This window comes from Oncorhynchus masou, chromosome 8 (assembly GCF_036934945.1).
Source record: "Oncorhynchus masou masou isolate Uvic2021 chromosome 8, UVic_Omas_1.1, whole genome shotgun sequence".
NCBI classification, from domain to species: domain Eukaryota; kingdom Metazoa; phylum Chordata; class Actinopteri; order Salmoniformes; family Salmonidae; genus Oncorhynchus; species Oncorhynchus masou.
Window position 1 is genome coordinate 34029870 of NC_088219.1, and position 60948 is coordinate 34090817.

Consider the following 60948-nt stretch of genomic DNA (forward strand, 5'->3'; position numbering starts at 1 on the left):
TGCGAGCCCCAATTCTGACTCTGATATCAGCTTCAATGATTTCTGCTCTTGTAAAAGCCTGGGTTTTCTGCATGTTAACACTAGAAGCATATTACCTAAAATGGATCAATTGAAAGTGTGGGTTCACAGCTCCAATTCAGATGTGTTGGTCATTACTGAGACGTGGTTGAGGAAGAGTGTTTTGAATACTGATGTTAACCTTTCTGGTTATAACCTTTTTCGGCAAAACAGATCTCCTTAAGGTGGGGGAGTGTTAATCTTTACCAAGGATCACCTTCAGTGCTCGGTTGTCTCCATCAAGTCTGTCCCCAAACAATTTGATTAATTGGTTTTAAGCATTAAACTTTCAAATAGCTCTTTGTTGACTGTTGCTGGATGGTATCTTCCGCCATCAGCACCGGCCTGTACCCTACCTGCCCTAAGGTCTCTCCTGGCCCCTTACACTAAGTCTGAATTTGTCCTGCTAGGTGACCTAAACTGGGACATGCTTAAACCACCTGACCAAGTCCTAAAGCAGTGGGACTCTATCATTCTCAGATTATTACCAATCCCACAAGGTATGACTCCGAACACCCAGAAAAGGCTACTCTCCTCGATGTTATCCTCACAAATAATCCTGATATCAGTCTGGTGTTTCCTGTAATGACCTAAGTGTTCACTGTTTTACAGCCTGTGTTCGTAATGGCTGCTCAGTGAAACAACATGTCCTGATTTGTCGTAGACACTTGCTAAAAAACTTTAATGAGCAAGCCTTCCTTCATGAACTGGCCTCTGTAAAATGGTATAGAATCAGATTGATTCCCTCTGTCGAAGACGCTTGGACCTTCGTTTTTGATATTTTCAGTGGTATTGTTAACAACATGCCCCCATAAAGAAAATTTGAATTAAAACAGGTGCAGCCCCTGGTTCGACTATAATCTTGCAGAGTTACTCCACCTCAAGAATTGCATTTGGCGAAAGCCTTGTCACACACATACTCAGGCTGACTGGCTATCGTTCAGGAAAATGAGAAATAAGTGCATTCAGGCTATCCGGAAGGCCAAAGTTAGTTACTTTAAGGAGCAGTTCTCTCTCTCTCTCTAACCCCAAGAAGTTCTGGAAAACGGTTAAAGACCTGGAGAATAAACTCTCCTCCTCACAGCTGCCCATGTCCCTTAATGTTGATGATGTGGTTGTTACTGACAAGAAGCACATGGCTGAGCTCTTTAAATCACCACTTCATTAAGTCAGGATTCCTATTTGACTCAGCCATGCCTCCTTGTCCGTCCAACATTTTCTCATCTCCCACCCCTTCTAAAGCGACAATCCCCAATGGGGACTATCATCGCCAAGCCTGTCTCCAACCTTTTTAACCTGTCTCTTCTTTCTTGGGAGGTTCCCATAGCTCGTAAGGCAGCCACAGTTTGTCCTTTATTTAAAGGGGGTGATCAGCTGATCCTAACTGTTCTAGGCCTATTTCTATTTTGCCCTGTTAATCAAGTGTTGGAAAAAATTGTCAATAATCAATTGACCGGGTTTCTTGATGTCTATAGTATTCTCTCGGGTATGCAATCTGATTTCTGCTCAGGTTATGGATGTGTCACTGCAACCTTAAAGGTCCTCAATGATGTCACCATTGTCCTTGATTCTAAGCAATATCGTGATTTTTTTTATTGACTTGACCAAAGCTTTTGATATGGTAGACAGTTCCATTCTTATTGGCCAGCTAAAGAGTATTGGTGCCTCTGAGGGGTCTTTGGCCTGGTTTACTAACTACCTCTCTCAAAGAAGTGCAGTGTATAAAGTCAGAAAATCTGCTGTCTCAGCCACTGCCTGTCACCAAGGGAGTACCCCAAGGCTCGATCCTAGGCCCAATGCTCTTCTCAATTTACATCAACAACATAGCTCAGGCAGTAGGAAGCGCTCACATCCATTTACATGAAGATGATACAGTCTTATACTCAGGTGGCTCCTCCTCTGAGTTTGTGTTAAATGCTCTACAACAAGCTTTCTCTACACCTAACCTTGTTCTGAACACCTCCAAAACAAAGGTAATGTGGTTTGGTAAGAATTCCCCTCTTCCCACAGGTGTGATTACTACCTCTGAAGGTTTAGAACTTGAGGTAGTCACCTCATACAAGTACTTGGGAGTATGGCTAGACGGTGCACTGTCCTTCTCTCAGCACATATCAAAGCTGCAGACTAAAATTAAAGCTAGACTTGGTTTCCTCTATCGTAATCGTTCCTCTTTCACCACATGCCAAACTAACCCTGATTCAGATGACCATTCTACCCATGCTAGATTACGGAGACAAAATGTATAGATCGGCAGGTAACAGTGCTCTCGAGCGGCTAGATGTTCTTTACCATTCAACCATCAGATTTGCCACCAATGCTCCTTATAGGACGCATCACTACACTCTATATTCCTCTGTAAACTGGTCATCTCTGTGTACCTGTCGCAAGACCCACTGGCTGATGCTTATTTATCAAACCCTCTTAGGCCTCACTCCTCCCTATCTGAGATGTCTACTGCAGCCCTCATCCTCTACATACAATACCCGTTCTGCCAGTCACATTATGTTAAAGGTCCCAAAAGCACACACATCCCCAGGTCACTCCTCTTTTCAGTTCACTGCAACTAGCGACTGGAACGAGCTGGCAACAAACACTCAAACTGAACGGTTTTATTTCAATGTCTTCATTCAAAGGCTCAATCATGGACCCTCTTACTGACAGTTTTGGCTGCTTTGTGTGATGTATTGTTGTCTCAAACTTCTTGTCCATTGTGCAGTTGTCTGTGCCCAATAATGTTTGTACCATGTTTTGTGCTGCTACCATGTTGGGTTGCTACCATGTTGTTGTTATGTTGTGTTGCTACCATGCTGTGTTGTCATGTGTTTCTGCCTTGCTATGTTGTTGTCTTAGGACTCTCTTTATGCAGTGTTGTCTCTCTTGTTCTGATGTGCGTTTTGTCCTATATTATATTGTATTTAAAAAATAAAATACAAATTTATCCCAGGCCCCCGTCCCTGCAGGAGGCCTTTTGCCTTCTGGTAGACCGTCATTGAAAATAAGAATTTGTTCTTAACTGACTTGCCTACTTAAATAAATAAAATAAAAAAGCAATTTGTAAATAGATGCTTTTCCTTGTTCTGCCACCAACTTACCCTCATGCTGCAATGTTTGTAAACACAGAAAGGGTCTCAGCAAAGCACAATCAACCTGGACCAGCCTTTTACTGACCACCTGACCTCATGATAACTTTGACTGACGTTATTATCAATAGGCAAACATTGCATGAAGCTGTTATGGCCATGAGAAGTAGGGAAACACCCACAGAGCTCGATGAGGAAGGTCGTAGGCAGGTCACAGGAAAACATAGCAAAACACATGCGGCCAAACTGAACCAGTCTTTACTATTGACCGAACTACCTGATTAAGGCTTCTGAACAAATAGGTTATTGATCAGGCCGGCCTACTTGATGGCGCTACAAATCTAGCATATGGCAAAAAAAAAGAAAGGCCAATTACATTTGAAATGTTACTTGTAATCAATTGATTTATTTTAAATGTACACTTTACAGGTAAGATGGATACATTCTCATTATTTACCCAAACAAAGTATTAGTACACAACGTCAGCTGGGTCAGTTACAGAAACATGATTACAATTCGCACTAAATAGGCTATGAGCACTGTCATGGTCAAAACAGTTACCTTTCCCACTGTGTGTTCACAGCTCCACCCAATGATCCCACACATGACCAGAGGATGAGCTCAGTTCTATGAAATGAATGACTGTTACCAACACATTCATGGTCCCCTTTTTCTGAAAGGTTAACGCTCTGTGTCAGAGTGAGTCTTTAAAGCAAAGTGGGCGTACAGCATTTATTGTGTGATGCAGACGTCAGGGCTCTCATACCAGCGGAGCAGAGTAGAGCAATGATGAAGTAAGTTTGTATTCATACGGGTCGTACCGCCCCCACCTACTGTCTACCATGTCAATGCAGAGCCATACGAAGCATTTAACGGAGCGTCATTGGGCCTCTGCATGCCTCTGGATGCTCCGCAATTGCGTCACACTCCATACGAAGCCGCCGACCACATTGTCAGATCAAGCATAAATTGGCCTTTACTATCAAATATATTTCTGCATCCATTACAAGTGACATAGATTACGAAATTGTCTAAATATTTTTTCATATTGTTAGGTTCGGAACAAACAGAGTAAAAACTCATGACTAGAAAAAGCTCAAACCAAGTTTAATCACCCCATTGGGTCATACATCTGCAAAGACAATATACAAGTCACACAAGCACATCTTTACACCTCACAACTAGGCGGAGTCACCTCCTTGCATGTCTAAGATTACCAATCCTTCTTTGGCGTTAGGCAGATACACAGTGGGTTCCTCTTACTGGTATTGTCATGGCCCTGCCTCAGTCCAGGACCCTCATGAGTGTGGAAGTGTGTGTGTGTGAGATGGGACTGTAATCCCAGCATTGTCTTCTCTCTTCATCTGTTGACTTAACCTGGAGTTGAGTTCCACAGCCCTCATGGTCCCGGTTCCTCCGCAGCTGGTCTGCCTTTTCAAGAACTGATACTAGACCGTTTCCCTTTACCTCCCTTCTTAGCAACATTCATATTCAACACTATATTTGAACAGAATATTACTTTTCTGTACTTCCCTTTTCTCACTGAGTAACTTTCCATATCACTCAGTAACTTTCCACGCACCAAATTACTCTTTACCCTTCCTTGACCCAAGACATATAGATGTAAAGTTATCACTAAGTTCTGGTACAGCAACATGAATAAGTACATTTCAAGCTAGAATCCAACAATATGAATTCAAAAATCCAAGGAGGACACATTCATTCTCTCAGAAACCAGTCTCCTCTTTCACTGCCTGTCTGTATTAACAACAATCTGATAGCCCGTTTCAGTCATACAAAACCCTTTTATGAGTGTCCCATGAAAACAATCTTGCTCTTAGAAGATGTCATTCAAATTCAAATGACTGTTCAAGCTGCTAGGCTTTTCAGCATGGCCAGTCCAGGCTGACGGCGCAGAGTTTTCAGCGCCAGCCTGCTGCTGGCATTCCGGACAAAGTTGGATTGTTTTAGCAGCTCACCAATCTCCTACGGAGGCTCACATGACACACAAATCCTAACCTGGAAATATTATTTCTCTGTGGGGTTTGTTTCTCCGAGGGTTTATTTTTTAATAACAGCTCAACTGACACAATTGACTCAAGTGAGGAGTTTTCCAAGGAGATCATTTCCCGGTCATCTGACGAAGATGTTCTGAAACTTCTCATAACTTGAGATATTAAAAAAAAAAAAGACGAAGGGGCAGTTTTCCGGATACAGGGTTAGCCTAGTAGTGGACTTAAAACGCAAGCTCAATGGATAATCATCATTCAATCGATTTTTATCCAAGATTATGTCTAATCCGTCTGGGAAACTGACCCGGAATGTATTTGAGTTAATGGGATGGACAGACATATTCCAAACACAACAGGATGCTCCTTTCAGGAGGATTAACCAACATGAGTGACCGTTGAGCTCTCAAGTGTATAATGAGAAAAAAATGTATTAGGGCTACACTCCAAACCAGTCTTTTAAATGGCATAGGAGTAATAAGAGAGCATTGATATAAACAACAAAGCTTAAACAGGGAACATACATTCAGGTCGAAAATGATTGGCACCGTTTATAAAGATGAGCAAAAAAAAAGACTAGAAAAGAAATAATACAAATACTGAGCTATATTGTAGGCTCAAAACAATTTGTAATGTGTTATTTTATAGTAAGACAATTGCTCAGTCATTTCCAATATATCACCTTGCGTGGATAACGCAACAAGCGTTTTTCAAAAATGTTTTATAGGATTGGAGAACACATTGGGAGGGATCTAAGACCAATTCCTCCATACAGAATCTTTCCGAATCTTTTATATCCTTCACCTGCACTTATGGACTTCATCTGCACCCTCAGGTTTTCAATCGGGTTCAAGTCCGGAGACTGAGATGTCCATTCCAAAATGACGATTTCTTTCACCTGACCATATGTAACAGATGTTAATCGTACTCTCCTGCGTTGTGTTTGGTTCAAAGAAATCACCGCAGCCAGTGGTCCCAGTTGAACGTTATTTATTATCTGTGATTAAATAGGAAACAGCAAGTTAGTTGTGCAAGGCTTAATGATGTTAATGATGGCTGTCAATGATCAAATCTGTCACAGAAAACTGTTAGCAGTGAGCTTATGTGAGCATTACATCAGTGTATGCGAGCTTACACACTTATTTACAGCAATCATATACCAAAGCACATCCCAGAAAGCCCCTCAATCCCTAACAGGTACCATATATACACATGAATAAATCAGAAATGTACAGCAAACTTGTACACATTGTAGAATACATTATTCAGAACGTGGCCTACCCCTTGCATAACATTTTCATACTGGGGAGACCTGACGTTCGCGATCTCCCCCTATCTGCAAGCGGGGCCAATAACAACATGCCTCATTGTCATCGGAATTGAACCAACCAATAAGAGTGCTTGAACATTAAATACACATTTCTTTAGAGGCAAGTGGAAACATAACCAACCCTGTTACACATGGCACATGATCCAATCCAAGTGTCAGTGCCTTTAGCAAACATTTGTTGGATGACATGAAAAATTAGCTCCTTGGCCACACAACCCAGTGATGGGTTTGGCGGACAAAAGAATGACACCCGTGCGGAACCCAATACTTACTGTAAAATATGGTGGTGGATCTTTCATTGTATGGGGCTATTTTGTTTCCACTGGTCCTGGGGCCCTTGTTAAGGCCAACTGCATCATTAAAGTTAGTAAATCATGTATTTATTGATTTTCAACTTGAGGTGATATTTGCGTGGAGATTCCGCACACTTTCAGACCAGGCGTACGGACAACTTCTATTTGATCAACTGTATTGGAAGCAAACACTTATTTTTTGGGGGAAATGGAGGTGTTTGATGCACAGGAATTATAATAAAAAGGTAGGTTAATAAACAACTCATGCATTTGCTGTTGGCAAGGAGATTGCATAGCAGCATATTGCCTAATATGTTTATTTGACCTTTACTAGGCCTAAATCATAATCATATTGCAGGACATCTCTCCTTTTCTGACAACTGGTTTATTCCCGCTACACAACAAATATTAGGCTACCATTTATCCATTGCTCACCCAACCATACTTGAAAGTAAATAGACTGGTAGCCCATTTAGATGATTTGAAAGTATGGATAGGCTACAGTATTGCTGTGGAATAGGAGTGCAAAGTCATAGCCAATTTAATAGGGATGTACATCTTTCCCTTTCAAGCTGATTCGACACGAATCTAGATACATGGGCTCTGATACGATACAGGAACGAACCCTTTCAGTTTGAAACGATTCGATTTGGTTCGACGCTATACAATTCAATGCGCTAACATTTGCTGCACAGACATTAATTTCCATTCTGTTGGAGCTGCATCCCCCCCACTCCAAAAGGTATAATTTGACCAAATATTTAGGTAGTGATCATCATTTAATGGAGTTTGTGAAGGAAGAAACCACATGAAGTGGTTGGGAACGAAAGATAAACATGGTTTAAAAGGAAGTGTTAATATTTCATTCACTACAGAGTAAGTTGTGCCAAGAGACCACTTTTTTTGGACAAGCTATGTCTTCAAAACTAACATTTACCAGAATTCTGATTATTTCCAGGGATACACAACATCCTGAAATATATGTAGATATCTTTGTTAGAAATAATACCATATTTCTCTTGACGGAGTGATGCTGAATGTAAAAAAAAATGTCTCAACTTACCCCACTTTCCTTACTGATTGTTTCAAGCAAAACTATTGCTGATGGTGAACCTGAACAATCGAAATCAAATCTTAAGTAAGACCCGATCAGCATGTACAGAGCCTTCAGAAAGTGTTCATACACCTTGACTTATTCCCTATTTTATTGTTACAGCCTGAATTCAAAAGGGATTACAGTTTTTATTTACCCATCTGCACACAATACCTCATAATGACAAAGTGAACGTGTTTTTAGAAATTTTTGCAAATGTATTGGAAACGAAATACAGAAATAGCTAATTAACATAAGTATTCACACCCCTTTGCTATGCCACTCCAAATTGAGCTCAGGTACATCCAATCTCCTTGGATCATTCTTGAGTTGTCACCTGTGGCCAATTGTTTGGACATGATTTAGAAAGAAACACACCTGTCTATACAAGGTCACACAGTTGACAGTGAATGTCAGAGCAGAAACTATACCATGAAGTCTGTAGATCTCAGAGAATTGTGATGAGGCATGTTTCTTGGGAAGGGTATAAAACAATTTCTAGAGTGTTGAAAGTGTCAAAGGGCACAGTGGTCTCCATCCTTGGGAAAAATATGGAACTACCCAGACTCCCTAGAGCTGGCCGTCAAACCAAACTGAGCAACCGGGCAAGAAGGACCTTGGTCAGGGAGGTGACCAAGAACCCAAACATCACTCTGACAGAACAACTGAGTTCTTTGGCTGAGATGGGAGAACCTGCCAGAAGTCTCTACAGCACTTCACCAATCTAGACTTTATGGGCGAGTGGCCAGACAGAAGCCCCTCCTGAGAAAAAGGCACATGACAGCACGCTTGGAGTTTGTTTAAAGGCAAGTGAAAGACTTAAAATATTCTGTGGTCTGATGAGACCAAAATGTTACTCTTTGGCCTGAATGCAAAGCGCTACGTCTGGCGAAAACCAGGCACAGCTCATCAACCGTCTAACACCATCCCTACCGTGAAGCGTGGTGGTGGCAGCATCATGCTATGGGGATGCTTTTCAGCAGCAGGGACTGGGAGACTTATAAGGATAGATGGAACAATGAATGGAGCCAAATAAAGGCAAATCCTTGATGAGAACCAGCTTCAAACGACAGACTGTGGTGAAGATTTATGTCCAAACAGGACAATGACCCCAACAATGCAGCCAAAGCAAAGCTGGATGGGCTTCAGAACAAGAACGTGAAAGTCCGAGTAGTCCAGCCAAAGCCCAGACTTGAATCGCATTGAAAATCCATGGAGAGACTTGAAGATTGCTCTCCATCACTGCTCCCTAGCTCAATCAACAGATATTAAGAAAATCTGCAAGGAAGAAAAAGGAGAAAATCCCTAAATCCAGATGTGCAAAGCTGATACACACATACCTAGGGCGACTCAAAGCTGTAATCGCCGCCAAAGGTGTTTCTACAAAGTATTGACCTAGGGGTGTGAATGCTTATGAAAATTAGATGTCTAAAAACATGTTTTCACTTTGTCATGATTGAGTATTGTGTGCAGATGGGCGTGAAAAAAATATTGCATCCATTTTTTAATTCAAGCAGGAAACAAAAGGTGGAATAACTCAAGGGGTATGAATACTTTCTGAAGGCACTCTACATACTGCAGCTTTAACTATAACATAGTCCTAATCAAAATAGGTTGTAAAGAAATTATGTACAGCCAGAGGAGTTGTTTCCAGCAGTAGCTTAGGCTACTTTTATTTCGGTAAAACACAATTTCAACAGCGCATTTCATAGAAAAAAATAAAATAAAGCCTAATATTGCACAAGCCATTTTACAAACAGTTGAATGTTGAAGGTGACGCACAGATGTTCCAGATCAGGAAAAGACGCTACCTAGCGCTGTTTGACTAGGCTATTGATATTGCCCGAGGTTGTTACACATGCACAATGACATGTAGATCAATGACTGTCGACACAATTACATGCTTAGTTCGACATTGAAGGAGAAGAGCAGTTGACACAAAATATGAGGTTTGGGGTTCCTCCGACAGATGCACTTATATCTTAAACATTTGAACCGGGAACAGATGCCTAAAATCGGTGAATCGTTACATTCCTACTATTTATTCTCAGAGCCTATACCAAGGCTGGAGACAATCACGTATTGATAAACAAAATATTGAACAACAATGTGTCCTTTGCCTGTCGGCTGTAGCATTTACTTTAAATTGTTCGATAGGAAAATTCATCTTACAGAATGCGCAGCGAGTGTACTCGGCACTCGCTACAGGCGGCATGCGTTTTTTGGGGGTTTGAAAAAGTCACTGCAAAAGATTAAAACATTCTTCCCGCACCTCTTAGGAAATGTGATCACATTTCCCATTGCACTTTCTTTTAGAAACTACCATGGCCCAGTTGCAACATCTCCAAATCGCAGAGCAAATGTGCTTGTTTTTGTGACAATAAAAGTGGAATGGAGGGCGTTTTACAGGGAGGGGGTTGTAACGCTTGCTCACAAGCACACAAATATTGCATCGCTCTGATTTATCAATGAAAACATGTGCCTATGTTCCAGGGATAGATTGATAAATACCACTAATTTGATGTGCATGCAAATTCTAGCATCTCCAGAATTTTGTGAGAAATTTACACATGGTAGATAAATGAGGCCCCAGGACATTTTAGACAAAAACCCGGTTGCTTCTGCCAGGGCAGTCTTAAAAAAAATATCCAGTGTATTTTGCTAATCTTTATCAATGGTGCCAATCATGTTGGACCTGACTGTATACATAATACACAAAAACAAGCATAATTGACTTGATTAAATCTACTGCCATCACCCACAGTCTCTTGTATACTACAACAAAACATAATAACGACATGCATAAGACTAAAGATGGAAAGCTCAACAAAAACACCCATTTCACGAGACACATTTCAGCCCTTTTAAAAGTTCTTAGAAACATCTCATAGCCCCCGTGCTTTGACCAACTGATACTGTGATGAGAGTGTGTCCCCTGAACCCCCCTCCTCTGTGGTTACCTCCCTTGCGTTCCCCTCAGCGTCTACCACCACCGCCGTCCTCTTCAGATCCTCATAGCGTCGCTGTCTCTCGGCCATGGCAGTGCAGGCCACCACCACCTCATCGGACTCAAAGTCATAGTCCTGTTGGAGCTCTGGAGCGCTCAGGACCTCCCGCTGGGCCGCCTCCTCCCGCTGGGTCCGGTCCCGTGCCGCCAGTCTTTGCTGCTGCAGCCTCCGTGCCCACGCCAGGTCCTCCAACCAGAGGGGGCGCTCTGACGGACACAGGTGGAGCCCCACCTGGAAAGACCTCACCGCCTGTGGATAGGACGAAGACTTGTGGTATTTTCCTTTCTGTAAACATACTTTTATTGACTTAAAATGAACACAACACAAATTACTGGTAATGAAAGAAACATTTCATGGGGAAGATGAATGGCTTTGAAAGCAAAGGTTTCAAGTAGGGTTGGGCGATGCCAACCTTTGTCTTATCGTGATTATGTACCCATAAAACATCATGATATATGATGCTATCGACCTTATTGGCCACCCTCCAAAATAAGTAATACAAAATTGCTAAAACGACAATTGGGCTATAGCGCGGATGAATCATGACGAAAGATGTTGTTGAAAGCCTGGGCCGAGGCTAAGTGCAGGCAACGGCAAATATTTTTGAATATTCCTTTCTGGTGGAGGAGCAGAACAGGTTTTTTTTGTGTGCCTGTGTCGGTCTGTGAGGTGCGCACATGATGGAGCAGTGACTGTCTGATGAGGAATGCTTTTTCTTCGTGAGCTAGGATATGGGCCTACTTCATGGGTTGGATAAAAGCAGCCTACCGTCTTCAGAACTGGATAATAAATGCTTAATTTGCCTCAAAATAATAGAAAAATAAATATTGCTTGTTCTCGCTCTCATAAAGTGATTGAGAAAAACCTATGCCTAAACTTAGACTATAGACCTTCATTCTTGCTATTTTTGAAAGCCACAACAACAACACCTTCGTAGGCTAGAATATTTGCAAAAAAAGCTACTGTTAATAACTTTAACTTGTCTTAAAGCTTTTATGATTTTTTATGATTGGCCTAGCGGAGGATCGGTAATTTCCCATTGCACTTCAACATCGCATAGAGGGATTTTCTCAACCCGCATGGATCATGTCTTTCTTAATAAGCTTAATCTTGATCAAACTTGTCATGTGATTTTTCTATAGGTCTACACTCTTGATAGGCCAAATGTTTGTTCTCTCCCATTATGGAGAGAGAAGGGAATATAGGCCGTGTTTTTTTTTTAAACAGCTAGACAAGATGGTATCCGTTAATTATGATTCTTTTTTAAATAAAACATTATAAAAACATTATAGGGGCGGCAGGGTAGCCTAGTGGTTAGAGCGTTGGACTAGTAACCGGAAGGTTGTAAGTTCAAATCCCCGAGCTGACAAGGTACAAATCTGTCGTTCTGCCCCTGAACAGACAGTTAACCCACTGTCCCTAGACTGTCATTGAAAATAAGAATTTGTTCTTAACTGACTTGCCTAGTTAAATAAAAAGGTAAAAAATAAATAGGCCATGTTTTTTTTATTTTTTTTATTTAAAACAAAAACAAGCACTTGTGTCCCTGCGAGACGTCGCAAGACATGACTGTTCAATTAAGCTAAACCACCGTCTGTCACATTATGACGTCGTCACAGTCGACAATGGCTGTCTAGCATCGCCGATAGACGATACGATCGTAATATCGGTCAACTCTAGTGTCAAGCATTGACGTGATAATTGAATAATCTTAATGAGTAAAAAAAATATGCTTTGGTTGTCACTAGTGGTCCTGTTTCAATGTACATTGCTAGCGAATGGTCATCTGTCCCCTTCACTGGGAATGGGGTGCAGGTGTCTTGAAATAGGAATCAAGGAGATTTTGTTAAGGGAAGGTCTCTAACAAACTTTTTACAATATAAAAAGGTATGTATTTTTTATACTACTGGCAGGGAAAGATTCAGGGCTATGCTTTGAAATCGAATACCTATTTATTAAACTGATTTACGAGTTAAAGGAGTATTGGGTGTTGTTGATCACAATGCCTGCTGAGAGGCAGCTCCACTACTGTAGGGAAAGACATACATTGCTGGTTCATATTGCAATCAAAGATCACTCTACCAGACGGTATACAGTAAATAACCGTTGTTCCACATCCTGTCAAAAATGGTGAACAACTAAAAGTCAAAGGAATCACATGATTTATGAAGACGGAACTGTTAAAGTGGTTTAATATCTACGTTCCGTAATAGATACGTTCAAAAGGATCCGTATGCAAGTCTGACGTACAAGTATGTGAATAATCATTTCCTCTAATTTGATGATGCGACGAAGCACGAGTATGTCAACAATGTAGCTGTCGTCTATCAGCATGTCAGCTACGTCAAGAACAAAACCTTTCCCCGTCACATTAGTTTCAGTATAGAGATTTACTGCGACATTATTCCAGTCTCCATCATTCATCTGGCCAGGCAGAAGTACATCGATTTACACATTATTATCTAACAGAGGAGAAGAAATCCTACTTCGCACAGTAATGGGGTTAATAAGTCAAACAATCTACCACTAAGTGATATCTATGAGTGAGGCCCCTGCAATGCATTTCTAATGGTAGGCTATTCAACTCATTTCATTCACAATCAGCTGTAATTTTCAAACTCATAGATATCACCACTTAGATTGACAGATTGACTTTTAGCTGTGCCACCAGAGTTCTGGGTTCGAGCCCAGGCTCTGTCGCACCCGGCCACGACCAGGAGGTCCATGGGGCGACGCACAATTGGCCTAGTGTCGTCTGGGTTAGAGAGGGTTTGGCCGGTAGGGATATCCTTGTCTCATCTCGTCCTAGCGACTCCTGCGGACTGGGCAGTGCACGCTAACCAGGTCACCAGGTGCACAGTGTTTCCTCCGACACATTGGTGTGGTTGGCTTCCGGTTTGGATGCGCGCTAACTTCTTATGGCTGCAGGAGCAGTATTGAGTAGCTTGGATGAAAGGTGCCCAGAGTAAACGGCCTGCTCCTCATTCCCAGTTGCTAATATATGCATATTATTATTCGTATTGGATAGAAAACACTGAAGTTTCTAAAACTGTTTGAATGATGTATGTGAGTATAACATAACTCATATGGCAGGCAAAAACCTGAGAAGAAATCCAAAACAGGAAGTGATTTTCAACCCAGGCCCTATTGAATTCACAGTGGGATATGGATGAAGTTGATGTCAACAGTCTTTAGAAACTTGAATGAGGTTTCTAACTGTGTTGTGGGGCTGAATAAGAGCTGAATGAGTCAGGTTACTGGCAGAGAGCTATTTTCTGGTCACGCTCATTTCACATGATATCGACCTGCGTTCCATTGCTCCTCTACACAACAAAGGAATTCTCCGGTTGTGACTTTATTGAAGATTTATGATAAAAACATCCTGAAGATTGATTCTATACTTAGTCTTGAAATACAGGTCTTGAAATGTTTCTAAGACCTGTAATATAACTTTAAAAAAAGTTTTTGTCCAAAGTTATGCAGGACCCTGTTAATTATGGGATTTTTTTTTTAAATCTATAATGACTAATTATGTATACATTTCAATCAGGATGAATTAAAGGACTATTATGTTACTGTACATGTATGAATTCTCTCTTGCTCCCATTATTGAAAATAATGTAGTGAATGTAGTTGGGAGTTTAGTACAATGACGGTCTGTTCCTTTGTACAAATGAATGAACTATCTCCAGATGGCAGGGACGGACTATCTCCAGACTGTCTAGAATGCTTATCGACACTGACTGACCTTGGCTCTAGGTGAGGAGGGAGGCTTGAGAACTATAGGGCCTTTCTACCAGTGTCAAGAAGAGACGGAACATTTAGAAAACGCTGACGTCATTTTCAGTTTATAACCTGTGGTAAAATGTGTATGAACTCAGTACTCTCTTGAATTAAAGGCTGTTACTTGACTTTTAAGACCGGGGCTCTGTCCATTCTTATATTATAAAGGGTCATACAAATCCTTATGCATTGACAGAGTGTTTAATTTTGATTGGGAATTAAAACAGAGGAATTTAGAATTCCTTCAACAGACCTGCATGAGTGTTTGGATTTGTTTACCTAAGCCCTAACAAAAGTAGCTACTTGGACATAAATAATGGACATTATCGAACAAATCAAGCATTCATTGTGGAACTGCGATTCCTGGGAGTGCATTCTGATGAAGATCATCAAAGGTAAGGGAATATTTATAATGTCATTTCTGATTTCTGTTGACTCCAACATGGCGGAAAATGTTATTTGTTTTCTGAGGGCCGTCTCAGATTATTGCGTGGTTTACTTTTTCCATAAAGTTTTTTTAGAAATCTGACACAGCGGTTGCATTAAGGAGAGGTATATCTATATTTCCATGTCTAACACTTGAATTTTCATCGAAATTTATAATACAGAGTATTTCTGTAGTATGTGGCTCTCTGCAATATCACCGGAGGTTTTTCGAACTAGTGAACGTAACACGCCAATGTAAACTCCAATTTTTTAATATAAATATGAACTTTATCAAACAAAAACATGCATGTATTTTGTAACAAAGTCCTATGAGTGTCATCTGATGCAGATCAAAAGTTAGTGATTAATGTTCTACCTATGTGTGCTTTTTGTGACTCCTCTCTTTGGCTGGAAAAATGGCTGAGTTTTTCTTTGGCTTGGTGGTGACCTAACATAATCGTTTGTGGTGCTTTCGCTGTAAAGCCTAATTGAAATCAGACACTGTGGTGGGATTAACAACAAGATTACCTTTAAAACGGTATAAAATACATGTTTGAGGAATTTTATTTATGAGATCTCTGTTGTTTTGAATTTGGCGCCCTGCACTTTCACTGGCTGTTGTCATATCGATCCCATTAACGGGATTGCAGCCCTAAGAAGCAGTGCGGCTTGGTTAGGTTGTGTTTCGGAAGACGCATGGCTTTCGACCTTCGTCTCCCCCGAGCCCGTACGGGAGTTATAGACAAGATATGGACAAGATATAGACAAGATATGGAGTTATGAGACAAGATAGTAACTACTAACAATTGGATACCACGAAATTGGGGAGAAAAAGGGTAGTAAAATAAATATCAATAAAAAAACAAACATGCATTGCTGAATCCCTTCTAGCTATCTCCGACCAAACTCATTAACAACAAACTCTTTGTTATGGTGATGAGTTCCAAGATGGGGCTGGCCACCTCCTCAAAGCTCTCTCACAGCAGTAGATTAATGAGACAAGATATTTACACAACTTTATTTAATTTGATCATTAGGTAACTGTCCCATGGGTATTTCCACTAGGGAAAACTCTAGGCACTAGTTATAGATTCCTGTTCCCATATGTTGTGAAGCCACTCGCTCATGCACTCTCCCTTTCTCTTCTGCTCTCTCCTACTCTCTCTCTCTCTGGCTGTCTCACTCTCCTGCTCCCTTTCTCGCTACCACTTCAGAGCAGAGAAGAAAGCTAAGCACTTCCCCAGTACCTGTCCTGGGCTCCAAGATGAAGGCAGCATGCTACTCACACTGAGCCCCAGGATCACGTTCCATCCATGGGAAAGAAGACCTTTGCCAGTGCCTGGCCAACATAGACTCAGGCCCCAGGCCAAGGATGTGTCACGCGTCAAACAGGGAAGCATTTAATGAAAAGTAAAAGGGGTAAAAAAAAAGTTTTAAAAAAAAGAGCAGAGATAATTTCCCCTCATATATTCCTGAGGGTCCAAACAAGACCATGACGTGATTCAAAGTGTGAAGTGATTTTACAGGCCACTTATTACAGGGCTCCACAACCACACCCTGACTTCTATGATCTGTATCTGTGTGTTAAATGGATGGGACTTGCAATTTTCTGCCACTCTCTAATAAAGGAAACCTCAGCTCTTTTTAGGCCAACATTCCTGAAAGAGACTGGTTTGGTTTCCCCAACTGGCACAGGTATGCAAACAAAAATACCATAAAGGCTAAGTCAAGTGAAACGGCCAAGAAGAACCAGAGTTTTGACAAATTAACTCAGGCAAGTCAAGACTCATATGATAAATGGTTTGTATTCGCACAACTCTTTCAAAAGCATAGTTTTGTCAAGGGTGGAATTAGGTTCCGTGTTTATTACAACAATAATTCCCCAACCAAATGGCAAAACCGTCCCTTAGTTCTAAGGGCCTGTTTTTGTTATAACCTCCATCTAAAAATTGGATGATTTATTATTATAGCACTATAATAGCATTATTAGAGTTAGGGGTGCAACAGTAGATGTGTTCACATTGAACCGTTCAGAATGGGGGGGGGGGGAATCTAGGTTCGGTCTGCTCCATGAACCCGAATGAATACATAAAATAACAATTTAAAACACTAGGCTATGCCTACGCTGTATTGTATGACTTGAGTAAATCTGAGCTGAAAGAAATAATTGCCACATTTCAAACATGTTCTTGTTGAGGCGCAGCCAGGAACATGTTCTGTACGATGGTGAGTGGTGGGGTTCGATAAACCAAGAGGATTCTCCATCATTGTTTAAATCTCTAGTTTGGGAATATGTTGGTTCCCCAACAGATTAGAGAGAGTACGTCGCCACTGCTGGTTTAGTGAACCGTTAGACACCTAATTATGGCACACATGCCATTAAGAGTAAATTCCGGGCACTAGGTAAAGAGAGAGAAAGAGAAAGGGAAAGAAATGCCAGAAAAAAAACTGTGGGAAACAGACTAAGAGAAAACTGAAAGGTAGATCAAAAAGAGAGAGAGAAAAGCAAACATGAAAAAACAAACAGGAGACTTGAATATGTGATGCCGGAGATCACTGCGCCAGTCCATGTGCAAACATGGCACTACTCAAACATGTCGATGCACACAATGTCCTGAAACTCGACTGAACAAGCCCCTCTTAAAATAGACAGGCACTTTCTCCTCTCCTCCTAATACCTATCCATTATATGTATTGGAAGTGTGTATATATTTGGCGAGCTTCAGCTCAGGCAATTTCCAACACTTCCCATTGTTGTTTTGGGAACACTTCTGACAGTTCTGTTGCTCTGGGACATTAGAGATGGAGAAATGTACACAGGGCCATTAGCCATAGGGTTTCTTGAGTTCAGCGAGGTGTTTTTTTTTCTCTCCTCTCTAAACAGCAGAGGAGTAGTCCAACTGTGATCCAGCCAGGATTCATACAGATAGTGGCAATTTTAGCATGTACATCTTGATGGGGCAAACAGCATATTTTTTTTAAGATGCATTCCAGAAAAGCCACTACAACAACACTAAACTATAGATTAATTACACTATAAATGGTGCCCACAAACTGTTAGGGCCTACATAAAGCTGTACCAACAGCAGAGTCACAACAGCAGTACCAACACCTTACCACTGCTACACCTGGCTATCAGCGGAGCTTTGTCTGGCAGCAAAATGGTTCATTCAGCCTAATGTTTTTCCTTTTACAAACACATAGCTGATATGTCTGACTTGCTTAAAACAACTGTTTCTACTGACAATTGAGATGTACAAACTACGGCATAAGGGTACGACGAACGGATAAGAGGCAATCCGTAATTCCGATTGAGACATTAATGAGCAAGGTAGGACAGATGTAGTCAATATAACTATTTGTTCAGCACTTTTGAAATGTACAGCGACAGAACATAGAAAATGGGCCGTTCTTACAGTATTCTCCCTGTACACCAAATTTGAACAGTGTGATAAATACAGGGGGCATATAAGCAGACAATGAAAGCATTTACAATATTCTATGATTACACTTCTCTAAAACAGGCTATAAGCTACATGTGCACCACCAAGTCAGAACAGTAGGTGAAATTAATAGGGGAAAGGGACCACATTATTTGGGTGAGGCACATAGGATACAAACAGCTTACTACACAACATACACTTAGTATAACTTTCTTAGCTACAGTGTACATATCTCCCAGGCATCTTACATCATTTATGCAGCAGCATACAATACATTTTTTAACATCTGCACATCAACTGTTCATAGGAGACTGCGTGAATCAGGCCTTCATGGTCGAATTGATGCAAAGAAACCCCAACGAAAGGACACCAATAAGAAGAAGAGACTTGCTTGGTCCAAGAAACACAAGCAATGGACATTAGACTGGTGGAAATCTGTCCTTTCGTCTGATGAGTCTAAATATGAGATTTATGGTTTCAACTGCCATGTCTTTGTGAGACACGTGTTGTTCCCACAGTGAAGCATAGAGGAAGATGTGTGATGTTGTGGGTGCTTTGCTGGTAACACTGTCAGTGATACATTTAGAATTCAAGGCACACTTAACCAGCATGGCTACCACAGATTTTTGCAGCGATATGCCATCCCATCTGGTTTGCGCTTAGTGGGACTATCATTTGTTTTTCAACAGGACAATGACCCCACACACCTCCAGACTGTGTAAGGGCTATTTGATCAAGAAGGAGAGCGATGCCGTGCTGCATCAGATGACCTGGCCTCCACAATCACCCGACCTCAACCCAATTGAGATGGTTTTGGATGAGTTGGACCACAGAGAAGGAAAAGCAGCCAACAACTGCTTAAAGACTGTTGGAAAAGCATTCCATGTGAAGTTGGTTGTGAGAATGCCAAGAGTGTACAAAGCTGTCATGAAGGCAAAGGGTGGCTACTTTGAAGAATCTCAAATATAAAATATATTTGAATTGTTTAACACTTTTTTGGTTACTACATGATTCCATGTTTGTTATTTCATAGTTTTGATGTCTTCACAATTATTCTAATGTAGAAAATAGTAAAAATAAAATAAAAACCCTTGAATAAGTAGGGTTGTCCAAACTTTTGACTGGTCCTGTGTATATATATATATTTGTTTAAGTTAAAAAGGTGCCCCACCTGCCCTGAATGACAGGTCGCCACTGAGTGGAAATCATTCACCCCCTTTAGATTTTGTTCACATTTTGTTGTGTTACAAAGTGGGATTAAAAAATATTTAGTTGTGTTTTTTTTAATTGATCTACACAAAACTCTCCATAATGTCAAATTAAAAAGAACATTCAATATCCTCTTTGCATTAGTATTCACTTCCTTTTTTTAGGAAAGCGTCTTATTCTAGAGTCAAATTTGGTTTAACAAATTACATAATAAATTATAATAGGGATTGAGATGATTTTTGAATGACTAACTACCCCTTTCTCTGGCCCCCATACACACAACATCAGTCAAGTACTGAATTTCAAGCACATATTCAACTATAAAGAAGAGGTAGCTTGTTGAAAGCCTCAAAGAAGGGCAATGATTGGTAGATGGGTAACAAATCAGACATTTAATATCTCTTTAAGCATGGTCAAGTTAATAATTATGCTGGGGATGATGTATTAAACCAACTAGACACATCAAAGATACAGTCGTCCTTCTAAAATGAGCTGCAAGACAGGAGGGAAACTGCTTAGGGATGTCACCACGAGGCCATTGGTGATTTTAAAACAGCTACAGAATTCAATGGCTGTGATGGGAGAGAAAACGGAGGCTGGATCAACAACATTGTAGTGACTCGACAATTGACAGAGTGAAAATAAAAATAAACAGAATAAAAAAATATTCCACTAAAGTAATACTGCAAAAGGAACAAACCGTTTGGCCTAAATGCAAAGCCTTATATTTGGGGGAAATCCAACAACACATCACTGAGAAACTGCCTCCTTATTTTCAAGCATGGTGGTGGTTGCTTCATGGTATGGTTATGCTTGACATTAGCAAAGACTCTGGAGTTATTCAGGATACAAATAAATGGTCTGGAACTAAGCACAGGCAAAATCCTACAGGAAAACCTACTTCAGTCTGCTTTACACCAGACACTGGGAGACGAATGTACCTTTCAGCAGGACAATAACCTACAACACAAGGCCAAATCAACATTGGAATTGATTACCAAGAAGACAGTAATGTTCCTGAGTGGCCAAGAAAATTGCTTGTCTTGCCATTATTGCCAACACCTTGACAGAGTTTGAATAATTTTGAAAAGAACAAAACGGGCAAATATTGCATAATCTAGGTGTGCAAGGCTCTTAGAGACTTACCCATGAAGACTCACAGCTGTAATCACTGGCAAAGGTGATTCTAACATGTATTAACTCAGGGGTGTGAATACTTTCATTTTTCATGAATCTTATTTTTTTATTTTTTTTAAGAACTGTTCTTCCACTGACAAAAAAACAACAATTAAATCAATTTGAATCCCATTTTGTAACAATAACATGTGAAGAAATCCAAGGGGGTGAATACTTATGATACCCACTGTACAGAGAGGTTCAGGTGAGCACTGTTGGGTACTTTAAGTAATCTTCCATGCCCTGGGCACTTGGATGTGCTTTTAAAGAAGAGCCACTTTATTACACAGAGAACAGTTATAAATAGGAGCTCAGCGTAATGACTGGCACATTAGTGTATGTGGGGATGACAGACAAGCTAGGGCCACTTCTCTGCAGTGGACTGAAACCTAACATGAGATGCATTACACAGTTGTTCACTTAAACCTTGCATTGATGTCAAAGGGAGAAGTGCATTATGCACTAATATCTTGGTTTTTATGCGCCTGGATCTCAAGTTAGGCTACCTAGTTGTGCATAAAACACAACTTGAATGCTTGTCACACTACAACGCAAAACCTCCCCGGGCCAACGAAGCTGGCCTGGTTACACATCCTCCATAGTTGCTCAAAAGGACCAGGCTGGCACAATAGTATGACAAATGTACGGTAATACTGACCAGGTCCACCTCTCCCAGACTAAGCTGGGCGCGGCCCAGTGTCTGCCAGCCCTCCCACCACAGGGGGCGGAGCTTCACAGCCATCTCTGCTGCCTGCACCGCCGGGAACACCTCTTGCAGGATGGTCAGCGCCTGCAAGTCAAGGTTCAGAATGCAATGGTCAAACAATATGCTGCACCAATATGAAAATAAAATAGTGTGTGTATGTGTGTTGTCTTGGGGTTGTGGGATTAAAAAAAGATCATATTTAAGAGTCATATGTTCCCTGTTCAATAATGCACCATTCTATACATTTTTTTCATAAAATTGTAATAACTACCATGACATGATTCATCAGGGAACACTGAAAAGTTAAACAAGAGCTCAGAGTAATAGCTCAGTCAGGATTGTGAAGATGGATTGTTTTCTTTTTAGAAAAATTAAATGCATTTTCAGACAGTGAGACGCACACCTCCACTATCAGTGACAGAGATATCCGAGGCCTGTTGGTCAGTTCAGCAGAGTCAGCAGGAAATGAGATCACAGCACTCGGCACCAAAGGATTAATCGCTATGCGTGCCTGGCCTGCGTATGTACATCCTTCTGTGTGTGTGACAGAGGAGCCAGTCCTAGTAATGTGCCTGCGGGTGATTCCTCACAAAACCAGAACAAAAAAAAAGACCATAATTTGGGGGATTTTCACAAAATTTCATTTCGAGGAAGGATTGTTGACATATATTTTACATTTGTATCTAAAAGCATAATTGAGAAATAATTAATTGAAGTTGGAATATTGCTGACATTTTGGCCTTAGCCAGGCCTCCTTTCATCTGTAAGTGGTACAAAAGCAAGAATCGGTGTCATATGAAGCTTTGTTCTGTAACAACAAAAAATTACATTAATTAATAAATATTGAAAACTATATACATTAATGTTGAAAATCAACCATTTTTGATTAGCCAAATCTTACATAATATTGAGCATAATATACTCCACTGGCTTTTCAAAGTTTGAGAGTAGGATCTCTGCTAATTTTAAAGTTATGGCCCATTTTATACAGATTGAGATAGTAGGCAATGTAGTCTCGCATAGCCATACCTCCATGTTGTTGTCACGCCTCCTTTGGAAGTCTGGAGTATTTTGAATTAGTAGAAACGACTCGCATGGTTTGCTGGCTTCCAGCGGCAAAATGTACTTTTATGTTACATTTTAACAACCCTCCCCCATATGGCCGTAGAAGGGGGAATACATGTTGTTTGTCACTGGGTAGGACACATTCTGCAGAGTTTTTGCTTATGTTAGTTTGCGACATTGGAGGAAAAACTGAATTCTGTTTTGCCAGAAGTGTGCTCTATTCACAAAATCTAGTCAAAGGCATTACAACACCTCTGCATGAACACTCGACAAAAAAAAGAGCTGTTATGGCGTGTCTACCTACAGCAGAGATCATCAACTAGATTCAGCCACAGGCTGATATTTTCTTGAGCTGATGGTCAGCGAGCCGGAACATAATTACAAATAGCCACAAGAAGCCCAAACATATATAATATTTGACCAAAACAATCATTTCAAACCTTGCTTACATCTGTATACGATCACATACACCGAGTTGCCAGTTTATCAGGTACATCACCCTGTTCACGAAAATGGTTCTCTCCAACAGACAGTGAGTCAAAGGGCTGTGGCTTGCTATATAAAGCAGGCAGACAGGCATCGAGGCATTCAGTTACTGTTCGATTGAATGTTAGAATGGGCAAAACGAGTGACCTTAGAGACTTTGAGCATGGTATGATCGTTGCTGCCCGGCACGCAGGTTCCAGTATCTCAGAAATGGCCAGCTTCTTGGGATTTCCGTGCACAACAGTGTCTAGGGTTTTAGCAAGAATGGTGCGACAAAAGTAAAACCGCCAGTCAGCGACAGTCCTGTGGGCGAGAACAGCTTTTTGATGAGAAGTCGAAAGATAATTGCAAGAATCGTGCAAACTAACAGACAAATAATGGTGCAGTATAACAGTGGTATGCAGAACGGAACAACTCATCAGTGCTTGTCACGGATGGGCTATTGCAGCAGACGACCACACCTGGTTCCACTCCTATCAGCTAAAAACAAGTGGCGGCTTCAGTGGGATGATCACCCAGCCTGGTCTTAGAATTTCGTATTATTCTTTACGTAAATCCAGGACACTCCATTTAGTATATGTTACTTTTTGTATGGTATGCATTAATTTGTGGATGTCCATCATCCATTTTGCATGACAAGTTATGAATTACAATTCGTATCATATGTTACGAATTTGCTAAAAATGTACAATATGTTGCAAATTTGCAAAACGTACAATATGTTTCCAATGTGCAAAATTGTATTCATTCCAATTTGTTGTGGCTAACGTTAGCTAGCTGGCTAACGTTAGCTAGGCTAAGGGTTAGGTTACGATTAAGGTTAGGAGTTAGGTTAAAGGAATACTTTGGGATATTGGCAGAGGTATTTACTAGAAGATACCCATAGACTTCCAGTCATGATGCTAATGCTAGTAAGCATTGGCTCGCGAAACAACCTCTAACTTCCTTCATACCGAGCAGAAAAACATGATAATGGTATCCACAAGTTCATCTGACTCCAGGGAAGTAGATAAAAGACCTCACTGCCAAAATCCCATTGTATCCATTTAAAGGGTTAAGATTAGGGGAAGGGTTCGATAGCACGCTAAGTAGTTGCAAAGTGGCTTAAAAGTCGTGAATACAAAAAAATAAACAGTCCATAAGGAAATCAGTCAATTGAAATGAATTCATTAGGCCATCATCTATGGATTTCTCCATTTGCTATTTAATTGCATAGATGACATGCATTTTTCCCCCAGCCACTGTTTCGAGAAAGACGCATGATAATGGTCCACTCTAAATCAAAACAAATATTATTTAGAATACATAAACATATATTATTATATTTAAACATATATTATTTAGAATACATAAAGACAAGATTAAATCAAGATTAGTCTGACAGGTAACAATATTAGCCTATCACTTGTAAATAATTTATTTTCACTTGTGAATGATGCCCAGCGTAAGACAAGAAATAATGATTTATTTTGGCGACTTTTTCTAATTATAGTCGCACACCTCACGTAGCCGTACCCATACAGTGCATTCGGAAAATGTTCAGACCACTTCTTTTTCCACATTTTGTTACATTACAGTCTTATTCTAAAATGGATCACGTAGATTTTTTTCTCAATCTGCACACAATACCCCATAATGACAAAGCGAAAACAGGTTTTTAGAAATGTTTGCACATTTAAAAATATAAAACAGAAATAACTCATTTACATAAGTATTCAGAGCCTTTGCTATGAGACTCGAAATTCAGCTCATGTGCATCCGGTTTCCATTGATTATCTTTGAGATGTTTTTACAACTTGATTGGAGCCCACCTGTGGTAAATTCAATTGATTTGGACATGATTTGGAAAGGCACACACACACCTGTCTATATAAGGTCCCAGATTTGACATGGCTTGGTTTTTGCTCTGACATGAGGTTTAAGGAATTGTTCATAGAGCTCCAAAACAGGATTGTGTCGAAGGAAAAGATCTGGGGAAGGGTACCAAAAATGTCTGCAGCATTGAAGGTCCCCAAGAACACAGTGGCCTCAATCATTATTAAATGGAAGATGTTTGGAAACACCAAGTCTCTTCCTAAAGCTGGACGCACAGCCAAACTGACCAATCGGGGGAAAAGGGAGGTGACTAAGAAACTGATGGTCACTCTGACAGAGCTCCAGAGTTCCTCTGTGGACATGGGATAACATTACAGAAGGATAACCATCTCTGCAGCACTCCACCAATCAGGTCTTTAGGGTAAAGTGGCCAGACGGAAGTCACTCCTCAGTAATAGGCACGACAGCCCGCTTGGAGTTTTCCAAAAGGCACCGAAAGACTCTCAGACCATGAGAAACAAGATTATCTGGTCTGAGGCATACCTGGAACCAGCCTTACAATGAAGCTAAGTTGGGAGCATCATGGTGTGGGGATGCTTTTCAGCGGCAGGGACTGGGAGAGTAGTCTGGATTGAGGGAAAAAGGAACGGAGCAAAGTACAGAGAGATCCTTCATGAAAACCTACTCCAGAGTGCTCAGGACCTCAGACTAGGGGCTTAGGTTCACCTTCCAACAGGACAACAACCCTAAGAACACAGCCAAGACAACGCAGGAGTGGCTTCAAGGACTAGTTTCTGAATGTCCTTGATTGGCCCAGCCAGACCCCAGACTTGAACCCGATCTAACATCTCTGGAGAGACTTGCAAAATAGCTGTGCAGCAACGCTCCCCATCCAACCTGACAGAGCTTGAGAGGATCTGCAGAGAAGAACAGGAGAAACTCTCCAAATACAGGTGTGCCACGCTTGTAGCATCATACACCCAAGAAGACTCAAGACTGTAATTGCTGCCAAAGGTGCTTCAACAAAGTACTGACTTAAAGGTCTGAATACTTATGTAAATGTGATTTTTAAATTGTTTAATACATTTGCTAAAATAAAATAAAACTTTTTGTTTTGTCATTATGGGGCATTGTGCAGATTGATGAGGGTAATCAACAATTAAATCAACTTTTAAATAAGGCTATAACATAACAAAATGTGGAAAAAGTTGAAAAGGCTGAATTGAATGCACTGTAGGCCTATATGTTTTGTATCACAACGAAAGTGGCCAAATAACATTAATCCGCTTTACAAGGCTAACTGGCATACATAAGAAATGTTTTGAGTTTCAAGTTTGGGGAAAATAATATTCACAATAAAAACGCACCTTGGTGATAAATTGTGACATTTGTGATCACTTTTGATAATGTTGTTTTCCCTTTTGAAGTATTGGTGATAGTAGATGGACATAGGCTATTAACCCACTGTTCCTAGGCAGTCATTGAAAATAAGAATTTGTTCTTAACTGACTTGCCTAGTTAAATAAAGGTCAAATAAAAATAAAAAGCTTTTGCTGTTCAGTAGGCCTACTCATCTTGTTGGCTGACGAAAAGTAATTGTGGACAGTTCTCCCGATATCTTAAATACGCAACTCTGAATTGGATAAGGACTTGTGCAGTTGCGTCCCAGATGTGTCCATCTTCACTTGTAGCCTGTGAGAAAGACCAATCATGTGATGGAGAGCCATATGAGTGAGAGGTGCTTCGGAGCAAGCAGCACTATAGGAGAAGGGAATTATCATTATTATATTCAGCCAAGGGCACAATGGCCACTGGCCGCAAAATATTTTGTTTAGGGAGGATTACGGCCACACAAAAGGTGATGCTGCCGGGAAATTCAAGGCATTATCAAGTGCTTGTCAAATTTTGAATGAGAGACTGATGAAGTGTGTACAGCCTGTGAAGAAAAACAAAGCAGAGCTATTTTCAAATAATCATTAGTCGCATCATGGAACCTTTCAATGTATTAAAAATCAAAACATATAGCCCAACGTTTGTAGAACAACTAAAGTTACATTAATAACTCAAAATTAAGCATATAGGAGTACCTATTTCTTTGTTAACTGCTGAACACAGAATGTGTTCCTCAAATCATTGAGAACATATCCTTTCTATTTTATTCAGCTTTGTTCAATTTTAATTCTTCATACTATAAAATAATGTAAAAGGTCACAGAATTCTAAGCAAACCTTGTCTGCTAAATGAACTAGTGTAGCCCACAGCCATATGGCACAGCCAGATGAGGACCTAACATAAGGACAACTCAGAGTATGCTATTCTGTTCTTCTAAAATAGACTACATTTTCTTAATTTCATGTTTCTTTAGACCCGTCTAAAATAAATCATGGATTTATTGTGAAAGTGTAGGCTATATTGCATGGATTTATTTGACTTTTTCAAATGTAGATGTTCCAAAGGTCTGCATCAGTGGCTTGTAGGGAAGCCACGAGATGCTAAATGTGTTTATGTCAATTACCATGACAACGGCAGTTATTTGCTTGATGAAATTTTGTGACCTCCACAGCCCTTGTCACATTTCTTTAAAAAAAATGTATGGGCATGGATCAGAAAACCAGTCAGTATCTGGTGTGACCACCATTTGCCTCATGCAGTACGACATCTCCTTTGCATAGAGTTGATCAGGCTCGTGGCCTGTGGAATGTTGTCCCACTACTCATCAATGGCTGTGTGAAGTAGCTGGATATTGGTGGGAACTGGAACATGCTGTCGTACATGTTGATCCAGAGCATCCCAAACATGCTCAATGGGTGACATGTCTGGTGAGTATGCAGGCCACGGAAGAACTGGGACATTTTCAGCTTCCAGGGATTGTGTACAGGTCCCTGCGATATGGGGCCGTGCATTATCATGCTAAATTAATCAAATAGCCACCCGGACTATTTACATTGACCCCCCTTTGTTTTTACACTGATGCTACTCAATCTTTATTATCTATGCAGAGACTTTACCCCTACCTTCATGTACAAATTACCTCGACTAACCTGTACCCACGCACAATGGCCTGTGGTTGGGAGGCCGGTTAGACGTACAGCCAAATTCTCTAAAACGATGTTGGAGGCAGCTTATGGTAGAGAAATCAACATTAAATTCTCTGGCAAGAGCTCTGGTGGGCATTCATGCAGTCAGCATACCAATTGCACACTCCCTCAAAACTTGAGACATATGTGGCATTGCGTCGTGTGACAAAGCTGCACATTTAGAATGGCCTTTTATTGTCCCTAGCACAAGGTGTAACGACCATGCTGTTGATGAGATTTGAACACGCAACCTTTGTGGGATGCTAGTGGTTTGTATTATATGCCCACCCATCAAACCACCCTCCTTTAGTTTTGCCTTAAGTAACCATCTGCCTCATGTAATCATACCAAAAGTAACAAATCATAATAATTTGAATGTCCCGGATTTACATTTACTATGTTATGTAGAGTCTATGAGGGGCGGTAGACTGCCTAGTAGTTAGAGCATTGGGCCAGTAACCAAAAGGTTGCTAGAACGAATCCCTGAGCTGACATGGTAAAAATCTGTTGTTCTGCCCCTGAACAAAGCAGTTAACCCACTGTTCCTAGGCCGTCATTGTAAATAACAATTTGTTCTTAACTGACTTGCCTAGTTAAATAAAAGGTTAAATAAAAAATAAAATAAAAATATGAGACCAGGCTGGATCACCAACACTGGACAATTGAGGAGTGGAAAAACATTGCCTGATCTGACGAATCCCAGTTCCTGTTGACACAGTCACGAATTGGAGTAAGCAGCATGAGTCCATGGCCCCATCCTGCCTGGTGTGGGGAATATTTTCTTGGCACACGTTAGGCCCCCTGGTACTAATTGAGCAACGTTTCCATTACCCAAATAATTCAGGCTGTTCTGGAGGCAAATGGCAGTCCGTCCCGGTACCAGATGGGTGTACCCAATAAACTGGCCATTGAGTGTACAGCTCTATTATGCGTGGGAATACTTTGATACAGAGTTCCAAAATAAAAATGGACTTGGAGCTGATTTCCTGGTGTTTTAGTCTTTTACATCCAACAACAAAAAAGCGTCATGACACCACAGTTTTTGCTTTGTAGCACCTACAAATTAAACAATAAACAAACAAACAAAATTAAACAATATAAGGCCAAAAAGTCAAAAATATTCGAACTTCAATACATGTCTCAATTATGCTTTAAGATCAAAATATCAAATATATGCTAACAATCCTTCCTCCAAAAATAATATTTTAAGGATTACATTTCGTAAAAATCATGCTATTTTTTTGTCCTGGTTTAGTGAGGAATCAACCCTCTGGAAAACATATTGGTCCTGACATTATAGTGCAGTCCTAGGGTCTATGTTATGTATTAATTTCAGCAATGGCAGGCGAGCTACAGCAGGATCCTGGTAAACGACCTGTTATTACATTACAAATGAGGGTTAGAATACTGGCCATAATACACAGCGACCTCCAGTGATACACTGCTAATGACTCCATCTGTCTCTGGACTGCAGACCACAGGAGCTACTAGTGCTGTAATGTACTGAGGTAGAAAGGGCGGGCCCAGAGAGGACGTGCCCAGGAAGAGAATAGTGACTCCATAAGTGATTGTCTAAGAAATAAAAAATAAAAATACATGTTGTATGGTGGATGAGCCAAATGGTGGATGAGTCTTAGTAACAAAACTCTAATCTCTTGGGTTCAAATTTTGTTCGTTCTGTGATTTATGTTTTTGACTGTTTTTCTAAGGCAAACGTTATATTCAATGGACAATAAAAGTTTGTCCTCATTCATGCTCTCATGCAGCCTAACAGAAAGACATCAGTGAAGTGACGCCATGGCTGCAATGAGATCGATCTCATGCCAACCAATCAAAACTTTAAAGGAACAGAGTGACGAACACACAAAAGGACCATGCGAGCGTGACGGATGGACAAACAGACAGAGAGGACTGTGAGCATCACAGAGAAACTGAGTGAGTTAAAGGGAGGAACGTGATGAGAGGAAGTGAATGGCAGATGTCAGAGTTGTGTCTCCAATCCAGTCTTCTGGCTCTGAGAGAGGCATCTTACCTCTGAGACAGCCTTATAGCTGGTCTTGCAGCAAGTGCAGAGCGTACAAAAGAAAGACTGGACTAATGGGGACATATATTTTTTTTCCACCGACCAGTCAGACTATTCATGTGTCATGAAACACATCAGAATATAACTTAATGAGGGAGGGATATGTCTCCTCCGCTGCCCAGCATAGAAGTAGATGTGTGTGTATGTGACCCTGTTAATGTATCCCTTCTAAAGCATTACTAATCTGTAGCAACCAAGAATACCGTCGAGGACATGAGGACCGAGTTAAACAACATTTAAAACCGCACACTTCATGAGTAAAAGAACATGATATTACATTTCCCCTAAAGAAGGTAATAACAGAAACTTTCATTATTTGCCACATAGGTCACGTAATGAATTTCTACTCAGATTTCATAATCATGGTTAATAATGTCAGCCATTAAAAGCGTGGAGGGAGGGAGAATGTTTATTGGAAAGGTGAAGGCTATAAGGAGAAAGTTAATTGTGTTACAGATACTGTTGGAGTATGTCAGGGTACATGTGGTGTGACTCCATCACAGTCGGGTTTAGATAGCTTCTTTGCTTTATGATTACACCACCACCACCACCACCACCACCCCCCCCCCCACACACACACACACACCTACACCTCTGTTGGCTAGCTAGCCTAATCTCTACTTTCAATGACACCTGGGAGAGAGAGGGACAGAGAGTGAAATGGTCAAATAAACAATTTGAATTGAAATTGTATCCTCCACTTACTGTCCTCATATAACGAGATTCCCTTTCAAATCTCAAGCTGCGTACTTTTTCTCTTAACAGCAGGTCATTATGAAAGACCGTTCCCCGTGTCCAATGGCTATTTTTTTTCATGGCAAAGCTCAAGTACACAAATGGTCCGAGAACTAACTTAACTCCTGACAGCCGAAAGCATGGATGGGAAACTGACGGGGGTGGGGGACACGAAAAAAAAAATCAGAACTCATTATGAGGGGCCGCAGTGGATTGGGGGTCTGCGTACCCACATCCATACCCACACATGTAGTCAGAGCCGGCCCTAGCCTTTTGGGGGCCCTAAGTGAAATTTTGTTTTAGAGGTAATTTCCTGCAATTCTACATATTTTGCCATGGGCAGAGAGAAGATTTTGTCATTTTTAACATATATCATGAAATTCAACAAAAATTGCCATGAGGCGTAGAGAAAGATCAGCAGTTTAACAGTTAATTTCCTGCAATTATACACATTTCGCCATAGGGTGGAGAGAAATGTTTGCAGTGTTTAAAATGATATCTGAGTGAGAGTGACTAACAAATTCAACGAGGGCCCTCCGGTCAGTAATTGGATAGCGGGCTCGACTAATTTATCAAACAACATATTTTTATGCTGACATGGGCTAATTGAGTGAATGTCAGTGACTGACGTGAGAAAAACTGCTGATGCATTTCAAAATTGCAACGTGTGTATTCTACTATTCTAAGACCCCGACGGAGTCACCCCAAAATATATATACAGTGCCTTCAGAAAGTATTCAGACCCCTCGACTTTTTCCACATTTTGTTACGGTACAGCCTTATTGTAAAATGTATTAAATTGTTTTTGTCCCCCCTCACCAATCTACACACAGAAATGTTTCCTAATAATGACTCAGACCCTTTACTCAGTACTTCGTTGAATCACCTTTGGCAGCGATTATAGCATTGTCTTCTTGGGTATGACGCTACAAGCTTGGCACACCTGAATTTGGAGAGTTTCTCCCATTCTTCTCTGCAGATCCTCTCAAGCTCTGTAAGGTTGGATGAGGAGCGTTTCTGCACAGCTATTTTCAGGTGTCTCCAGCGATGTTTGATCGGTTTCAAGTCAGGGCATTGGCTGGGTCACTCAAAGACTTGTCCTGCGTTGTCTTGGCTGCATTCTTAGGGTCAGTGTCCTGTTTGAAGGTGAAACTTCGCCCCAGTCTGAAGTCTTGAGCAGTCTGGAGTAGATTTTCATCAAGGATCTCTGTACTTTGCGCCATTCATCTTTCCCTCGATCCTGACTAATCTCCCAATCCCTACCACAGAAAAACATCCCCACAGCATGATGCTGCCACCACCATGCTTCACCGTAGGGATGGTGCCAGGTTTCCTCCAGACGTGACGCTTGGCATTCAGGCCAAAGAGTTCAATCCTGTTTCTCATGGTCTGAGAGTCCTTTAGGTGCCTTTTGGCAAACTCCAGGCGGGCTGTCATGTGCCTTTTATTGAGGAGTGGCTTCCGTCTGGCCACTCTACTGTAAAGGCCTGATTGCTGCAGAGATGATTGTCTTTCTGGACGGTTCTCCCATCTCCACAAAGGAACTCTGGAGCTCTGTCAGAGTGACCATCAGTTTCTTGGTAACCTCATTGACCAAGGCCCTTCTCCCCCGATTGTTCAGTTTGGCAGGGCGGCCAGCTCTAGGATGAGCCTTGGTGGTTCCAAACATCTTCCATTTAAGAATGATGAAGGGCACTGTGTTCTTGGGGAGCTAGAATGCTGCAGCACTGTTTTGGTACCCACCCTTCCCCAGATCTCTGCCTCGACACAATCCTGTCTCAGAGCTCTAAGGACAATTCCTTAGCATGGTTAACTGTGGGACCTCATTTAGATGGGTGTGTGCTGTTCAAAGAAAAAAACTCTATTGCAACCTCTTTGCAATAAGGAATTGAGACCAGGATGACATCAGCTGAGTGCATACATTTAGAAAGTTCACAACACATTTTAAACTCTTCCTTTGTAGGCGTTACCGCCCAAGCTATACATTTTATGAACCCAATGAGATTTCCTCCTTTCCCCTGTGGAATGTCCATGGCCCTCTCTTTGTTTAGCTATTCATCTTCTGGGCCTGACCCTGCTCTCTTGTCTTAGGCAATTTCCTCTTATCTGATTAGGTCCACCTTTATAAATTAGTATACATACAGTTTCATGGCCTAAACTCCATTAATACTCACAATAATCACTCGCTAAAAAGGATAAAAACAAACTACAGTTTAAATTAAAAAATGTTACATTTTAACAGAATCCATCAGTGACTTTCCAAATCATGTCCAATCAATTGAATGTACCACAGGTGCACACCAAGTTGTAGAAGCATCTCAAGGACGATCAATGGAAACAGAATGCACCTGAGCTCAATTTCGAGTCTCATAGCAAAGGCAATGAATACTTATGTAAATAAGGTATTTCTGTATTTTCTAAAAACATGTTTTCGCTTTGTCTTTATGGGGTATTGTGTGTAGATTGCTGAGGATTTGTACTTATTGAATCCATTTTAGAATAAGGCTGTGACGTAACAAAACGAGGAAAAAGTCAAGTGATCTGACAACTTTCCGAAGGCACTAATATTACACACACACACACACACACACACACACACACACACAGGGGCAAAAAAATATTTAGTCTGCCACCAATTGTGCAAGTTCTCCCACTTAAAAAGACGAGAAGCCTGTAATTTTCATCATAGGTACACTTCAACTATGACAGACAAAATGAGAAAAAAAAATCCAGACAATCACATTGTAGGATTTTTAATGAATTTATTTGCAAATTATGGTGGAAAATAAGTATTTGGTCACCTAAAAACAAGCAAGATTTATTTTCCACGTACGTACACACACACACACACACACACAACCAGTCAAAGGTTTGGACAACTACTCATTCAAAGGTTTTTCTTTATTTTTACTATTTTCTACATTGTAGAATAATAGTGAAGACATCAAAACTATGAAATAACACATATGGAATCATGCAAAAACCCAAAAAAGTGTAAAACAAATCTTCAAAGTAGCAACCCTTTGCCTTGATGAAAGCTTTGCACTCTTGGCATTCTCTCAACCAGCTTCATGTGGAATTATTTTCCAACAGTCTTGAAGGAGTTCCCACATAGCACTTGTTGAATGCTTTTCCTTCACTCTGCGGTCCAACTCATCCCTATCTATCTCAATTGGGTTGAGGTCAGGTGATTGTGGAGGCCAGGTCATCTGATGTAGCAGTCCATCACTCTCCTTCTTGGTCAAATAGCCCTTACACAGCCTGGAGGTGTGTTGGGTCATTGTCCTGTTGAAAAACAAATTATAGTCCCACTATGCGCAAACCAGATGAGGTGGCGTATTGCTGTAGAATGCTGTGGTAGCTATGCTGGTTAATTGTGCCTTGAAACCTAAAGAAATCACAGACAGTGTCACCAGCAAAGCACCCCCATACTATCACACTTCCTCCTCCATGCTTCACGGTGGGAACCACACATGCAGAGATCATCCGTTCACTTACTCTGCGTCTCACAAAGACAAGGCGATTGGAACCAAAAATCTCAAATTTGGAATTTCCACCGGTCTAATGTCCATTGCTCGTGTTTCTTGGACCAAGCAAGTCTTCTCATTGGTGTCCTTTAGTAGTGGTATCTTTGCAGCAATTTGAACCATGAAGGCCTGATTCACGCAGTCTCCTCTGAACAGTTGATGTTGAGATGTGTCTATCTTTAACTCTGAAACATTTATTTGGGCTGCAATCTGAGGTGCAGTTAACTCCTTCCTCTGCAGCAGAGGTAACAGAGGCTTCCTTTCCTGTGGCGGTCCTCATAACAGCCAGTTTCATTAAAGAGCTTGATTTTTTTTGCGATTGCACTTGAGGAAACTTTCTAAGTTCTTGAAATGTTCCATATTGACTGACATTCATGTCTTAAAGTAATGATGGACTGTTGTTTATCTTTGCTTATTTGAGTTGTTCTTGCCATAATAGCGACTTGATCTTTTACCAAACAGGGCTATCTTCTGTATATCACCCCTACCTTGTCACAAGACAACTGATTGGCTCAAACGCTTAAGGAAAAAAAATTCCACAAATATACTTTTAACAAGGCATACCTGTTAATTGAAATGCATTCCAGGTGACTACCTCATGAAGCTGGTTCAGCGAATGCCAAGAGTATGCAAAGTTGTCATATAGAAAATATTAAAAATAAAGAAAAACCCTTGAATGAGTAGGTGTGTCCAAACATTTGACTGGTACTGTAGCGGGCCATCAATTGCCCATCCGTGGCCTAAAGGGAGCTTCCAGGAGAAACGTACCTCTGACAGTCAAATTGTATCTGGAGGTAAATTCGACACACTGTGATTGTATTGTACCAGCACAGAGAACAAGGGAGAAAAAAGGTTCATACAAACAAAATGTTCTGTTTGTAGCAAAGACAAACCGAGGAAGCTCTTATCTGGCTGTATCTGGCCCTATTTGGCTGGCTGTCGTCTGATAGCTGGAGAATTGGCGAACTAGAGAGACAACAGGAGGAGAGGAGGATAAGTAGCTGAGAGCTGTAGTACTGTAATGCTGTAATGTACCTGGGACTTCATCTCGTACAGTAGAGGGTTTTCTGGAGTCATCTGGATGGCTTCATCCCACCTCTTAACGGCTTCCCAGTGCCTGAGACGAACACAAAATCAAGGTTACATACTATACACCAGGGATGGGAAACAAAAAAATCTGAATTCATCATGAGGAATCGCAGTGGATCAAGGAAATGCGTACCCTACCCACAGTCCAAGACATACAGTCAACTGATTTGTTCAATCAATCTATTTGTCCAGTTAAACTACTTAACTCTAAAATAAATGCATTATATCAGTAGCCAGGGCCGGCCCTAGCCTTTAGGGGGCCCTAAACGAGACTTGGTTGAGCGTCTCCCCCACTTTGCGGGCCACAGTGGCTTGGGGGTCTGCCTACAAACATCCATACCCCACATGCAGTCAGAGCCAACCCTAGTCTTAAAGCAAGTTTTGCTGCAATTCTACACATTTTGCCATGGGTGGAGAGAAGATTTCAAAACTTTATAAGAAATGTCATGAAATTTAAAAATAAAAAATGCCATGAGGCAGAGACGAAAAAGGTGCAATTTTACAGTGAATTTCCTGCAATTCTATCCATTTGCCATGGGGTGGTTTTTTGAAAGCTCATGCAATTCTACTAATTCCCTGCAATTCTACACATTTTGCCATGACTTATGCCATGTTAATATGATATCTGAGAGAGTGACTAACAACCAAATGTCTAAATTGCACCTTCTGTATTGTTCTATTTTAACTCTCAACAGTAAGTTCAAACCCCGACTGATTTACAAAAATAATTTAAATTGATCTGCGGGCCAACATCTCTTGCCCATCCCTGCAATCTGGCAATATGCGACTACTTTGGCTATACCAAGCTTACAGAAGACCAGGGAGTACCAGGAAAAGAACAAACAAAGCACTGTGTGTACTAAATTACGCATTGCGTTTCTAAAAGATAAACTTTAAATTGTGATGTGATCTCCCGATTAAATGGGCGGATGGCAAAGTTGATGTGCTTGGTGCACATATCTCTGAAAAGTTTAGCAATCTTCCGACTACTAACTTTGATAGAAAACTTTGCAAAATAGATACGATCTTGAAACCGTGGAGACGGAAACACCTGTCCATCTAAGGGAAAATTTATCTGATTAATTCTCTAGTTTACATACTTATTCATGGCTCTACCGACTACAGGAAAATCCTTTCTCAAGTAATGCGAGAATTCCTTTGGAATGACAAACCAGATAAAGTTCAATGGGATATTTATATAATGAACATGCCTTGAGGGTTAAAACATATTAAAGGGATACTTTGGGATTTTGGCAGAGGCCCTTTAACTACCATGATAGCAGATAGCGCAATGACTGGAAGTCTATGGGTAACGCCAGTTAGCATTGGCTTGCTAAAATACCTCTTAACTTCCTTCATGCTGGACAAAGAGACATAAAAATGGTATCCACAAGTTCATCTGACTCTGGGGAAGTAGTTAAAGGGCCTCATTGCAAAAATCCCAAAGTATCCCTTTAAAGCACATATGTCAGAGTCAAGGCCCGCGGGCCACATCCGGCCCGCGAGAAGGTTTTTTACGGCCCCTGGGATGATCTTGATTTATTATTAGAACCGGCCCGCAGACCGCAGCAAGCCGGCAGCCCGCAGATCTTTTACACGCACCAATACTACATTTCCCACAATGCAACGGTGACGCACCGAGCAGTAGGCTGCTTCATTTCAATATTTATTGGCACAGCAGTCGTTTTCAGTAGGTTCAATTAGGTTCACTAGACTATATGCGTCATTTAAAAAATTTTCAATGAACATTCGAACAGTCCGGCCCTCGGCTTGTAGCTAAATTTTTTATTTGGCCCTCCGTCCATTTGACTTTGACACCCCTGCTTTAAAGGATAGAAAGCATTCATTTTTACTCACCAATGTAACAACATGGTGTCATCAAAGACTTTTATACGATCTGGTTATCTATAGGTACAAACGGTTATGTATTTTGGTTATTACAACACACTAATTCTCAACGTCATATGGAGGATCTACTCTGTGCTACAGAGTTCATATGCTTGCTCAAGCTGGCTAACGCTAGCAACTAGGCATGCTCGCATGTAATTACATTCCAGATCAAGTGTTGGCTGTGGTGAACTACAATGAACCAATCACAGGAATTGTGATGTCAACAAGAACCAGATTGGGCTCATGCGGCCATGCAGCATGAAATCAATTACATGACCTAAACGCTGCCCGTTTCCGCATAATTCAAGCAGGCAATGAGCCTCGTCGGGTCTTTTTAAAAATGGTGGGTGGGGAAGCGAAGTGAGAAGCGAAGTGAGAAGGAGAGATGTCGTGTGGGAAAATTACTTATTTTCACTCAATCTGTCTTGTTTTTAAAGGATGAGAGTCGTGCTACACCTGGTGGAGAGAGATTGAAAGACAGAAATAGTTGCTTTATGCGTGCTGTACGTTACGACATGACACGTCCCGATGTAACGGAGGGTCCGTTTTTTTCAACTTTTCTCCAATACTATAGAGCCATTACCATGTCGATCAAAGCTTGAATAGAAACGTAGTTCACACCCCCGGTTTTGAAGTCAACACAGTCGCTAACAGACCCATTAGTTTTCTTTGTAGCCTCGTTTGAATGTTGTGGTTGTGTACATTTGTGCGGAATGGGGTGAGTTTACGTTAGGCCTACCAGTTTGAGCTCCTGTAAGACAGTTTCAATTTGGTTTCTCAGGGAGAGGGTATACAGTCAAGCCCTCTACCGGTGTCCGTTCAGATTTCATTTGTGCTATTGAGCCTGATACAGATGCCATTTCTTTTGGGCTATTGCCCTTGTATATGTGGTAAATCTACATGGTGTATTTTGCATGATAGGGCACTTTCACCATTGGATCACCAAGACCTGTAAATAAATATACACTATGAGCATGTCAACCTGCCTTGCCTTCAGCTGATTTCATGCCCTTACCGCAGCTACAAGGTCCTTGTTTTACAATTACATAGGCTAATAAAAATGTTGTAGACAAAATAATGAAGAAGTGTCTGGTAGCTTCAATAAAAAGACAAAGATTTGTAGTTGAAAAAGTCGTTGCATGTAGAGATTTTTTATAGATTTTTAGCTTGCACAACTTGGACCATTCTACATGGGACTCGACTTGAGACTCGGACCTTGTGACTTGAGACTTGCTTGTGACTTGAATAATAGTGACTTGGTCCCACCTCCGTTGAGCTGTGGCAAACGGGATAAAATCTGACTCATTGTTGTGTTAAAGTGTTTAGATGCGGATGGGCCGCAACATCATGAGAAGCATTGTTAAGGCCTTTTTTTCTTTTTTTTTAACCTTTATTTAACTAGGCAAGTCAGTTAAAGAACAAATTCTTATTTTCAATGACAGCCTAGGAACAATGGGTTAACTGCCTGTTCAGGGGCAGAACAACAGATTTGTACCTTGTCAGCTCTGGGGTTTGAACTTGCAACCTTCCAGTTACTAGTCCAATGCTCTAACCACTAGGCTACCCTGCCGCCCCATTGATACAACTAGGAGTTAATTTAGCTCATTTAGCTCTAGACAATGACCCACTCGACAGACATAGATCCGCCAATAGACTGATGCTGTAATACAACACCAATGCCCACAGATAGCCTCCCGTTTGATTAACCTTCATTGTGGAACGCAAACACATGCTCACACTGTATGAACAGTGTAGGGTTGATAAAGAAAACCAATTAAAGTTATGAAATCAGATCCGCCCTGTGTGATTGTCCCTCATCGGAGGAGGATATGACATCTATTATCCTGAAGAATGTGAGCTTATTAAATGCCATACGATATCAGTGGTAATCTATGGTTCAAGATGAGTCACCTCAGCTATATCCATTGTCTGGTGTAGTTGATGTGATCTGTCATTCAACTATGTGACGGACTCAGATAGGAAATGGTTCATGGAAATTTATGATGACTAGCATCCGCCCGTTCACACCAGTTATTCAAGTCTATTCTGTATTTGACTCATAGATTTGTGTTTCTAGGTTATCTGTTGCACCCGTTTAGAAAGTACATATGAAACCAAGCAGGCAGCACCTGAGTCCCTTCTTTACTCTAGACACAGCCAGCACCAAACATAACCAGAAGTAGTACACAGGACTGAAATAAACCTGGGAGGTAGCTATCACTTCACAGAAGGTCCAGTGGATGTACACACAGACTGCAGTCTGCCTGGCCTTCTTGAGGAGTAAGGACATCGGTCTGTCTGTTTGTGTCTTGTCTGAGAGCAGTAGGAGCAACGGGGTTGCTTACCAGCTTCACTCAGCATGCAACAAAAACGTTTTTATAAAAGTAAAAAGTAACTTTATCTATTACGGTTTAATAATTGGTATTGAAGTGTATAATGTAAAAGCCAACCTTAATGTCTCAGTTTAAGAGCTTCAGTAACGTTTGTGTCCTGCTGACTAAGAACACACCATAATGTCTTACAAGGTGATAGGCTCTCCCGGTCTCACCTCAACGACCTTCTCTCACATATGTTAACCTCTTGAAACTCTGGGGGCGCAATTTCATTTTTGGATGAAAAACGTTCCCGTTTTAAACAAGATATTTTGTCACAAAAAGATGCTCGACTATGCATATAATTGATAGCTTTGGAAAGAAAACACTCTGAATTTTCCAGAACTGCAAAGATATTGTCTGTGGGTGCCCTAGAACGGGAGCTACAGGCAAAACCAAGATGAAACGGCAACCAGGAAATCAGCAGGATTTTTGAGGCTCCGTTTTCCATTGTCTCCTTATATGGCTGTGAATGTGAATGGTGGAGCCTTTTGTTAAGACATGTCGCAAGCTAACTTCTGTCAAAATGAGAAATATATCATATCTGAAAATATAGCCTGTGCTCTGATATCGGAGAAGATAGCCAGAGCGAATTTACCAGCTTTGTCTATCAACAGTTGTCACAACGACATTCTATTGAAATGGTTACTTCATAGCAGGCCACTATACCTATTTTGCCCAATTGGCCTGTTTTACCACACGGAGCCCTGCTGATACATCTGCCGACGTAACAGCATGAGGACGCCACAACAGACTTTCTTCCGTTGCGACGTTCCTCAAAGGCCCTTCTGCTAGCTTGCTAGCCCTGGCCCGCTAGCCGCCTGAAGCCACTCACTGGACTCCTATGATCACTCGGCTACGCATACCTCTCACTAACGTCAATATGCTTTGTTCATTGCTGTTTTGGTTAGTAATTATAGCCTTATTTCACTCAATGCGCCTTAGTTAACACTTTAGTTCCACTTCCCACACATGCGGTGACATCACCTGGTTTAAATTATATTTCTAGAGACAAAATCTCTTTCATCGTCACTCTATGCACAGGTTCACCCCCACTGTATTCACATCCTACCATACCTTTGTTTGTACATTATGCCTTGAATCAATTCTACCGTGCCCAGAAATCTGCTCCTTTTACTCTGTTCTGAATGTACTAGACGACCAGTTCTTTTAGCCTTTAGCCGCACCCTTATCCTACTCCTCCTCTGTTCCTCTGGTAATGTGGAGGTTAACCTCTTGAAACTCTGGGGGCGCTATTTCATTTTTGGATGAAAAACGTTCCCGTTTTAAACAAGATATTTTGTCACAAAAAGATGCTCGACTATGCTTATAATTGATAGCTTTGGAAAGAAAACACTGAATTTTCCAGAACTGCAAAGATATTGTCTGTGGGTGCCCTAGAACGGGAGCTACAGGCAAAACCAAGATGAAACGGCAACCAGGAAACCAGCAGGATTTTTGAGACTCCGTTTTCCATTGTCTCCTTATATGGCTGTGAATGCGAGAGGAATGAGCCTGCCCTTTCTGTCGTTTCCCCAAGGTGTCTGCTGCATTGTGACGTATTTGTAGGCATATCATTGGAAGATTGACCATAAGAGACTACATTTTCCAGGTGTCCGCCCGGTGTCCTCCGTCGAAATTGGTGCGTCATTTTCAGCTGCTGGTATTTTTCCATGCGATTCTGAGGGGAAAGCAGGCTTCCACGAACTGCATATCAATGAAGAGATATGTGAAAAAACACCTTGAGGATTGATTCTAAACAACGTTTGCCATGTTTCGGTCGATATTATGGAGTTAATTCGGAAAAGGTTTGACGTTTTGGTGACTGAATTTTCGTTTCGTTTCTGTAGCCAAATGTGATGTACAAAAACGGAGCGATTTCTCCTACACAAAGATTCTTTCAGGAAAAACTGAACATTTGCTATGTAACTGAGAGTCTCCTCATTGAAAACATCCGAAGCTCTTCAAAGGTAAATGATTTTATTTATTTGGTTATCTGGTTTTTGTGAAAATGTTGCGTGCTAAATGCTACTCAAAATGCTAAGCTAGCTTGCAATACTCTTACACAAATGATTGATTTGCTATGGTTCAAAAGCATATTTTGAAAATCTGAGATGACAGTGTTGTTAAGAAAAGGCTAAGCTTGAGAGCAGGCGCATTATTTTCATTTTATTTGCGATTTTCAGAAATCGTTAACGTTGCGTTATGCTAATGAGCCTGGGGCTTTATTCACGATCCCGGATCCGGGATGGGGAGTATCAAGAGAGAAGTGATTAAGTTAAAGTGGAACTGACAGCATTTTAACTACTTTGCAGATATGAAACAAATATACAATCATAATATGAGTCAAATATCAAATTCCCAGTTTATGCTACCAAACCAACGTTATAAAGAGGTTTGAAAATAGGTTCCATTTTACTCAACATTCCATGACGTACACTAAGGCATTGTTGACAGTATAGATGGATGCAGTTCAATGCATGATTCATATAATTCAGCAATACATGTCTTGGTAGTCGAAAAAAACATTGCTGTCAAGTTGTAAATCACAGCTGGCCTGGTACATTGTTTGCTGCCTCCATTCGGATGCACTATTTCAGTTTCAATGTCTCAATATATTGGACAAAAACAGACAAATGTAACCAAGACTGAGAATGTCAATACAATCAAACTATGATCACAAATCAGTCATGGGGAAAAGTCAGTCACTCACCCACTCCTCCAATGGCATGACATCCTCCTAGCAAGCTAAAAACACGGAGCCTAATTTTAGCTAGATAGCAGCTAGCAAGCTAGCTAGGAGGATGTCATGCAATTGGAGGAGTGGGTGAGTGACTGACTTTTTAACCTAATATAATTTTTCAGTGGCTATACACAGCTATAGATACAGGTGTTATTTGGTTAGCTAGTAAGAAATGTGAATTGTTTTGCTAGCTAGCTATGCTGAACTTTAACAACTTGTTAGTTGGCATATCTCTAGTTAGCATATCTCATTAGTTCGAAAAGTAACTCTGGCTGAACACTTCGATTTCAGAGCACTCGTCAAAGTGTGCCAGAGACACAGAATAACTGATTCATTTACGAATGCGCAACACCCATTGCATATGACCAGTGTCAGTTAAACGTAGGCGATAACAGTAAGTTAGTCACGAATGCTCTAGATAACATGCCTAATCAGCTCTGCTAGGGCAAATAAAATGGTCAGAGTGAGGTGTTCTCTCATTTGTGTCTGGAAGTAGCTAGCTAACAAGCTAGCCATCTTTAGCCAGCTAACTTGGGTGTTTGGTTGGGACAAGCTACAATTCCCCAGCGTTTACCAGTAAAATGTTGATGGCCAACTAGATAAACCCTCTTTTTGAGCTAACGTTCCCTCATTAGATTTTAGCTCAGCTTGTTCTGGCTGGTAAGATTATAAATCAATCATAATTTAGTGTTAACCAAACTCTGTATTCTGGACCCCAAGGGGTGCACGTTTTGGTTTTTGCCTTCGCACTACACAGCTGATTCAAATAATCAACTAATCATCAAACTTTGATAATTTGAATCAGCTGTGTAGCGTCAAGGCAAAAACCAAAATGCGCACCCCTTGGGGTCCAGAGGACAGAGTTTGGTTAACATTAAATTATGATCTGATTTGCCAAAGGGAGGGCCTTGAATGCATTTCTCTCTGTGGAGTAAAAGTGATCTAGAGTTGTCACCTCTTGCTGCACTGGTGACATTGCATGGAGCCGGAAGTAAATCTTTCTACTTTAATTTTATTATCTAGGCTATCTTTCTTTATTTTTCCAGGTGAGTTGATAAGGGAACACATTCTCATTTACAACAAAGCTGTGGGAGACTTGCAGTGGGAGGATGGGGTCAAATGAGCCATCGGAAGCGGTTGATGAGAATTTAGCAGTTCACACTGAAGTCAACCACCATACACTTGAAATCACTAAGTGCTTGCTCAAACCTCTCTTGAAGTGAACAATAGGACATTATTGTTCAAGATCGAAAGAGGAAGGGGTGAAAAATGGGGTGGCACAAGTGTGAATATAGGTGTAAAACTCTTTGCCGCAGACAATTACAGTTGTATGCATCAAGGAAACAACAACACAAACCCGTGATGTCAGTGACACATAAGGGTGTTCTTTGCAAAAATGTAACTGGAAAGTTAGAACATGATGTACATGATTAATGTTTACCCCAAATCAGTAAGTGTGAGTGAGTAATTTAGATGTGAAAGGGGAAGTTGAGCCCATAGGATAAGTGTGTAGGATTTTCATCAGATAAATATTCTTCTGGCTGACGCAGCCAGATGTTCCCCCCACCCACACCGATCCACCCACCATATGTGGGAATGATAGACCAACAGATTATAATAGCCGAATAACCTCGCAAAAAATGCTGTCTGGCGTCAATAAAAAAATAGTTATTTTATTTTAAGAACAAGTGACAGAAATAAAACCCTCTTTGCTAAGTTTAGCCAGATAAACTGTAAAAAGGCCTCACAAACAAGTAGCTAGCTAATAAAGGGCAGTGTTTGAGAGTAATCAACTACATGCATTTCACCTAGTAATTTAACTACATTTTGCAGCAGCTTGTTGGTAGTTGAACTAAAAGGAGATCACTCTGTCATGCTGATAGAGTTCGAATAACAGACTGGAAGCTTCAAAAAGGAGGGTGGTGTTTGGAATCATTGTTCTTCCTCTGCCATCCATGGTTACATGCAAGGAAACACGTGCCGTCATCATTGCTTTGCACAAAAAGGGCTTCACAGGCAAGGATATTGCTGCCAGTAAGATTGCACGTAAATCAACCATTTATCACATCATCAAGAACTTCAAAGAAAGCGGTTAAATTGCTGTGAAGAAGGCTTCAGGGCGCCCAAGAAAGTCCAGCAAGCGCCAGGACCGTCTCCTAAAGTTGATTCAGCTGCGGGATCGGGGCACCAACAGTACAGAGCTTGCTCAGGAATGGCAGCAGGCAGGTGAGAGTGCACCTGCAAGCACAGTGAGGCAAAGACTTTAGGAGGATGGCCTTGTGTCAAGAAGGGCAGCAAAGAAGCCACTTCTCTCCAGGAAAAATATCAGGGACAGACTGATATTCTGCAAAAGGTACAGGGATTGGATTGCTGAGGACTGGGGTAAAGTCATTTTTCACTGATGAATTTCACTATTTCCGATTGTTTGGGGAATCTGGAAAAAAACTTGTCCCGGGGGGAAACAAGGTGAGCGCTACCATCAGTCCTGTGTCATGCCAACAGTAAAGTATCCAACGACCATTCAGTGTGGGGTTGCTTCTCAGCCAAGGGAGTGGGCTCACTCACAATTTTTCCTAAGAATGAAGAATGTTACCAACACATCCTCCGAGCGCAACTTCTCCCGACCATCCAGGACAAACAAAAACCCATAAATTCTGACAAACTCCGGGCGGCCACCAGAAGTTAATTGACAGCATGCCAGGGCGTATTGCAAAGGTCTTGAAAAAGAAGGGTCAACACTGTAAATATTGATTCTTCGCGTCAAGTTCATGTAATTGTCAATAAAAGCCTTTGACACATATGAAATGCTTGTAATTATACTTCAGTATTCCATTGTAACATCTGACAAAAATATCTAAAGACACTGAGGCAGCAGACTTTGTGAAAATTAATATTTGTGTCATTCTCAAATTTTGGCCACAACTGTACATATGATAATTTATCAAAAGTAGTTTGGATGTGGTGAACTACTTTTTCAGCGTAACTTTAGTTAAGTACACTATGTTTTTCTTTAGGGTAGCTTAACTTTTTCCGGTCTGAAGTAATTGGTAGCTTGGCAAACTGTATTTTCAGAGTAGCTTCCCCAACACTGATAACGGGAAGATGCTTTATTACATTAGGGGTATCTAACCCTGAGTAATTTGCCCAGTCTAACCAGATAAACTTTAAAAAGGCCTCAGGGGCATCTAACCCTCAGTAAAGCAGGCTGACATCATGGTCAATGTGGTTACAGGAGGGGAAACACCGCAAACAACATCCCTTCCCCAACCGGCAGTATGCAGGGTTCTGTTCATTAGGCACCAAACAGAAGAAAAGTGAGAAAAAAAAAACAGAGGGACTACATGGACTTACTGGTTCAATGAGAAACATTAATTCCCATTTCCATTGCAAAACATTTTTTTTAAATGGTTTCATACATGCCCTAATGAACACCACACAGCCCTAAAAACCCCTGGACAGCCATACTGTTCCAGAGAGACAATTTCCTCAGCAGAATCTAGTTACTTCTCTCACTAAGCTAATTACACTTGGTCACCACTGGCAACATGCGTCTGGTAAAGTAGGGTGAGCAACAGGATCTAATGTCTGGGGTTTGGGCATTCATTGGCTGAAAGGTCAGTTGCAAAGGTCACATACTGTACAAGGATAATGACATGATGATATTCCATATCTAGCATAATGTATGTGTTCATGTGAGTGTGTGATGCATGTTCACATCACTGCGTAGTTTGTTCCACGAGAAACTCCCACTTTTAGCTTGATAATTATATTTCAGCTGAACATATCTCGATTGATTCAACTGATTATTGGGAATCTTTTCCCCTATTTAATTTTAGTGATAGTAATGGCTAGTGAGTGAGCCAAATTGGTCTTCATGACATCATCAAAAACAATATAAAATGAAGAGTAATTCCATGGTAACAGAATTGTGGATAAAAAAAACCCCACATTTACAGGAAGAACTGTGCAGATAAAGTTTGGTAACAGAATACAACGGAGGGGAGCTTTACTTTAATCCTGTTACCAAAATTAGCATCCGCAGTTTTTACAGTAAATGTTTTTATTTATTTTTGAATTACTACTTAAAAATTGTTCAAAGTAGTCATTCTGAATAGAGTTGTATGGTTTGTTAAATGCCCAGTGCAGTCAAAATTCTGTTCTTTCCTCTCAGTCTCCCCTATATCCATTTGCGCCACTGCTAAATTGTGGACGCCACTGAAAACGTTTTCAGTGTAAACGTATATGACTAAAACCAGATAAAGTATATAGAAAAGTTCATGGAGAAACATATTTTTCAATAAGATCATTTTTGAGAACAAACAATCAATCACTACAAGACACTCATTGAGAATCTGAAATTCTAAAAATGTAATCGATTTTGTTGATAATTGATAATGTTTGAGTCACTCAGATAGCATAAGAAAAATGCAAAAGGTGGTAAAATGTGTACAATTGCAGGGAAATAGCTTTGAAACCTCTGGCAAACTTTGCCACCGCTGCTGAAAAACATCTTAGGGGAAACACTGCCTGTGTTTTATATCATATTGTACAACAGCTGATGAAACACAGTAAAGAAATGCGTTATTTCCTGATAGTTGCTGGTTGAAAATACAATCTACACAGGACCTTTGCATTATGAGCAGGCGTTTCGAATTTCCATGGTGACAACACCATGCAGTAAATTAGTAAATAAGCCAATAAAAAGGGTTCCAAACCTCTGCCAATAACAGCTACTTTCCCCCTCCTCACTCAGACCACTTCCAGACAGTCCTAGCAAAATTCCAGAAATGATTCGATATTGATATAAAATGGCTGCATTGGGCCTTTAACTTTGAAATCATTGGTCTTTGTTTGGCATACATTTTAAAGTGAAAAACGTCTCAGCATAATACCGTTACCCTAGAATTGCCCCTCATTAAACATTTTTAATGCACAAAAACATGACGTACACATGGCTGCATGACTACAATAGAGGGTAATTATGTATGCTGTCCTTCACCAGATGAACACAAGATGACGGAGGTTGATTATAGCGCTGACTCAGCATGGAATATACCAACATCTTTTAAATTTCTTATTAAAATTCAGTCAAACAACTTTGGGAAAAGCTGCATTTTTCAATAGCATCATCCCACCTAAGGACAAATGTGGAACAGAGAAACGAACGATCACGCTGACATGGCAGGTAGGTAATTACTGTGTGTCTGCATCCCAGATAGCACCCTATGGGCCCTGGTCAAAAGTAGTGCACTATATAGGGAATATGTTGCCATTTGGGACACATGACTGTCAGCTCCTTCAAGCTAAACACTTGTGGTTAATGACAAAGAATGATTGATCATAAAATATAAATATAATATAAAATATTATGAACGTCTTGATGAAAGACGAGAGAGAGGAGGGTTGGAGAGTTTAATATGACTGAGTAGCTGGGCCTTGGGCAGGACTGGATTGTTGATATGAAGAGTCTTCAATATATAACCGAATATTATGGATTAGGCTACTAACAACCTTCAAAAACTCAAAATACACTTTGTGTACAAAACATTTACGAACAGCTTCCAAATATTGAATTGCACCTCCTTTTGCCCTTGTTGGGGCATGGCATCTACAAGATTTTGAAAGTGTTCCATGGGATGACTGCCCATATTGACAATGCTTCCCACAGTTGCCAAATTGGCTGGATGTCCTTTGGGTGGTGGACTATTCTTGATACACATGGGAAACTGTTTAGCGTGAAAACCCCAGCAGCTTTGCAGTTCTTGACACACTCAAACCGGTGCCCCTGGAACCTACTATATCCCGTTCAAAGACACTTAAATCTTTGTCTTGCCCATTCACCCTCTGATTGGCACAAAAACACAATCCATGTCTCAAGACTTAAAAATAAATATATAACCTGTCTACTCTTCATCTACACTTGATTGAAGTGGATTTAAGAGGAGACATCAATAAGGCCTGGTCAGTCTATCATGGCGTTCCTAATGTTTTGTACACTCAGTGTAATGAGCAGAAACAGTTTTTTTTATCCACCATTTTCGTTATATCCAATAGCGATCTGGTCTCATTGCTGCAACTCCCCATCGGTCTCGGGAGAGGCGAAGGTCGAGTCAAGCGTCCTCTGAAGCATGACCCCTCCAAGCCGCGCTGCTTCTTAACACTTGCTTGCTTAACTCGGAAGCCATCTGCACCAATGTGCAACGTCCACTAGCACTGTAGAAACTATTACACTCAACGACTCGATTAGTGTAGTGTTAGCTAGCTACATAGTTGTCTTTGCTGTCTTCGTATCCAAGGTAATTGTGTAGTTTAGAGTGTGTAGACTTAGAGTGATTATCTTAATTTACCGAGGTTAGCTAGCCAGCTATTTGTCGTCCTTAACGTAGGAGTCACTGCTAGCTAGCTAGCCAACGTCTTCCGAATTGAACTTCAACAACCCGGTCAACATTCCACCTCGCTCCACAGTTAGTATCACATTTTCATTTCACTTCATTACAGTACAACGGTTTGATTTGTTTGATCGTAGCTAGCTAGCTACATAGCCGTCTTTGTATCTAAGACAATTGTGTAGTCTGGAGCGATTTTCTAGGTTAGCTAGCCAGCTATTGTCGTTCTTTTAACGTAACGTTACGTAATCAACACTGCTAGCTAGCCAGCTAGCCCCCGAATAGCAGCACTGTAGAAACTATTACACTCGACGGAACGACTTGATTAGTGTAGTGTCAACAACGTAGCCACTGCCAGCTAGCCTACTCCAGCAGTGCTGTATCATTTCAATCATTTTAGTCAATAAGATTCTTGCTACGTAAGCTTAACGTTCTGAACATTCGATAAGTGTAGTCCACTTGTCATTCCAATCTCCTTTGCATTAGCGTAGCCTCTTCTGTAGCCGGTCAACTATGTGTCTATCTATCCCTGTTCTCTCCTCTCTGCACAGACCATACAAACGCTCCACACCGCGTGGCCGCGGCCACCCTAATCTGGTGGTCCCAGCGCGCACGACCCACGTGGAGTTCCAGGTTTCCGGTAGCCTCTGGAACTGCCGATCTGCGGCCAACAAGGCAGAGTTCATCTCAGCCTATGCCTCCCTCCAGTCCCTCGACTTCTTGGCACTGACGGAAACATGGATCACCACAGACAACACTGCTACTCCTACTGCTCTCTCTTCGTCCGCCCACGTGTTCTCGCACACCCGAGAGCTTCTGGTCAGCGGGGTGGTGGCACCGGGATCCTCATCTCTCCCAAGTGGTCATTCTCTCTTTCTCCCCTTACCCATCTGTCTATCGCCTCCTTTGAATTCCATGCTGTCACAGTTACCAGCCCTTTCAAGCTTAACATCCTTATCATTTATCGCCCTCCAGGTTCCCTCGGAGAGTTCATCAATGAGCTTGATGCCTTGATAAGCTCCTTTCCTGAGGACGGCTCACCTCTCACAGTCCTGGGCGACTTTAACCTCCCCACGTCTACCTTTGACTCATTCCTCTCTGCCTCCTTCTTTCCACTCCTCTCCTCTTTTGACCTCACCCTCTCACCTTCCCCCCCTACTCACAAGGCAGGCAATACGCTCGACCTCATCTTTACTAGATGCTGTTCTTCCACTAACCTCATTGCAACTCTCCAACCACTACCTCGTATCCTTTTCCCTCTCGCTCTCATCCAACACTTCCCACACTGCCCCTACTCGGATGGTATCGCGCCGTCCCAACCTTCGCTCTCTCTCCCCCGCTACTCTCTCCTCTTCCATCCTATCATCTCTTCCCTCTGCTCATACCTTCTCCAACCTATCTCCTGATTCTGCCTCCTCAACCCTCCTCTCTTCCCTTTCTGCATCCTTTGACTCTCTATGTCCCCTATCCTCCAGGCCGGCTCGGTCCTCCCCTCCCGCTCCGTGGCTCGACGACTCATTGCGAGCTCACAGAACAGTGCTCCGGGCAGCCGAGCGGAAATGGAGGAAAACTCGCCTCCCTGCGGACCTGGCATCCTTTCACTCCCTCCTCTCTACATTTTCCTCCTCTGTCTCTGCTGCTAAAGCCACTTTCTTCCACTCTAAATTCCAAGCATCTGCCTCTAACCCTAGGAAGCTCTTTGCCACCTTCTCCTCCCTCCTGAATCCTCCTCCCCCTCCCCCCCTCCTCCTCCCTCTCTGCAGATGACTTCGTCAACCATTTTGAAAAGAAGGTCGACGACATCCGATCCTCGTTTGCTAAGTCAAACGACACCGCTGGTTCTGCTCACACTGCCCTACCCTGTGCTCTGACCTCTTTCTCCCCTCTCTCTCCAGATGAAATCTCGCTTCTTGTGACGGCCGGCCGGCCGCCCAACAACCTGCCCGCTTGACCCTATCCCCTCCTCTCTTCTCCAGACCATTTCCGGAGACCTTCTCCCTTACCTCACCTCGCTCATCAACTCATCCCTGACCGCTGGCTACGTCCCTTCCGTCTTCAAGAGAGCGAGAGTTGCACCCCTTCTGAAAAAACCTACACTCGATCCCTCCGATGTCAACAACTACAGACCAGTATCCATTCTTTCTTTTCTCTCCAAAACTCTTGAACGTGCCGTCCTTGGCCAGCTCTCCCGCTATCTCTCTCAGAATGACCTTCTTGATCCAAATCAGTCAGGTTTCAAGACTAGTCATTCAACTGAGACTGCTCTTCTCTGTATCACGGAGGCGCTCCGCACTGCTAAAGCTAACTCTCTCTCCTCTGCTCTCATCCTTCTAGACCTATCGGCTGCCTTCGACACTGTGAACCATCAGATCCTCCTCTCCACCCTCTCCGAGTTGGGCATCTCCGGTGCGGCCCACGCTTGGATTGCGTCCTACCTGACAGGTCGCTCCTACCAGGTGGCGTGGCGAGAATCTGTCTCCTCGCCACGCGCTCTCACCACTGGTGTCCCCCAGGGCTCTGTTCTAGGCCCTCTCCTATTCTCGCTATACACCAAGTCACTTGGCTCTGTCATAACGTCACATGGTCTCTCCTATCATTGCTATGCAGACGACACACAATTAATCTTCTCCTTTCCCCCTTCTGATGACCAGGTGGCGAATCGCATCTCTGCATGTCTGGCAGACATATCAGTGTGGATGACGGATCACCACCTCAAGCTGAACCTCGGCAAGACGGAGCTGCTCTTCCTCCCGGGGAAGGACTGCCCGTTCCATGATCTCGCCATCACGGTTGACAACTCCATTGTTTCCTCCTCCCAGAGCGCTAAGAACCTTGGCGTGATCCTGGACAACACCCTGTTGTTCTCAACTAACATCAAGGCAGTGGCCCGTTCCTGTAGGTTCATGCTCTACAACATCCGCAGAGTACGCCCCTGCCTCACACAGGAAGCGGCGCAGGTCCTAATCCAGGCACTTGTCATCTCCCGTCTGGATTACTGCAACTCGCTGTTGGCTGGGCTCCCTGCCTGTGCCATTAAACCCCTACAACTCATCCAGAACGCCGCAGCCCGTCTGGTGTTCAACCTTCCCAAGTTCTCTCACGTCACCCCGCTCCTCCGCTCTCTCCACTGGCTTCCAGTTGAAGCTCGCATCCGCTACAAGACCATGGTGCTTGCCTACGGAGCTGTGAGGGGAACGGCACCGCAGTACCTCCAGGCCCTACACCCAAACAAGGGCACTGCGTTCATCCACCTCTGGCCTGCTCGCCTCCCTACCACTGAGGAAGTACAGTTCCCGCTCAGCCCAGTCAAAACTGTTCGCTGCTCTGGCCCCCCAATGGTGGAACAAACTCCCTCACGACGCCAGGACAGCGGAGTCAATCACCACCTTCCGGAGACACCTGAAACCCCACCTCTTCAAGGAATACCTAGGATAGGATAAAGCAATCCTTCTCACCCCCCCCCTTAAATGATTTAGATGCACTATTGTAAAGTGGCTGTTCCACTGATGTCAGAAGGTGAATTCACCAATTTGTAAGTCGCTCTGGATAAGAGCGTCTGCTAAATGACTTAAATGTAAATGTAATGTGTCGGAGGAAACACCAGTCAACTGATGACCATGGTTAGCTTGCAGGCGGCCGGCCCACCACAAGGAGTCGCTAGAGCACAATGAGCCAAGGAAAGCCCCCTGGCCAAACCCGGATGACGCTGGGCCAATTGTTTACCGCCCTATAGGACTCCTGGTCACGGCCGGCTGTGACCTCAACACTGTGATGCAGCGCCATAGAGCGCTGCGCCACTCGAGAGGCATAGTTAATTGGTTTATACCTTATCAAATATCCTGGTTTCAAATAATGCATTACTAGCGTTAAATTATTTCCTTCAAGGGGTCAGAAAAGACGTCATTGCCGCTATTGACAGTAAAATCGGTTAAGTGTCCCTAGGTGGGATTAATATCCCACTCATAAACACCTGTCCCAAAGGGCAAAAGGATTACAGACAAAAGGGCTTACCTCAACCATTTCATTGGTGAGTGCATCACTGCTGGTCTTTGTAAGAAGTATGGACATGCTGAAAGAACCGAATCGTCTGTTCAGTCAGTTAACACACAGCTCACAAACCAAGACATACCCCACAAAACACGCAATCAGTGTCTACTTGACAAAGCATTTGAATGTTTGAGATTAGTATTATTTATTTATTTATTTTCTATTCTTTTTTAAAAATATATCACAGATGTGTGTCACCTTTGGAAACTCACCTCAACTTGACTTTAGTAATCTTGTTCTTTACTCGTAGTGTTCCTAGTTAAAATTTGTGTTGGTGTTCTTGTCCATTAGTGTTCTGTATTTTGTCATGTTCTATGTTTTGTGTGTACCCCAGGGAGAATAGCTTCTTCTTCAACAGTTTACTCCAATGTTTTCTTGACAGCCTATTACAAATCAGTCTGACAGTACTTTTGACACCTTTGACAGTCTTTCAATCTGAAGGAAATAAATATATAACCTGCTGTTGGGAAAAAAATTGAAAGTAAAACTCGAGTCATCTCATTATCTCATCTAGGAACTTTTTCACATCATTCTTTACAGTTGAGATTCATCTGTAGCTTACATATATGATGAACATTATATTCCCCTAGAGTCATTTCATAATTTTCTGTGTTATAGTTTTACTGGAATATTCTGAATGTCTGCAAATATGCTTTTTTTGAGAAATGATAGGGAATAACCACAACAAATGAGAAATATAACGCACTGACTAGTACAACATCTGCCTGCCACCGAGCAGAGAAAACAGGGCTGATAATCTTCTGCTCCACGTTGGGCAGTCAACAGCAGACAGACATAACACCATTAGCTCCAGCTCCCCCGGCGCTCATTAGAAGTAATCAAACATTGAAATGCATCAGAAAGGTATCATCATTGGTGAAGTTATTTTTTCCCCAGTCCAATTTGCTTGTAGAGGGAAACACACACACACACACACACACACACACGTTCCTGACAGTCTTATATTTCAGTGATGGGGGTCATAATATTGTGTAGATTAAACGGTTCAAAAGATAGGGATCCAAAATAAATACAAATGTGGCTCTCTATTAGCTGTTGCCAAAGCAGCAGCTACTCTTCCTGGGATCCAGCAAAATTAAGGCAGTTTATACAATTTTAAAACATTACAATACATTCTGAGATTCACAACACACTGTGTGCCCTCAGGCCCCTACTCCACCACTACAGTATTAAATCCATGTGTATGTATAGTGCGTATGTTACCGTGTGTGTGCGCCAATGTTTGTGTTGCTTCACAGTCCCCGCTGTTCCATAAGGTGTTTTTTTTAAATCAAATTGTACTGCTTGCGTCAGTTACTTGATGTGGAATAGAGTTCCATGTAGTACTGTGTGCCTCCCATAGTCTGTTCTGGACTTGGGGACTGTGAAGAGACCTCATGTGGCACATGCATGGGTGTTTGAGCTGTGTACCAGTTGGTTCTATGTTTGGGAAATGCTGCACTACAAAGTAGCCTAGCTGATACAGAGCCTTCCCAATTCAATGGCTCCCTCTTCTGGCCACATTTGACAACGCAATCCTAAAGGACCATAAATATCACCTGGATTAATCTGGTCAGCCTACAGCCCTATTCGGATAGGGTCAGCAAACTCCAAGGTCCTCTGATAATGCTTATCCCATGCGAATAGTCATCCCTGTGTTGAGGGATATCACAGAGTTTCACGGGTGCTGCACCCAGATTGGGTAAAGACATGGGAACAAATAGACACTTAAAACAATGTGCTATGCATGCAGCCTACAGATGAATCATCCGTTTGGTTATATCAACTTTCCTCATGCCATACTTCTCTTTTGAAAGATGAAGTGGATGATATTGTGCCAATTAATTTATGAATTTCCAAATCCGTCAGGTAATTAAATGTCTGCATAGGTTACAGTTCATGGTTCTTATTGATAAACACTATTATTTTGACTTTCTCCAAAACGAAAGGTCATCAGGTCAATATCAGCCTATCCTTAGACATTTCAAATATCTTCACACCTAGAAGAGCCTCCAGGCTCCCTTCATAATGGTCAATTGTGAATGAGGAAATATTTTTTTTATTCCAGGGGCAGTTTGGTAAAACAAATCCCGTACGAATCATCCACTGGAAAAACGGACATGCTAGGGTAATAATTGCATAATCAACATTCTATAGTAATACTAGTACCGTGAGAATAGGGCTTTAGTCATGGAAAGAGCAGGTGTTCCTTTTGTTTTGTACACTCACTGTATATTTATTAGAATTGATTACTTCCAGAATCTACTTCCAGAAGGACAGCATTGATTATTTCCAGAAGCTGCTGCTCTCTGTTAATTCTGAGTAAAATCCTGTCATGTAAACAGAAGGCAAGGGGATCAAATTTTACTGAAAAAAATATAAAACACAACATGCAACAATTAACAATTTTACTGAGTTATAGTTCATAAGGATAATCAATTGAAATTCATTCATTAGGCCCTAATCTATGGATTTCACATGAATGGGCAGGGGCACAGCCATGGGGAGCCAGGCCCAGCCAATCAGAATGAGTTTTTCCCCCACAAAGGTGTTTTATTACAGACAGAAATACTCCTCAGTTTCATCACCTGTCTGGGTGACTGGTCTTAGACGATCCCTGGCGCATACAAGTGCTATAAAACAAAACAAACAAAATAAATATGGAGATTTGTGTTGATGCTAGAATTAATCAAGGCCTTTAAACACTTGTTGGACAATAATTGTAAAAATGAAATGCCTTTTATGGTGTCTGACAAAGTTTACATAGGTCCAGAAAGTTGCATTTTATGAGCGAAAAAGTATAATTAGGAGGTGTTTTCATTTATGGTATGACAACTGATACTTTGGTCTATCAAAATATACAGGACCAGTCAAAAGTTCGGACACCTACTCATTCAAGGGTTTTTCTTTATTTTTAATATTTTCTACATTGTAGAATAATAGTGTAGACCACAAAACAATGAAATAACACATTTGGAATCATGTAGTAGCCCCCAAAAAAGTGTTAAATCAAAATATATTTAAAATTTGAGATTCTTCAAAGTAGGCACCCTTTGCCTTGATGACAGTTTTGCACTCTTGGCATTCACTCAATCAGCTTCATGAGGCAGTCAACATTAATCCATTTCAATTAACAGGTGTGCCTTATTAAAAGGACATTTGTGGAATTTATTTCCTTCTTAATGTGTTTGAACCAATCAGTTGTGTTGCGACAAGGTAGGGGTGGTATACGGAAGATGGCCCTATTTGGTAAAAGACCAAGTCCATATTATGACAAGATCAGCTCAAATAAGCAAAGAGAAAGGACAGTCCATTTTTTTTCACCTTTATTTAACCAGGTAGGCCAGTTGAGAACAAGTTCTAATTTACAACTGCGACCTGGCCAAGATAAAGCAAAGCAGTGCGACAAAACAACAGAGTTACACATGGGATAAACAAACGTACAGTCAATAACACAATAGAAAAATCTGTATACAGTGTGTTCAAATGAAGTAAGAAGGTAAGGAAATAAAAAGGCCATAGTGGCGAAGTAATTACAATTTAGCAATTAACACTGGAGTGATAGATGTGCAGATGAGGATGTGCAAGTAGAAATAAGGTGTGCAAAAGAAAAAATACGGGGATGAGGTAGGTAGTTGGTTGGATGGGCTATTTACAGGTGGGCTGTGTACAGCTGCAGCAATCGGTAAGCTGATGTTTAAAGTTAGTGAGGGAGATATATCTCGAACTTCAGTGAGACACAGTGATGCTAGTCGGGCGGGCGTGTGTGGCAGCGATCGGTTGAAGAGCATGCATTTAGTTTTACTGGCATTTAAAAGAAGTTGGAGGCCACGGAAGGAGTGTTGTATGGCATTGAACCCATACATTGAAGCCATAACTTTAAGACATGACGGTCAGTCAATACGGAAAATGTCTAACTTTGAAAAAGTTTCTTCAAGTGCAGTCGCAAAAACCATTACGCGCTATGATGAAACTGACTCTTATGAGGACTGCTGGAGTTAACTCTGCTGCAGAGGATACATTGATCTGAGGTTACCAGCCTCAGAAATTGCAGCCCAAATAAATGCTTCACAGAGTTCAAGTAACAGACACATCTCAACATCAGACTGCGCAAATCAAGCCTTCATGGTCGAATTGCTACAAAGAACCCACTACTAAAGGACACCAATAAGAAGAAGAGACTTACTTGGGCCAAGAAACACAAACAATGGACATTAGACCAGTGGAAATCTGTCCTTTGGTCTGATGAGTTCAAATTTGCGATTTTTGGTTCCAACCACCTTGTCTGTGTGAGACGCAGAGACGAGTGTGAGACGAGTAGGTGAATAGATCATCTCTGCATGTGTGGTTCCCACCGTGAAGCATGGAGGGGGTGGTGGTGTGATGGTGCTTTGCTGGTGACATGGTCTGTGATTTATTTAGAATTCAAGGCACACAGAATTTTGACATAATACAACATCCCATCATTTGTTTTTCAACAGGACAATAACCCAACACACCTCCAAACTGTGTATGGGCTATTTGACCAATAAGGAGAGTGATGGAGTGCTGCATCAGATGACCTGGCCCCCACAATCACCCGACCTCAACCCAATTGAGATGGTTTGGGATGAGTAGGACCGCTCAGCATATGTGGGAAGTCCTTCAAGACGGTTGAAAAAGCATTCCAGCTGAAGCTGGTTGAGAGAATGCCAAGAGTGTGCAAAGCTGTCATCAAGGCAGTTGACTACAATAAAATGGTGGAAGTCCTCAGTGGCGCTGCCCATTCTAATCAAGCCTTTTGGCCACTCGAGGCCTGTATCATTCTCTATGGGCATGAGCCCTTAAATCCTCAATGTTCTGAAGCTGCACAATTGAGAGCATCTTGACTGGCTACATCACTGCTTGGTATGTCAACTGTACCACCCTCGATCGCATGCTTCTACAGAGGATGGTGCGGACAGCCGAGTACATCACTACATCGCAGCCTAGTCCATCGCTTCTTCTCCATCTAGTGAAGGGCTCCTCAACCCTGTTCCTGGAGAACTAGCGTCCTGTAGGTTTTCACTTTAACCCTAATCAAGCGCACCTGACAAATAATTACCTGCTTGATAAACTGAATCAGGTCAGTTACAACTGGGGTTGGAGCGAAAACCTACAGGAGGGTAGCTCTCCAGGAACAGGGTTGGAGAGCCCTGATCTCGTGGATATAAAAAGCAGAGGCCTCGTAAAATGGGCTCGGTGCCGCCACCAATGGTTGGGAAAAAAAACCTCATTGGCTTCAAGCAGTACATTGACAGTGCTTAGCCGTTGATTCCAATTTGTTATTTGTTTTTTTTCCCCCAACCATCGGCGGCAAAACTGAGCCCATGCTACGGGGTCTCTACTTTTTGCAGCCACTAAAATGTAGAAGCAGCGAGTGTTTCCGGTGGAAAAATGTCAATACTAATCGTAGGAATGGAACACACCCTGGAACCATTAATTAACATAACCATGTTTAGCATCTTCAGGCCTCCACACATAGAAGACATTTGGAACATCTCCACTTAAATAAATCCATTTTATATACACCATCACAATAAATCCATCATTTATTTTAGGCAGTTATGAAGAAACATTATGATATGAAGAAAAAGTATTTCAGAAGAACTGAATAGGCTATGAGTCGGGCTACTGTATGTTATCTGGCTATGTGCCATGCCATAGGCTGTAGGCTAGTTCATTTAGCTGATAAGATGTGCTTATAAGTCCCATGTCATTATTTTATATTACATGATTTTATGTATTAATATCATTGAACTTAGCTGAATAAAATAGAAAGGATTTTTTTCCCATTCCGGAGCGAGTGCGCATATATAAAGAGGCTATGTTGAGCGCAAAAGTGATCATTTCAAACAGGTCCTATATGGTAGATTTATAATTATTTGGCAAATTTAGTTGTGAATGATAAACTTTAATGTCTTACAAATTAAAACATATATGAAACATCATATGTTTCTTTAGACCTGTATGCATAAGTGTATGGGTGTTCTACATGCAATGTCTTAAATGCTTTGAATTAATAGTCCCCTTAGAAAGCACTGTCCATTTCGTTGTGTTTGGCTTCATAACAACATCCACAACTGTTTCCCACTCAGTTTCAACCTGTTGTCGAACTTCTTTCTTCAAATTGATCACCACAGTGATGTAAAAAAAAATGTAGCCTAATGGTTGAGTTTTAAAAGCATGATATGATTTTAGATTGCATTTGCAATGATATCAGAGTGGCTAGAGGGACAGAGCACTGAGGAGCAGGCAATTAGTGTCCTGATGCTTGTTAGCGAGATGGGTACTACCAACACACATGTCCAGAGTGCATAAAAGGAGATTACGGTGACTCTGTGGAATCTGACTGTGGTCATGACTAATGGCTGCAGTAATATGGTCACCGCAACAGCCCTACCACTCTAGTATCCTTGCACATTGTAAATATGGTATTGGCACTGACCCTGTATATAGCTTACTTACTCATGTTCTTCTTATTTCTATTTCTCATGTGTTTCTGTTCCTACTTTTTTTAATAGTACTACAGATATTGATTACTGCATTGTTGGGAAAGAGCTTGCAAGAAGAGCATTTCACTGCACGTGACAATAAAACTTAACTTGAAGGCAGAGAGCCATTTTCCACAGGCCCTGGCACCAGTCTGTCACTTACAGACACTTCTGCAGCATTTTGTGGCGGTTCCAAAATGGTACACAGCCATAGGGGATATCAGTGGAGTCTGAGTGACTGTGTGTGTGGTCTGCATGCTGAGGAATACTGCGAAACATCTGGGCGTGAGCGTGTCAAAAAAAACGGATTAGTAAATGGCCGGGCCACATGGAACATTTCCTGGACACACACACAATCTGTCCATCCCTCTCTGGGTCCTATTATATGGTCCCTCCCTAGGTTTTGTTGTACAGTTAGGATGACATGCAGCCCAAGGGTGACAGACAACTGTATTCAATTTGACATTGCCACAAAGTTTGCTCTTATAGCTACCTAGCCTGAGTTTGCACTCCTGCCAAAATGTAAGAACATCAGGACCATGAACAAGGCTGTCACACTCACCTGCCCTCTTGTGCCAGCACCACCCCTTCCTCCTTAAGTCTCTTGCTTTTGGCAGCGCAGTCCTCCAGCAGGACCTCCCGGCGCCGCTTGATAGCATACAGCCAGTCCACCTCGTCCTCTTTGCCTACTCCATCTTCCTCCGGCTTCTCCGCTGCGGCTTCAAACTGCTGCACCGCTGCCTTGGACACCCGCTCGCCCACTTTCCTTTTCCACCCGAACGAAGCCATATTTTACAGAAATGAGTCAATAATCTTTAACGTTACTGTAGAATTGTGAAACCTCTCTGCTTGCAAATAGCTCGCTACTGCTGACAGACACTTGAGACTTCTAACCTCATGTTTGGAATGTCAAAAAGGCAGGTTTGTTCACATTGAATTGGCTAGCGTGGAAAGTGAGTTACTAAAGCTAACTAGCAAGCTAATGTTTGAATGTTAGCTAGATAGTAACTGGCTAACGTTTAACCGTTAACCTCAACTGTTATTCATTCTTCATCAAATGATTTTGGTTTAATATGTGGCTGGATATATTGAGTTTAACACTCACAAAACGCGGTTACCTCTGCTGTACTGCTTTCTATTTAACCCGGAAACGCCTGTTTGTTTAACCACAACATTTAAAGAGACAGTACAGATATTTTGAAATAATTTGTTGGTGCACGAAAGGAACAGCACAACTATTTTGAAAAGTCTCCAGCTATCTGTGTGGCTCAGTCTTCCTCTTGTCAGATCTGGTGTAATTATCAGGAAAATGTGCTGACAGCTGATTGTAGTTACATTGTAGTTACATTGTAACAGAATGTCGTTGTTGACACGTTTTCAATATTCCCACATTAACATGTTCCAGAACATCCATAATATATATAATATATCCCATTTAGCAGACGCTTTTGTCCAAAGCGACTTACAGGTCGGCTGGGGCCACTACTTTTACATATGGGTGGCCCCAG

General features: G+C 41.6%; 1 protein-coding gene across 2 annotated transcripts; it reads right to left on the reverse strand.

The window, feature by feature from the left end:
• Nucleotides 1–3532: 3532 nt before the first annotated feature.
• Nucleotides 3533–60598, reverse strand: ttc33 (tetratricopeptide repeat domain 33). 2 transcript variants are annotated; one of them, XM_064972279.1, is made up of 5 exons: nt 60003–60598; nt 35437–35518; nt 21566–21697; nt 10823–11119; nt 3533–6143 (listed from the first exon to the last, which is right to left on the reverse strand). In XM_064972279.1, exons 1-5 carry the CDS (start codon nt 60227–60229, stop codon nt 5868–5870), a joined length of 1014 nt encoding a protein of 337 aa, XP_064828351.1. In that variant the 5' UTR covers nt 60230–60598; the 3' UTR covers nt 3533–5867. The 2 variants fall into 2 exon arrangements, with proteins under 2 accessions (XP_064828351.1, XP_064828352.1); XM_064972280.1 differs by lacking the exon at nt 3533–6143 and having other exon boundaries at nt 9507–11119.
• Between the last annotated feature and the right edge of the window lie 350 nt (nt 60599–60948).

What these genes read in the sequence shown, in the direction of transcription:
- ttc33 (XM_064972279.1), bottom strand. Translation starts at nt 60,229, where the DNA reads ATGGCTTCGTTCGGGTGGAAAAGGAAAGTGGGCGAGCGGGTGTCCAAG. An exon ending in TGTACGAGATGAAGTCCCAG is followed by an intron (nt 21,698 to 35,436) that starts GTACATTACAGC and finishes CTTGACTTGCAG; the next exon opens with GCGCTGACCATCCTGCAAGA. An exon ending in CTGAGGGGAACGCAAGGGAG is followed by an intron (nt 6,144 to 10,822) that starts GTAACCACAGAG and finishes ATTTAATCACAG; the next exon opens with ATAATAAATAACGTTCAACT.